This window comes from Syngnathus typhle, unplaced genomic scaffold (genome assembly GCF_033458585.1).
Source record: "Syngnathus typhle isolate RoL2023-S1 ecotype Sweden unplaced genomic scaffold, RoL_Styp_1.0 HiC_scaffold_117, whole genome shotgun sequence".
Lineage (NCBI taxonomy): Eukaryota > Metazoa > Chordata > Actinopteri > Syngnathiformes > Syngnathidae > Syngnathus > Syngnathus typhle.
In genome coordinates this window covers 1-71,271 of record NW_026872023.1, presented here as the reverse complement: position 1 = coordinate 71,271, position 71,271 = coordinate 1, and the positions used below count along the sequence as shown (strand labels likewise).

The 71,271-nt window shown below is 46.0% G+C and overlaps 2 protein-coding genes, 3 non-coding genes and 2 pseudogenes across 8 annotated transcripts; 4 read left to right on the top strand and 3 right to left on the bottom strand.

The window, feature by feature from the left end:
* Window positions 1-31,905: 31,905 nt before the first annotated feature.
* Window positions 31,906-31,977, bottom strand: trnaq-cug (transfer RNA glutamine (anticodon CUG)). Its single transcript has one exon. It is a non-coding gene; the product is annotated as a tRNA-Gln (tRNA).
* A 4,025-nt stretch (window positions 31,978-36,002) lies between these two features.
* LOC133148577 (uncharacterized) lies at window positions 36,003-45,055 on the top strand. Of its 3 annotated transcripts, XR_009712680.1 has the most exons (5): window positions 36,003-36,892; window positions 37,076-44,050; window positions 44,237-44,332; window positions 44,634-44,774; window positions 44,842-45,055. XR_009712680.1 is itself a non-coding variant. In XM_061271615.1 (2 exons), exon 2 carries the CDS (start codon window positions 38,985-38,987, stop codon window positions 40,548-40,550), a length of 1,566 nt encoding a protein of 521 aa, XP_061127599.1. In that variant the 5' UTR covers window positions 36,003-36,892; window positions 37,076-38,984; the 3' UTR covers window positions 40,551-44,230. The 3 variants fall into 3 exon arrangements, 1 of the variants encoding a protein (XP_061127599.1); XR_009712679.1 differs by having other exon boundaries at window positions 44,634-45,055; XM_061271615.1 differs by lacking the exons at window positions 44,237-44,332; window positions 44,634-44,774; window positions 44,842-45,055 and having other exon boundaries at window positions 37,076-44,230.
* On the top strand, window positions 44,079-44,245 carry LOC133148582 (U2 spliceosomal RNA; annotated as a pseudogene).
* A 6,711-nt stretch (window positions 45,056-51,766) lies between the features above and the next one.
* Window positions 51,767-63,214, top strand: LOC133148574 (uncharacterized). 2 transcript variants are annotated; one of them, XR_009712675.1, is made up of 4 exons: window positions 51,767-55,051; window positions 55,235-62,209; window positions 62,396-62,491; window positions 62,793-63,214. XR_009712675.1 is itself a non-coding variant. In XM_061271614.1 (2 exons), the coding sequence occupies exon 2, from the start codon at window positions 57,144-57,146 to the stop codon at window positions 58,707-58,709; it is 1,566 nt and encodes a 521-aa protein (XP_061127598.1). In that variant the 5' UTR covers window positions 51,767-55,051; window positions 55,235-57,143; the 3' UTR covers window positions 58,710-62,389. The 2 variants fall into 2 exon arrangements, 1 of the variants encoding a protein (XP_061127598.1); XM_061271614.1 differs by lacking the exons at window positions 62,396-62,491; window positions 62,793-63,214 and having other exon boundaries at window positions 55,235-62,389.
* On the bottom strand, window positions 52,233-52,344 carry LOC133148584 (U5 spliceosomal RNA). The gene has a single exon (XR_009712683.1). It is a non-coding gene; the product is annotated as a U5 spliceosomal RNA (small nuclear RNA).
* Window positions 62,238-62,404, top strand: LOC133148581 (U2 spliceosomal RNA; annotated as a pseudogene).
* Window positions 63,215-70,089: 6,875 nt separating the features above from the next.
* On the bottom strand, window positions 70,090-70,201 carry LOC133148583 (U5 spliceosomal RNA). Its single transcript, XR_009712682.1, has one exon. It is a non-coding gene; the product is annotated as a U5 spliceosomal RNA (small nuclear RNA).
* Between the last annotated feature and the right edge of the window lie 1,070 nt (window positions 70,202-71,271).

Below are 71,271 nucleotides of genomic sequence, written 5' to 3'. Positions count from 1 at the left end.
ATTTCTGCTTCAGTGTCTTAGCATTTTCCTAAATCTGAAGAAATCAAACGAGCATGCAGTGAGTAAATTGGATAACAGGTGATTGGCAATGGCCATGAGGCGCAGATAGCGCGCTCCCTAAATTGTGGACAAAATCCAACAGACGCACTGGCACAAGACAAGGGGAAGACGCTGGCTAAATACAGATAGAAAGGTGAGGACACAGGTGCAGACAATTAGGACCAAAGACACAGGTGCACACAATTGGGATCAGGAAAGACAAGTAGCCTGACACACAGAGGAAGGACCCACGAACTGAAACGACCAAAACAAAACAGGAAGTGACAATACGACGAACAGGACAAGACAAAAACAACTCACAAAACATAACAGCATGACAATTGTGGGAGCTGTCAGGGTTTTCCAAACTATCTTGATCGTATGATTATGTTGGAATGTATGTAACCAGTAATAAATAACCTAGCTAGATTAGTTTTATGCTTATGTTGGTGCGTAACCAGTAATAAATAACATAGCTTGTCCCATCCTACACAATGTCGTAAAACATCTCCTGCTATGCTTTGACTAGAGGTCAAAGGCTTTTTCTTCTCTATCCAGTCCACTGTCACCCCCACCCTGTTTTTCTTAATAAAAACGCTCTTGCGGGAAGCGAGAGTCAGACGTTGTTCGATCATTGACGAATGGACTCTCCACCTGCAGGTGCCCAAAAAGACTTAATTGTCTCCCATGTGGTTCTTGCAAAATAAATTGGAGTGAGCACCACTCTAACAGGAACTAAGTCAGATGATTGATTGATTGATTGATTGATTGATTGATTGATTGATTGATTGATATAGATCCCCGGGAGTGGGGAAATTCAGGCCCCAGTCGCCGTGGGATAGAGAAAACGTAATTTCGGTCTCTTTGTGTGTTGTCACATGTGGAGAGATTGACAATAAAGCTGACTTTGACTTTTGACTTTGATAGAGCTGGTATGTAAAAGACACCCAGATGACATGAGCGCAACTCAGTGACGTCATATGATGGCGCCGCGGATGGCAGCCACGGTGAGTCGCTCTCTGTTTATTTGTCTTATTTTGTGTGTTTTCTGTGTCCTCTGCTGTCCATCCCGGATCACTTTTACCAGAGAAGCTCTGTTAAACATCGGACAGACTTCTTCTGGTATTTTCTCTCCTGTTCTCTCCGATTCAGACTGTTTGTCGGAGATTCTAGCCGGAGCGGCGGTGCTGTACAAGCTAGCGCGACGACGGCGGCGCGGAAAGCGAGCCGGAGCACTCGTAAGGCTGAGGCAGATAGGGTTCCGTTCTGCCCTACCGTCAATTCATCTGGCGAATGTCCGCTCCCTGGCGAACAAGATGGATGAACTGCTGCTCCTCACTTCAAGGAACACGGACTTCAGCAGATCCGCTGCGCTGTGCTTTGTGGAAACGTGGCTTAGCGAACGAACCCCCCACCACGCCGTGGAGCTAGCCGGATTCAGGCTAATGCGAGCAGATCGCAGCGCGGAGCTCTCCGGAAATTCAAAGGGAGGTGGTCTCTGTTTCTACATTAATGAATGTTGGTGTACTGATGTCACGGTGTTGAAAGAGTTTTGCAGCCCTCTCCTAGAAACACTTTTCATAAACTGCCGGCCGTTCTATTCACCACGGGAGTTGACTGCACCGATTGGGGAGCTTTCGAAGCTGCAACTTCAGACTTGCATGAACTCACTGACACTGTCACATCATACATCAGTTTTTGTGAGGATCTGTGTGTGCAGACTAAGATCTTCTGCACGTACAACAACGACAAACCTTGGTTTACACCGAACCTCAGGAGGCTGCGCAAAGTCAAGGAGGAGGCCTACAGGAGCGGCGACCGCGAGCTGTTCAGGCACACCAGAAACACACTGAACTGAGAGGTCAGGAAAGCCAGGAGGTGCTACGGGGAGAACCTGAAGAGACACCTCTCTGCCAATCCTGACCCCTCAACGGTGTGGAAAGGTCTGCAGAGCATCACGAGCTACAAGAAACGAACCCCCCCCCCCATCCCGTAGAGAGCCCAAGGCTTGCTAACCAGCTAAACAAGTTCTACTGCAGGTTTGATCTGTCCTCCCACACAACGGGACCTCCGGCAGCACAATCTACATACTCACCTCTCCCCACAACTGCTCTGTCCACACCTGTATCATCGTTGTCACCCACTCACTCTCTTGCAGAGGCCGCGCCCGCACTCCAGGTCCGCGAGGAGGAAGTGCGCCAGCTGTTCCGGAGACAAAAGACGAGGAAGGCACCGGGCCCAGACGGCGTGTCACCTTCCTACTTGAAAGTCTGTGCTGAGCAGCTGGCGCCCACCTTTGCACGGATCTTCAACCGTTCTCTGGAGCTGTGTGAGGTGCCCTCGTGCTTCAAGAGCTCCACCATCGTTCCAGTGGCCAAGAAGCCCGCCATCACAGGTTTGAATGACTATAGACCCGTCACACTGACATCTGTGGTCATGAAATCGTTCGAGAGGTTAGTGCTGAACCACCTGAAGGAGGTCACGGGCCCCCTGCTTGACCCACTCCAGTTTGCCTACCGGGCAAACAGGTCAGTGGATGATGCGGTCAACATGGGACTGCACTACATCCTGCACCACCTGGACACCCCAGGAACGTACGCCAGGATCCTGTTCGTGGACTTCAGCTCGGCGTTCAACACCATCGCCCCTGACATCCTCCAACAGAAGCTCATCCAGCTTGCGGTGCTTGCCTCCACCTGTCAGTGGATCACCAGCTTCCTGACCAACAGGAGACAGCGTGTGAGGCGGGGGGGCATCACATCTGACACCCGACCACCAACACTGGAGCCCCTCAGGGGTGCGTCCTCTCCCCACTGCTCTTCTCTCTCTACACCAATGATTTCTCCTCAGGTGACTCTCCTGTGAAGCTCCTGAAGTATGCAGACGACACCACTCTCATCGGACTGATCCAGGACGGTGATGAGACTGCGTACAGACAGGAGGTGGAGTGGCTGGTCCACTGGTGCAGTCAAAACCATCTGGAGGTGAACCCGCTCAAGACCGTGGAGATGACAGTGGATTTCAGGCGAGACCCTTCACCACTTTTACCCCTCACTATCCGCAGTAATACTATTCTCTCCACAGACACCTTCAAGTTCCTGGGAACCACAATCTCTCGGGACCTGAAATGGACTGGCCACATAGACTCTGTCCGGAAGAAAGCCCAGCAGAGGCTGTACTTCCTGAGACAGCTCAAGAAGTTCAACCTGCCGCGAGAGCTTACAAAGACCTTCTACACTGCCATCATCCAGTCTGTCCTCTGCACCTCCATCACTGTCTGGTTTGGATCGGCCTCCAAACAAGACAAGCACAGACTACAACGGACAATCAGAACTGCAGAAAAGATCATTGTAATCAACCTCCCATCTATCCAAGACTTGTACCTGTCCAGGACCAGGAATCGGGCAAGGAACATCTCTACAGACCCTTCTCACCCAGGTTGCAGTCTGTTTGAACTACTCCCCTCTGGACGGCGTTATAGAGCTCGGTACGCCAAAACCAGCAGACACAGAGACAGCTTCTTCCCCCAGGCTGTTGCTCTGATGAACTCACACCACTCATAGAGTCTCAGAGACATTACTGTGCAATAACATCTCTTCAGCTCTTCACACCTTTTTGAATTTGTCTTCACTGTTTTTGCCATTATTCACATGTCCTGAATGTTGTTAGTCACCTAAATGTTGAGGGTGTGTTTTTACCGAAGTTAAATTCCTTGTTTGGCACGCTCAAACATGGCGAATAAAAACTCATGAATAAAAAAAAACTCTTGAATCTCAGCCATCAAACCAAAGCAACAAGACAAAGGAAAAAAGTAACACCGGCCAACCAGCCCCCTTCAATTCCAAAGAACACCCCAAAACACGCAAAATACCCTCCACGGGGTCCATAAACAGGTGTAAGGGCAGTCAAGTTCAACGCCGCCCAATGGACCGTGGTCGTAAATCGGTAAAACATCACAAAACAGGCAAACGTGTGAGCAGCGTCCTGGGCACCCAGTCGGGGCACGTGCAGATAGTCACCATGGGGCTGGTACGGCGAAGGTCATTGGCTTCAACGAGCATGAGGGAGCGGACCTCCCACACGGGTCGCGGCTGCGAGGCCAAGGCGAGGGATCTGGTCAGCACCGGCCGCATGAGCAGGATGGCCATCGTAGAGTCACGCCGGTCTCGACCAATGTGTGCAGCCATCCCATCTCCCAGGGAAAAATAATATCCGATCCGAAACAATCTGCACACACCGAGTTGCGATAGATGGCACCAGCATTGCCGAATGGACAAATAGAAAGAAAGAAAAAGGAGAAAGGAAGGAAATAAAGAGGAAAAGAGAGAACACTGCTGCGGGGCTGCCACTCACAGTGGCGCCAAACCAAAAAAAAAAAGGGGCTTGCATATTAGGTAACCGCTCGTGGTGTCCGACAATTAGTGGATTTTGAAGTTTCTCTTCAGAGAGAATCTTTGGCCACAAAGTGAGTAGGAGACAGGTTTTTCACCAGTGTGTTCTTGCATTTGATTTTAAGTTTACTTTCTGAGAGAATATTTGGCCACAAACTAAACAGGAAAAAGGGTTCTCACCTGTGTGTGTTCTTGTATGTGTTTTGAACTGTCCCTTCTCTGAAAATCTTTGACCACAAACTGAGCAGGAAAAAGGGTTTTCTCACCAGTGAGGGTTCTTGTGTGTGTTTTTAAGTTTCCCTTTTCTGACAATCTTTGGCCACAAACTGAGTAGGAAAAAGGGTTTTCAACTGCGTGTGTTCTTCCATGTGTTTTTAAATTTACCTTCTGAGAGAATCTTTGGCCACAAACTGAGCAGGAAAAAGGGTTCTCACCAGTGTGTGTTCTTGTGTGTCTTTTCAAGCTTCCTTTCTCTGAGAATCTTTGGCCACAAGCTGAGCAGGAAAAATGTTTTTCACCTGTGTGTGTTCTTCCATGTCTTTTTAAGTTTACCTTCTGATAGAATCTTTGGCCACAAACTGAGCAGGAAAACGGTTCCTGTCCTGTGTACTCTTGCATGTGTTTTTAAGTGTCCCGTCTGACCGAATCTTTGGCCACAAACTGAGCAGGAAAAAGGTTTCTCATGGGTGGGGGTATTTGTGTGTGTTTTTAAGTCACCCTTATGTGAGAATATTTGGCCAGGAACTGGGCAGGAAAAGGTTTCTCAACTGTGTGTGTTCTTGTCATTATTTTTAGGTGACAGTTCTGCGAAAGATTGGCTACAAACTGAGCAGGAAAAATATTTTTTCAGCTGAGTGTGTTCTTGCATGTATTTTTAAGTTTACTTTCTGAGAGAATCTTTGGCCACAAAGTGATCTGGAAAAGGATATCTCACTGGTGTGGGTTCTTGTGTGTGTTTGCAAGTCACCCTTCTGAAAGAATTTTTGGCCACAAACTGAGCAGGAAAAACGTTTCTCCCCAGTCTGGGTTCTCATGTGACTTGTTAAGTGCCTCTTCTGAGAGAATCTTTGGAAAAACGTTTCCCTTCTGTGAGTATTCTTAGGTGTAGTTTCAAACTCCTCTTATGAGCAAACATTCCAAGACTGAGAACATTTCCAGTGTTTGGTATAAAATATCAACTTCTGACTCAAGAAAAGTTGAGGGCATACTGTACATATCCTCTTCTTCCTTCTCTTTCCCCTCCTCTTTTATCAAAGTTGCTCTGGCTCGGCCTCCTGTTTCTCATTAACCATGGCTGTTCCTGGCTGTTGTCTCATTCAAACGTGTACATAAAAACTAGCGCTTCAACCACCAGCTTCAACCAGAGGTTCGAGCACGCTAACTGATTCTCAAACTTGGCCAAGCTATCTAGCCTTGCTTGGTCGCAGAATAGTAGCATGGGAGGTAAACGTGGTGACATCCTGATTTCCACTTTGTAATATTGTAGTTAAATAGTTTATAGTTTATAATTAACCACAGCAGAACAGGCCTTGGCCAGGCACTGGTCTTGTAAACTAGGGGTCGTGAGTTCAATTCTCACTGAGGCCTGATTGTATACTAAACATTTACTGCGCAAGCTCGACATATAAGAGTTGAGGGTGTAATTCCACATATCTTGTCCATGGTACTGGTGACCAGCAGTTATGTGATGAGTTGTTATTGTCTTTGAGGATCTTAAGGGAAATTTTATAATTTCAGACGGCACACAAATGTGTCCACACTGGATGAGAATCACTGGCTTACAGTCCTGTTTAGACTACATTTTCAAGCGTTTCTTTTGGTCAATCTTCTAAAAGGTTGAAACAGTTTTGCCAAGCAAGGCCGCGTAGCTCATTAATAAGAGCATTAGAATTGTAACTCAGAGGGTGTGAGTTAAATTCCCACTAGGGTCTGACAGACAGCTACATCTGCTAACCCTGCTTGGTTGTAGTGTGTTTGAATTTTTGATTAGCGGTAGGTGTTAAAGCCTCATTGCTAGCAAGAGAACTAGTCTTGCAAACAAAGATTCACTCGCTGTGTCTCAATTCACAGGCTGCATCCTCAGAAATACTTTTTTTTTGCCAATTATCAGGCTGCATGACTTGACTTCTGGTGCGACGCGAACGCACGTCATGTGACACACGAATTCAGCCTTGAAACCGGCATTCTTTAAATGGCAACAGATGCTAAGCGGAGACTACATATATTTTAAAGTAATTTCCCATATTACTCTTTCAAATATCTATTCAGAAACTCTGAACATATAAGGACATATTTACTGAGAGAAAACAGGGCAGGAGGGGGAGTTTGTTCCCCTCAGCAACTGGTTAATCAATATAGTCTACATTCCAACATAATCATACGATCAAGAACAGTGGAGCCTCGGTTTTCGACCACAATCCGTTCAAGAAGGCTGTTCCAGAAGTGAATCGTTCGAATTCCGAATAATGTTTTCTCTTTACAAATAATAGAAAAAAAAATTATCTATTCCAAGCAAAAAAACCTGCCTTTTTTAACCATTTTTTTTCATTTGCGCATTTTTGTCCGATCACGTAACTGCAGCGCAGCGCCGAACACGCAACTGCACCGTGCTGGTCGCATTATTGCGACAGAGCCGTCGCTAAAATTTAGAAAATATTTTTAAAGTCCTAATGGACTTTCCAAAATTTAAGTGGACCTCAGTGCGCAGGGAGCTTAATTTGGTCCGATCTGGCAACCGCAGCGCGCCGGGCGCTCACTGTCGCATTGCTTTAGGAGCGTCTTTGTGTTTTAGGATGGCTTTACTGCTCCCACTTGCTTACTTTGGAGGCATGATTAGAGTTGATGCAATCCTCAGAATAACGAGAATGTAATAACGAACGGAGTCAGTTGGCATGCGGGTCCTCTCGGCTCATCTCGCGAGGTTCAACAACCGAATTTCGTCCAACATCCGAAGCAAAAAAATCTCGAATTTTTTGTTAGAATACTGATTTGTTTGAGAACTGGGACGTTTGAAAATCGAGGCTCCACTGTAATTTGTCAACCCTAACAATCTTTGGCCACAAACTGAGCAGGAAAAACGTTTCTCACCTGTGTGTGTTCTTGCATGTGTTTTTAAATGTCCCTTCTGACAGACTCTTTGGCCACATCTTTTTTGATGAAAGGACACACCTTGTCCTTTTGCTCGTTAGGCATGGCTGTTGTCACATTTGTTAGAGTGGTGCTCACTCTTTTGCAAGAACCACATGGGAGACTATTAAGTAATTTTCTGGGCACCTCCAGGCGGAGAGTCCATTCGTCACTGTGCGTACAGCAATGACTGCGGGACTGCTGTGTGCTCGTGTTCACTGAGACTTGGTTGACTGTCAACATTCCGGACTCTGCCGTACATCTGGAGCGGCTAGCGTGCTATCGGGCGGACCGGGCCATTGTGAAAGGGGATAAATCTCGTGGAGGGGGAATATGCGTCTACATCCGCGACGAATGGTGCCGGGACTCTGTAGTGGTATGCAAGCACTGCTCGCCACTGGCGGAGTTCGTGATCATTAAGTGCCGTCCTTTTTACCTGCCAAGGGAATTTACCGCGATTCTGCTAGTCGCGGTTTACATCCCGCCTTCCTACATCAAAGGCGACAGGATCGCGGCTCTTAGTGAACTGTACCAGGCTGTCAGTGAACAAGAGACAGCGCACCCTGACGGTTTGACCATCTTCGCTGGGGATTTTAATCATGCTAACCTGAAGTCTGTTTTTCCGAGGCTTCACCAGCATGTTAATTTTCCTACGCGTGGCGACAGCTTCCTGGACCGGGTCTACTCTTCGCATAAAGGAGCTTTCAAAGCCGCCCCCCTCCCCCATCTTGGACTTTCTGACCATATCACTGTTATGCTTTTGCCCGCATACAGACAAATGGTGAGAGCGTCCAGGCCGGTTCGCAAGCAAGTACGGGTGTGGCCTGAGGGTGCCTCTGATGCACTGCGTGACTGCTTTGGCTCTACTGACTGGGACATGTTTAGGAGGGCTGCCACTTGCGACGATCGGACAGACATTGAGGAGTATACTGACTCTGTTTCCTCCTACATCAGGAAGTGCATTGATGATGTGACTCTCTCAAAATCCATCGTCGCTCGGGCTAACCGGAAGCCATGGCTGACAGGGGCTGTCTTCAGGCTGCTGAGGGCCAGGGACAAAGCCTTTAGAGCGGGGGATGAGGCTGGCTTGAGGACTGCGAGGGCCGACCTGTCCCGGGGCATCAAAGAAGCAAAGAGGGCGTTCTCGTGCAAAATTACCGCCCACTTCAAGGACAGCAGGGACGCACGGAGCCTTTGGCAGGGCATTCAGACCATCACGGATTACAAGCCCGCGCCGCAGAGCTGTGAAGGCGACGTCCGTCTGCTCAATGACCTTAACGGCTTCTTTGCTCGCTTCGACGCTCAGAACAGCACTTGGCCGCTGAAGGCCACTCCCCCTTCACACGAGCTGCCCCTGTGCCTCTCCGCCGACAGCGTGAGGAGGGCGCTTGCCGCTATCAACATCCGTAAGGCGGCGGGCCCTGACAACATCCCGGGTCGATCGCTGAAGGACTGCGCTGGTGAGCTGACGGATGTCTTCACAGACATCTTTAACACTTCCCTGCAGCAGGCCATCGTCCCGTCGTGTTTCAAAGCTGCCACCATCGTACCTGTGCCGAAGAAACCCGCTCCGTCCTGCTTCAATGACTACCGCCCCGTGGCACTTACGCCCATCATCATGAAGTGCTTTGAGCGGCTTCTCATGGAGCACATCCGATCCGTTCTCCCCCCCACCATTGACCCCTTCCAGTTTGCGTACCGAGCCAAGCGGTCTTCTGAGGACGCCATCTGCTCTGCCCTCCACTCGGCCCTCACCCACCTGGAGAGGAGGGACTCGTATGTGAGATTGCTGTTTGTGGACTTTAGTTCTGCCTTCAACACCATTGTGCCACAACGCCTCATCAGCAAACTTGACGCGCTGGGCCTCAGTACCTACCTCTGCAACTGGCTACTGGACTTCCTCTGTCAGAGGCCACAGGTAGTACGTGTTGGCGACAAAATCTCCGCCAGCATCACGCTGAGCACGGGGGCCCCCCAAGGCTGCGTGCTCAGTCCGCTGCTCTTCACCCTCCTGACGCATGACTGCACTGCAACCTACAGCGACAACCGTTTAGTGAAGTTTGCTGACAACACGACTCTGGTGGGTCTCATCACCAAGGGAGACGAGACTCAATACAGGCTGGAGGTTGACCTTCTGACCACGTGGTGCAGGGACAACAACCTCCTGCTGAACGTCGACAAGACCAAGGAGATTGTTGTGGACTTCCGGAAGGGTCACACCCAACACCTGCCGCTGACCATCGACGGTGCTGTGGTGGAGAGAGTGAGCAGCGCCAAGTTCCTGGGGGTGCACATCAGTGAGGATCTCTCCTCGTCCACCAACACCGCATCACTGGCAAAGAAAGCCCAGCGCCGCCTGTACTTCTTGCGGAAACTCAGGCGAGCGAGCGCTCCTCCGGCCGTCATGACTGCATTTTACCGCGGCACCATTGAGAGCGTCCTCTCCAGCTGTATTGCTGTTTGGGGTGGCGGCTGCACTGACTACAACTTGAAGGCCCTGCAGCGCATAGTGAACACGGCTGGTAAGATTGCTGGTGCTTCGCTCCCCTCCCTGAAGGACATTTACACCTCCCATCTCACCCGCAAGGCGACCACGATTGTGAGTGATGTGAGTCACCCCGCTCACTCTTTGTTCGAGCTTCTGCCCTCTGGGAGGAGGTACAGAAGCCTGCGCTCCCGCACCACCAGACTCTCAAACAGTTTCATACTCCAGGCTGTTAGGATCCTGAACTCGCTCCCCAGTTCTGCGTAGCGTCCTGTACTTTTACTGTCTGTACTGTCTGTATGCACACTGGCTCTTATTTAATAATAATAATAATAACTGGGATTTATATAGCGCTTTTCTAGGTACCCAAAGTCGCTTTACATGTGTGTGTGGGGGGGGGGGCTGGGGGAGGAGGGAGGAAAAAGAAGAACAAAGAAACACCAAGGGCAGGGTCAGTTAGGAAAGGCTAATGTGAAGAGGTGGGTTTTTAGGGTGGTTTTGAAAGTAGGGAGGGAGGGGGCATCTCTGGTGTGCCTGGGGAGAGCGTTCCAGAGAGAGGGGGCAGCCACGGAGAAGGCCCTGTCGCCCCAGGTTCGGCGCCTGGTCTTGGGGACCTCCAGGAGGCCGGCATCACTCGACCTGAGGGAACGGGATGGGACGTGTGGCTGGAGGAGGTCAGAGAGGTAGGGTGGAGCCAGGTTATGAAGTGCCTTGTAGGTGGTGAGGAGTATTTTAAAGGTGATTCTATATTTGACAGGCAGCCAGTGGAGGTCATGAAGGACAGGTGTGATGTGCTCTCTGGAGCGGGTTCCGGTGAGCAGGCGGGCAGCGGAGTTCTGGACATATTGCAGTTTGTTGAGGGTTTTGGAGGTGATGCCGTAGAGGATGCTGTTGCAGTAGTCTATTTGTTGTGTTATCTGTTTATTTATTATTTATTATTACTCTTATTATTTATTGTTTGTGCCTTCTTGTTTATGATATTTTTACTTTTGCGCTATGCTTGCTGGCTCCGTTTTGCTCCTCTTATTTATTGTGTTATCTGTTTATTTATTATTTATTCATCACTCTTACTATTTATTGTTGAATTTTTGCCTTCTTGTTTTTATATTGTGTCGCGTACTTGTATGTCTATCGTGTTATATATCTCGTCACCGTGGGATAGAGAAAAGGTAATTTCGGTCTCTTTGTGTGTTGTGACATGTGGAGAGATTGACAATAAAGCTTACTTTGACTTTGACTTTGATCGAATGACGTCTGAGAGCATTTTTATGAAGAGAAACAGGGTGGGGTGAGAGTGGACTGGATGGAGAGAAAGCCCTTGACCTCTAGTCAAAATATAGCAGGGGATGTTTTACGACATTGCGTAGGATGGGACAAGCTAGGTTATTTATTACTGGTTACATACATTCCAACATAATCATACGATCAAGATAGTTTGGAAAACCCTCACATATCCCTCGTGTTTTATCACGTGATTATGTCAACCCAATCCACAAACACAAGCAAGAAAATATAAAGAAGAATAGTAAAAATAATAAAAACACTAATAAAAAAGATCAATAAAAAACAGAGACGACAGCGGACAGGTTGGGGAACGTGTAGGGTAGGGGTGTCCAAACTATGGCCCGCGGGCAAACCGGTCCAGTTTTTATTGGCCCGCAGCCCCCCGGAAGAGAAGCGAATGCGCAGCGTTCGATTTGACGTCCCACTAGACCCCAGCCCCCCGCCCCCCCGGGAGAGAAGCGAACGCGCTGCGCTTGACGTCCGATTAGCAGCCCCCCCCACCCCCCGGAAGAGAAGGGAAAGCGCAGCGTTAGACGTCTCACTAGCAAGGAAGAGAAGGGAACGCACAGCGTTTGCCGTCCCACTAGCGCCGCCGACCCCCCGGAAGTGAAGCGACAAAAAATATTGGCCGTCGGGCCCCTTCATGTTACTAAATATGGCCCTCCTTGCAAAAACTTTGGACACCCCTAGTGTAGGGTGAAACATGACAAAAACAACAAACAATGATAGCAACAATCTCAAGTGAAGACGAGGATTTTCCTCAATACTCCAGTTCAAATTTATTGTGTGATCTAAAAACCTGGTGGCCGATGTTAATATGTAGGAAAAGTCTCACACAGTCCCTCTGCCTTAGGCGACCAGAAAGCTACCAATAAAAAATAAAAATAAAAACACAGAAACAGTACATCATTGTATCCATCTCTTGCGAAGCATTTTCGATGGTCAAATCATCAAGTTTCTGTAAAACACGCACAGTATAACAGCACCTACGAAATCCGCGTTTCATCATGGTTATCACATCCGTCACGACCAAGAAGTTGTATATGTACTTGCGCTACGGTAGAAGAGACAACCCTCGTCGCAGCAGACTTCAAACATGGGATAACACAGGTCGTAAACAAGCACAACAACACCAGTACAACCAGCACAGGAGACACAATTTTCAACAGCAGTTGCTACCAGTTGCGAGGGAATAGCCATGAAAAGAAACCCCACTGTTGTGGAACTTTGTCATTCGACATGACCTGCTGTAAGTTCTTCAGTGAAGCCATGGCGTCGTAGATGTGTGTGTCATTTTTTCCCGGAATGTATGTGCAACAGGAAGTCCCAATGATGTGGCACACACCGCCTTGTGCTGCCGTTAACAAGTCCAGAACCATCCTGTTTTGCAAGACCATCAGCCTAATAGCCTGAATCTCTCTATTTTGTCCATCGTTGACTTGTAGTGAGAGATTCGCAAAGGATTGAAAACGATAGTTCAGTGTCTCAATGAAGAGTGAATGTTAGGGTTTGCAGAATATCTTCATCGTATGATTATGTTGGAATATAACCTGTAATAATTTAACTAGGTTGTCCTGTCTAGACAAAATTAGTTTACCAAAGTGCTAAGATCTTTTCAACTTATTGACTAGCTGCAGAGGAAGCAATCAAAGTTGCTTTGTTTACAGAACGTCGTAAAAGGTCCCCTGCTATGCTTTGATCTTCACCTTATCCTGTGTGTTCCCACACCCCCACTTTCAACCCCACTCTGTTTCTCTCAATAAATAAGCACCGGACGAGGCCTGAGTCAGACTTCATTCGACCATCGCTGTAAGCACAGCGACGAGTGAACTCTCCGCCTGCAGGTGTCTAAAATGACTTGCTTGACTCCAGTGTGGTTCTTGCAAAATAAGTTAGAGTGAGCACCACCCTAACAGTGAATGTTTTCCAACTCTGACCCAGGGAAAAAGCGCATGAACAACTTTGTCTCCAACGGACCATACTTTATGGTCGTCTGTAACATTCGCACCCCAGACAGGGCCATGAGGGTCAAAGGTTGCAACCGCCCTGCGTTGACGTCCAGAAGAGTTGTGTGCTGTCGCCAGCTGACGATGTCGTATCCTGTAGGTGTGGTCTGTCACCCGCACTGGTGCACACACTCCTGTCCAGTTGTCTGGCAGCATCGGGTAAACCTTGTGACCACAAAGCCACCAGCCTTTCTGTATGAAGTATGTTCCGTTCGATGGTGCAGCCATGTTGGTAGGAGAGCCCTTACGCCTTGAAATGGCTCTCCCATCCTGGCACACAGCGGTGATGTCCAAAGCTCCCATCCAGTTTCCTCCTGGAGAGCAGTTGTCGTTAATGCATTCGTGGGTCTTGTTTTCTTGGATGAAACACGTGTAGTCCATTCCAATCCAAAAGAGTTCAATCACAGATTCATTCTGCGAGTCCAGGGCGGTAGGGGTAGCGTCACTGTCTGTGACAGCACGGTGTTGTTATCCAACTCCTCCCATGGATGCCATACATTTCGTTTCAGTGACATTCATTGCTCTGGCCTCCAAATGAACTTGTGTGGAGTAAGAGGCGTTTTCGAACACACACATAACATCCCTCCTGTGTGTGTGCTCTCACAGTGACCTTTACATACCGGTACCAAGTGTTGGTTTTGTATGGGTTTCCGGGATCTCATGACCAGTCCTCAAAGTTCTCATTGTGTGACGATCGTTTTCCACGGTCAACATTGTCTCTTCAGATGGTTCCATAGACACTAGCACGCTCCAACCACAACGCAGCAGAGGATCCACCTGGCATGTGGAACCCCGTTGCTACTAGGAAGGCAGAGACACCGGGACATCCCCTCGCTTAGCGGAGTGGGGATGGTTGTTTTCTTCACCAACATTGAGACGTCCCACCCTAAACGATGGGACCCCTTTGAAGTCAGCCTTCCCCACCACTCCGAATTAGGGGTCCAGCACTCTCTGCAACTTGCAGTGGCTGAGGTGAATCCAGCTGGGCCGTTCAGCGACCTTCACTACGGTGGGGGTAGTCAGCAAAACTTGGAATGGTCCCTCCCACCATGGGCTGACCCAGTTCGTTCTTTTAACAACCTTGATGTAGACCCAGTCTCCTGGATTGATGGGGTTGTTGACCTGTCAGGAGGAAAGATCAGGCGGCAGTAAATTTGCATTTGACACATTTTTCAGTTTGAGCGTCCTTATCATATAGTCTGCCAAGGACTGTTCTTCATCTGCTTTTTGCACATCTGCAGGGAACACAAGTAGTCTATATGGTCTCCCATGGATGATTTCAAAAGGTGTTAGCCCTTCTGAAGTGGGAGTAATTATCATATAGCGCTTCACTAAGTCTAGGCACTCTGGCCACGATCTGCCTCATTCATTGCTCTGGCCTCCAAATGAACTTGCGTGGAGGAAGGGGGGAGTTTTGAACAAACATAACACCCCTCCTGTGTGTGGGCTCTCACAGTGAACTTGACGTACCGGTACCACGTGTTGGTTTCGTATGGGTTTTTGGGGTCCCATGACCAGTCCTCAAAGTTCTCATCGTGGGACCATCGTTTTCCACGGTCAACATTGTCACTTAGTCTGTTCAAATGAGTCCATAGACCATAGCACGCTCCAACCACAATGCAGCAGAGGATCCATCTGCCATATGGAGCCCTGTTGCTACTAGGATGGCACAGACACCGGGACATCCCCTCGCCTAGCGGAGTGGGGATCGTTGTTTTCTTCACCAACATTGAGACCACCCACCCTAAACGATAGGACCCCTTTGAAGTCAGCCTTCCCCACCACTCCGAATTAGGGGTCCAGCACTCTCTGCAACTTGCAGTGGCTGAGGTGAATCCAGCTGGGCCGTTCAGCGATCTTCACTGTGGTGGGGGTAGTCAGCAAGACTTGGAATGGTCCCTCCCACCATGGGCTGACCCAGTTCTTTCTTTTAATGGGGTTGTCGACCTGTGAGGAGGAAAGATCAGGCGGCAGTGAATTTGCATTTGACACATCTTTCAGTTTGAGCGTACTTATCATATAATCGGTATGATGGCTTTGCAGATGCTCGTTTAGATGGAACTATTTCCACGCATTTGGAAAATGCATCAATCATCACTAAGCAGTATTTGTGAGGTCCACTTTGTGTGAGCTCAATAAAATCCATGTGCATTTGAAATGGGTAAGATGGTTTTGGAAATGAGCCTCTCTTAGGTCTCATATTTCCTTGTGGATTATGTTTCACACAAACAAGACATGCTTTACAATTTTGTTTTAAGTAAGCATCTAAACCAAAGGTAGTGAATTGTTGATGTATGATGGATTTCATCCCTCCGGTCGACACATGGCAAGGCCCATGTGTCGCAATTGCTGCTGCCATCAATTCGCTAGTAACGTTTGTTTACCAAACTTCAAATTCTCCTAGTAACAGCGATCTCGTCTTTATATTGTAAGTCCTGCAACTCATCCTATTTCTGAGCTACGTTTCGTCTATAGTTCCAATTTAATGGCACAGCACATTGTGTTTTCAGTACAATCCATCCATCCATTTTCTGTACCGCTTAGTCCCCACGGAGGTCGCGGGCGTGCTGGAGCCTATCCCAGCCGTCATCGGGGAGTAGGCGGGGGACACCCTGAACCGGTTGCCAGCCAATCGCAGGGCACACAGAGACAAACAACCATACGCACTCGCACTCACACCTAGGGACAATTTGGAGTGCTCAATCGACCTACCAAGCATGTTTTTGGGTTGTGGGAGAAAACCGGAGTGCCCGGAGAAAACCCACGCGGGCCCGGGGAGAACATGCAAACCCCACACAGGGAGGGCCGGAGGTGGAATCGAACCCGCACCCTCCTAACTGTGAGGCGGACGTGCTACCCAGTGCACCACCGAGCCGCCATGTTTTCAGTACCATTATTCAAAATTAACTCAACGAGGTCTGCGTTCCACATCTAGCCCTGATCTATGTCTTGATCTCTCAAACGTTATTACTTGTGTCATGATTGTTCAAAAATGTGACTTAGAATATGGTGCTGTGAATTTCCAATCTCCCTGATCAAATTGGATCCTGCTTCTTAGCTCTTCTTTTTCATGCTCCTGTTAGCCTGCAATTGTCCACATCAATAATGTTGTTTTCTTTTAACTGTCTTTCTTTTGAACCTCTAAATTTCTCGTGTTGCTAACCTATCTACACCAGGAAACCATTTAAAGGGTCTTAAAGAAAGGACCAACAGATTACTCCCAATATCTCCTCATTATTTATGAGTTAGCCCCCCTTTCCTCACTCGGGTGCATATCTTGTCAGTTGTTAATGGAAACCAGATGTGTCTCATGCCAATGAGATCATGGACCAAGGCCCAAACAATCCCGCACGAACCTGACCCGAAACATGACCCGGTCACACTTAGGCTTACTAGTGAGATATACATTGCATGATACCAGAATAAAAATTTACCACAGTATGACACCAAATGTATTACATGTGTTACTGGTTCTCCAGTTTTTTCCCTCATTAATTATGAATCCAAAAGCTACGTTTTTCTTTTTAGCATTTAACTTACTCAAAATCACTCTTTCATCAAAGTCGCTCTGCTAATTTTCCATAGTAGTCGCCAACAACTTCAACCATTCAACCTGTATTTTCCTTTCATTCAGGGAATCATTCATCAATGCTCATTTGCATCTCACACACAGTCTCCAAAAAGGAGTCTTTCCATCACATTGGACCCAGTTTAACTAAGCTCACCACACAACATTAATATACCATTTTCAACTCAGGCTTCCTGATAGGACAATCCACCAACCCCCAAAAAAACCCCTCAACTCATAAAAACTACTCAAATTAATCCGAATTTTTTCTTTGTTTTTCAAATTTGAAGAACTCAATCTCTCAGGTTTAGCTCGCATATAGAAAATTTTATAATTTTATAACACCATCAATAAATTATTCCTATTAAATGTAGCATTGCAATGTCTTAAATTCACAATTTTGCTTCTTCCAATTCCTGAAAGTATGTTCTGTCATTCTTTTTTCTTCTTTTCAAATTTCTCATGAGGGCTCAACACTTAACATGCACTAGTGTGGATCAATTTCTGCTCGCAAACAGATTTCTCTCTTCTCCTCTCATTTTTATCTTTCCAAATCGTTTCTGTTCTGCGGTGCAAATTGGATAGACCACAGTCTAGCAAATTTCTTTACACTAAAAGTTTAGCCAACTTTCATCATTTTAACACACATGCACAGCTCTCACGCGCGTAAGGTAGGTCCCAGCACCAATGATTCGTCACAGGCTGGCCATTTCCTGTGGTCGATCATGAGCTGGTCCCTCCCACGCACACGAGGACAGTACATTCTAAATCTTTCATTTATCTTCTAGAAGCAAGTTCCATTTATTTACCACATGATTTGCAAATTTTAACTTTAGTGTACACACACAATTTGATCTCTGGTCATTTGTCATTGGGCATACAAACAGCATTGTCATATTGGCATCTATTCTTTCTTTCTCTGTATTAGCATGAGAAGTCAAAGTGGAGGAAGCTTGTCATGCTGAAAATGTTACTTTTCCTCTGCCTCTTCCTCCGTCCTTTGATTGGTTTTGTTTTTCACGACGACACACTCTTGCCAAGAGTCCCCGTTCCCCACAATTCCAACAGTCCAAATTTGATGTGGAGTTTGAATTGAATGGCGGCCTGCGGCCTTGTTGGTCTCTAACTCTTCCTTTCCCCCTTTGGGAACTTTGGAAGAAGACCGTTGTATCTTCATCTAGATCATTACCATCATCATCTAGATGAAATACATCAGAACCTTTGCCTTTTTGGATCACTTTTTTAGCATGTCTGGCCCACTGCAAGTTTTGCGCACGAGCGGAATGCCTCCCTTGCTCCTCTGCTTGCGCTGCAACCGGGACAGTGCGCCTGCGCACTGTGGCCTCATTGTCTTTCAGCCTGACAAACATAGTCGCAGCCTCATCACTTTTCAACTTTTTATCTTTTGTTACATTTCAACTTTCCTTGTACTTCATACTTTTTCTTCCACTTCGGCATGTATTGCATACAATTAAGAAATCTACTCGCCATGGACTTCTCATCTCCTTCAAGAGCTAGAGATTTATCGTTTCTTTTTCCCATCTTAATTTTAGTTTTTCCAGTTTTTTTTCAATCTTTTTTTCTTTGAGGATCCTCAATGCAGGTTTAGATTGACCTTTCAACAATTACTAGCCTGTATTATTGCCGTTGATCAATGCTAGAACTGCTATCTAGTCAATTTATTCTACCAGTCACACTTTCTCAACCACACAAACTCTAGCGCTTTTTATTCTTAGGCCTATCCAGGATGGGTGTAAAACCCTCCCAAACAGCTTGGAAAAACGGGAAAAAAAAGAATCTACGCCCTTCTTCAATTAGGAAAAATAAACTGTTTTTTTCTTAGCCCGTTCCTTCCACTGGGACTAGAATCCCAGCTGTTTCATAGCCCGGAAAAAACAAAGCCGTACCTCATAGCTCGGACAAACCAAAGCCGTATCTCATAACTCGGACAAACCAAAGCCGTATCTCATAGCTCGGACAAACCAAAGCCGTATCTCATAACTCGGACAAACCAAGCCGTATCTCATAGCTCGGACAAACCAAAGCCGTATCTCATAGCTCGGACAAACCAAAGCCGTATGTCTCGTGCACCTTTAACTTTTTACGCGTTTCACAACAACACAATCACACAACTTTAGGGTTTTAACTTACTTGTCACCTGGTTCGTTGCACTGCCGGGTCCCGTCAATCCACCTCTGTCAGACGAAGGCAGACTTAAGATGCTGGCCCAGCAAAAAATTCTCTTCCCAGGACTTTCTTTTCTAGGTCCTCCTAATGGACCCTGGCTTGTCGACAATGCAGCAAGTCCTCCTCCATCAGCCAGATGGCGGGTATGAGGGTCCCGGGTTTCGGCACCAAAATGTTAGAGTGGTGCTCACTCTAACTTATTTTGCAAGAACCACATGGGAGACAATTAAGTCATTTTCTGGGCACCTGCAGGCGGAGAGTCCATCCGTCACTGTGCGTACAGCAATGATCGAATGACGTCTGACTCTCGCCTCCCGCAACAGCATTTTTATTAAGAGAAACAGGGTGGGGGTGTGAGTGGACTGGATGGAGAGAAAGCCCTTGACCTCTAGTCAAAACATAGCAGGGGATGTTTTACAACATTGTGTAGGATGGGACAAACTAGGTTATTTATTACTGGTTACATACATTCCAAAATAATAAATAACGATCATGATAGTTTGGAAAACCCTGACAACATTCAAACTTGTACATAAAGGAGAATCAAAATCAGGACTCGATCCTGCTTTCCAAGACCAGCGCTTACACCAGCTATGAGGTTCGAGCACACTAACTGGTTCTCAAACTTGGCCCAGGTATCTTGCTTGGCCAGTGACAGGTTCGACCTCCCGACGGACCATCCTCTCCAGCACCCCTGAATAGACCTTACCAGGGAGTCTGAGGAATGTGATTCCCCTATGGTTGGAACTCACCCTCCGGTCCCCCTTCTTAAGGAGGGGAACCACCACCCCAGTCTGCCAATCCAGAGGCACCGTCCCCGATGTCCATGCAGTGCTGTAGAGGTGTGTCAGCCATGACAGTCCCACAACATCCAGAGCCTTTAAAAACTCTGTGCGGATCTCATCTACCCCCGGGGCCTTGCACCAAATTACCTCAGTGAGTTCGACCCCAGAGATTGGAGAGTCCACCTCAGAGTCTCCAGGCCCTGCTTCCACAATGGAAGGCGTGTCGTGGAATTGAAGAGGTCTTCGAAGTACTCTCCCCACCGACTCACGACGTCCCGAGTCGAGGTCAGCAGCACGCCATCTCCAATATAAACAGTGTTGACGGTGCACTGCTTCCCCCTCCTGAGACGCTGGATGGTGTACCAGAATTTCCTCGAAGCCGTCCGGAAGTCTTTCTCCATGGCCTCGCCAAACTCCTCCCACGCCCGAGTTTTTGCCTCAGCTACCGCCGAAGCCGCGTACCTCTTGGCCATCCGGTACCTGCCAGCTGCCTCCGGAGTCCCGCAGGCCAAAATGGCCCGATAGGACTCCTTCTTCAGCTTGACGGCATGCCTTAACGCCGGTGTCCACCAGCGGGTTCGGGGATTGCCGCCACGACAGGCACCAACCACCTTACGGCCACAGCTCCGGTCGGCTGCCTCAACAATGGAGGCACGGAACATGGTCCACTCGGACTCAATATCCCCCGCCTCCTCCGGAACGTTGACAAAGCTCTGCCGGAGGTGGGAGTTGAAGCTCTTCCTGACAGGGGATTCTCCCAGACGTTCCCAGCAGACCCTCACAATTCGTTTGGGTCTGCCAGGTCGGACCGGCATCTTCCCCCACCGTCGGAGCCAACCCACCACCAGGTGATGATCAGTTGACAGCTCCGCCCCTGTCCAAAATATGCGGCCGCAAATCCGATGACATGACTACAAAGATCATTGAACTGTGGCCTAGGGTGTCCTGTTGCAGACAATCTGTGTCAAGAACAGATGTCCAATAATAGAACACTGCTTGGGTTCAGATTGGGGGGGCCGTTCCTCCCAATCACGCTCTTCCAGGACTCACTGTCATTACCCACTAGGGGTGTAACGATACATCGATACACATCGATTAATCGATATAATGCTCTACGATTTATTGGCATCGATGCTAAACGTAAACATCGATTTATATCGCCGTTTTTGACCTCGGACATTAGACGCGACTTTATTTTGAAATCCAGTTCATTGTTGCTTGCTTCCTCTTTCCGGGAGCAGTGCCCCCGGCGTTGTTGTGTTGTGAGCAGAGCAGGCACGTGAAAGGGGAGTCGACAACTCGTACGCGGCTCCTGGGCTGGTGCTATGGCTAGTGTCCAAAAAGACGAGGAAATTGGCTCCGCTTTAGGCTTCAAGTCATTCTTTGGAAGCACTTTGGATTCTAAAGAAAAGATGACTCAACGGACAAGACACGTGCAGTTTGTAAATCCTGCCATGCGGTGATCAAATATTCGGGGAGCACAAATCTCGCCGCACATTTAAAGAAAAAACACGACATCAAAGTTCAGTGTTAAAATAATCACTTTGTATACTACAATAGTCTTGTAATTTCCTTAATAAAGAGTTTGCAGTACCTTGTTGATTTTGCGTATGAATTGTTATAAATCAGGATATTGTTCTATATTTTCTATTTTAAAAAAAATCGATCGTAGAGCACTATATCGCGATATATCGTGAATGAATCGCAGCAGGCTTTAAGATATCGGCAAATATCGTATCGTAGTTCTTTATATCGATATTATATCGTATCGTGACAAAACCCGCGATTTACACCCCTTTTACCCACGTGAGCATTGAAGTCACCCAGTAAAACAATAGAGTCCCGAGACGGAGCGCTCTCCAGCACTTCTTCCAAGGACTCCAAAAAGGGTGGGTACTCTGAGCTGCCGTTTGGTGCATAGACACAAACAACAGTCAGGACCCATCTCCCCACCCGAAGGCGGAGGGTTAAGGTTAGGGTTTTCTCTCGTTGACCGGGGTGAACTCCAATGTTCATGCGCCCAGCCGGAGGGCAATAAGTATACCCACACCTGCTCAACGCCTCTCACCGTGAGCAACTCCAGAGTGGAAGAGAGTCCAGGGCCAGCTTGTACCGGAACCCAAATGGGTGTGGAGGCAAGTCCGACTATGTCTTGTCGGAACTTTTCTGCCTCGCACACCAGCTCGGGGTCCTTTTCAGCCAGAGAAGTGACATTCCATGTCCCAAGAGCCAGCTTCTGCAGCCAGGGATTGGTCCCCCAAGGTCCCTGCCCTTGGCCCCCGCCCAGCTTACACTGCACCCGACCCCTTTGGCCCCGCCCACAGGTGGTGAGCCCATGGGAAGGGGGAACCATGTTTCCTTTTCGGGCTGTGCCCGGCCGGGCCCCATGGGCGAAGGCCCGGCCACCAGACGCTCGCCTTCGAGCCCCACCTCCAGGCCTGGCTCCAGAGGGGGGCCCCGGTAACCCGCGTCCGGGTGAGGAAAAACGAAATCCAATTATGTTTTTCTTCATAAGGGGCTTGTGAGAGCCGTGCTTTGTCTGGCCCCTCACCTAGGATCCGTTTGCCATGGGTGACCCGACCGGGGGCATGAAGCCCCAGACAACATGGCTCAAGGATCATTGGGGCGCGCAAACCCCTCCACCACGGTAAGGTGAGGACTAACGGAGGGGCCTCGTTTATCAATGCAGTTTAATTTCTGGTGGTTCGCATTTGAATGGACACATGCCAGTCTATTGTAATTGGGCAAAAAATTTTGTTTTTGAATAAAACCAATAACTACCGCCCTCAATTGCACACGCACTCCTCTTTACTGTTTACAAGCACAATCACAAGTACAAGTCATCTTCATCCATAAGCACATCAGTCTTTCCTTGTTAAAACACAGCATCCCAACAACAAAAATGTGTTCCATCAACTTTTAGCTTCTTAATAGACAACGATGGTATTTATTTACATATTGAAACACACGTCCACCTCCTTCAATGTTACACGTGAATGCACATACAGAGAGAAGTTTTATTCATTTTGATCAGGCTACATGAAGCAAAATATAAAGGTGAATGTAATTCTCATTAATGGAATAAATTACTCTTTTTGACCAGCAGGGGGGGGGTGTTCACATGAAGCCTCGAGAAATGAACCTATTTGCAAACCGTTTGGTGGGAAAGCCTCGAATCCTAACATCTTACATTGAGATCAGACCCCATCAAGTCATAATTGACTGCTTAATCCTGTAAGAATGAAGCGAACGGATTGAAATGGTTTTGGTTTTGAACTATTGATTCAACCAGTAGAGGGGGTGCACCGTTCCTGGAGGTACTGCAATACCTGGTCGATGTCTCCTAGGCTTGCCGTGTGCAGCTGTGAGAGTTGCTGCAGCCATTTGGAGCACAGCCACGGGCTGGGGGGGGGGGGGGGTCTGTCTGTGCTTCCTTACCAGCAAGTTTCTGGAAGTCCACATGGCGTCATTGATGGCAGCAAAGGTCAGCAACTGCTTTGTAAAGTCTTCTTGCTTGATTTTCAACGGTCTCACCCCATAGAGTACAAGGTCTGCATTCAGCGCTTTCCTTGTGGGGAATTGCAGGTCGCCCACAGGTCTACGGCAGCCCTGCACTACCAGAGCAGGTCCCACACTGACTCCTGGGCGACACAGCCAGATCAGGGGCACGTTGAGAGCGCTGACATGCCCAGACCTCCGCAGTGGAGGCTCTACTGAACCCCTGAGACCGACTCACCGTACTCATAGAGTTTGACCGAATCCAGGTTAAGAACCACTGGTTTAGAGGCTGTTAATTCTGCAAAAGCAGGAACTACTAAATATTGATGTCATTTTTCTGATGGGGTTTCCAAATGTATGCACCTGCCTACTTTTGTTTAAATAATGATTGCACACTGTCTGCAACTAATATATAAACTTCATTTCACTTCTCAAATACCACTGTGTTGATCACTGCCGTCATCGGCCATGCATGGATTCGGGCCATCTGATTGGTTCCTTTGCCCCCCACCCCTGCCCCCCCATACACACACAGGAATTGTTAGGAATCGTTTTGGCTGTCCGTTCAGAGCAAGGAATGAGCCACTAGCCCCACGAGAAGTTGTCATTTTCTGTAAGCTTGTGTGTATGTAAATTTGTCATGGTCCAACGTAAGACTGTTTAGGGGGAATAAAAAATAACTGTAACAAATTTATTCTGCTATTAACCAGATTCAAACTGGGGTTGCAGCCGCCTCTATGCTATATTATGGCCAATATGCAGTTGCATGTTTAGGGTCTTTTCTCTAGGATCTTCAGCCAGGCAGACCATGAAAGAATGTTGATATTAAAATGTTGGTGGAACTATCCAATAACTACGCAGATCCGATGATCCCTAAGACTTGAGATGAGACAAAATTGGAAAGACTATTGGTTGACAGTGTCTGTGAGTTACTTCAACCCAAAAGTTCACATAAATTACACATAGCTAATGTTGACCACAAAATGGCATGTGAGTTGGCCAGGAGTCCTGGAATCTTCTGATCTGTAGACAGATGCGTTACCCATTGCTCCACGAGCCCCACGGGAATATGTGGCTTGTAAGCTTGTAACACTTTTGCAAAAATGAAAAAAAACATGGGGGACATTATTTGAATATGCCATGATGCTTTATCCATTGCGCCACTCGCCCTACAAGTTACGGCTATTGACCGTAAACTTGTGTGGAAAATCGCCATTGTCCAAAAGATGGCAGTTTAGCAATAGTGAACAAGGGAGAAATTCTTCAAAGTAATTTGATTATGCCATGACCCAGATTCAAACCAGGTTTGCTGCGGCCACAACGCAGAATACTAATCACTAAACGATCATGGCAAATACGTCCAAATCTATTAACGCTACTGCATACAGGCCATGATCGTGTAGTGGTTAATGGTGTTCGATTCGAATCCGGGTTATGGTTTAATCAAATTCCCTTGTTGAATTTGTCTGCTGGTCACTGTTGCTAGACAGCCTTCCTTTGGACAATGACAGTTTTCCACACAAGTTTACAGTCGATACAGTCTTGTAGGGTGAGTGGCGCAATGGATGACACATGACGGCAAGTGATGAGAATCAAAACAAAAGATTTAAGAGACCCAAGGTAAATTAACTGAACCCGTTTCGTTTTAATTGACAGCCCATGTGATATGCACCTCAGATGAAATCGGGCGAGTTGATCAACAGCAATGTTTTAACGAAGGGATCATCTGGGAGTTGAACCCCGGACCTCTCACACCCAAAGCAAGATTCATACCCCTAGACCACCTGTGTCAAACTCGCGGCCCGAGGGCCAGTTATGGCCCACCGTATCATTTTCTGTGGCCCGCAACGACAAATTGTGCATTAAATTTATGTCATACTAAAATTGCAAATTGTCGTAACTTTCAAGAATCTTCTTAAAATTATTTTTGAAATATTTGAAAAGTTTCCACTCGTCTGATTTGAAAAAACATTTATTATTATTATTATTATTGTCAGTTTGTTTTGTAGCTTATACGGTATATAACATGAGGTGTTTATTTATTTGGGTTGACAGTCATAATGGCCCGTCGAGGGAAACTTTGACTACAATGTGGCCCGCGGCAAAAATGAGTTTGACACCCCTGCCCTAGACCAATGAGCTTCAAAGAAAGCTCGCAGACCATGTTACATTCTGTGTAACACTGGCCTGTCAAACAGTCCACACAACGATAGACAACAGTGTTTCAAAGAAAAGCTCGTCCGGGAGTTTAACCCCGGTAATCAAAGAAGCCTAGGCGAGAATCATTCCCCTGCACCAATGAGCCCCATAGTAGACCAGCTGACCCCGTTACATTCTGATTGGAAGCACTGAAGACTGAATGCCAGTGATTTATAGAATAAATGGAATCTGGTTGGCCTATGGCTCCCAATTCCCCAGCTTCACGCCCTAATGCTAACCCTAAAACCCTAACAATTAACAAACCCTAATAATTAAACTTTAACCTGCTAACCCGCCTACCATAACCTTTAATCTCTAATGCTCCCACTAAAGGTAGTGCTCTCTAAACTTGAAAGCAGGCATATGCGAACCGGACCAGCAGATTGCCCCATTTCAGAAGTGTTTTACAAACCTTTACAGACGGTTAAAATCCACATAATAGTTATGCGCGCATGTGTTCCGTGAGCGTTCTCGCCCGCCCCCTCCCTTTCCTTTCTCCCGCCAAGTAACAATTTGCCCCCTACAGCGCACAGTCCTTGTTAGTACAGTGGACAGTATCTCCGCCTGTCACGCGGAAGACCGGGAGTTTACTTCTTTGTGCGAAATAGCATTTAAGCAGGTTTTCAATCCATGTGCGTTAACCAGTGTCAGCAGCAGATAAAATTATATAGATGCATTGGTTGGTATCATTACATCGTAAGATGGCGCCGCAGATGGCCACCTCGGTGACTCGCTCTCTGTTACTTTGTGTTATTTTACATCTTTTTAACCTCACTTTGTATCATACTTACGGTTTTCCACGTAGCGCGCCGCAGCGTCAGCGTCGATCTACATTCCTACATTTCTATATGCTTTTCTAGTTTTTCCTCGCTTTTTACTCCACTTTTTGGAGTTTACTATTGTTGAAGGTCGCGGACCGTCAATTCCTGCCATTTCAATCGCGTCACTGTTTGGCTCTCAGCGGAGGCTTCGTGGCTGTTTGTCTGCCGTCGATCATCGGACACGTAAGTATGGCTGCGGATCAAGAGGTTTGTACGGCTTTTTGCACCAACTGCACCCTTCTCTCAGAGAGGTTGTCCTTGCTAGAGGGACGTGTCCGCCAGCTAGAGCAGTGTGATAACAGTAGATGTGGCGGACCCAGATGCGGACTGTAGTCAGCCTGCTAGCCCAGTTAGCATTAGCCCCAAACGGCTGGCTAACCGCGATAAGCCAGTTAAGACGCATAGCCGTCCCAAGCCATCTCGGCCTACTGGCTCTCGCACCTTGGTCATAGTTGGCTCCATTACCTGAAAACCATCACACTTAAAAATCCAGCCACGGTATTGTGTATCCCTGGAGGCAGAGCACCCGACATAGAAGCTAATCTAAGGGCGCTAACTCGCAATAGGTCTAGTCAACAGCGTAGGTCCAACAACACTAGCTACTCGGATATAGTGATACACGGTGGCTCCAATGATATATTTCAAGCATATATCGTCTCTATTGATAATCTTACTGCATCTATATCTTCTATATTTGCATCTTAATGCATCTATATAATTCAATGTGACATTGTTAAATGCCATCGACTCGGTAGCGCCACTACATCTGAAAACTCGCTGTAGAAAGCCTACTACACGGATCACAGGTGAAACACGGACGCTTAAGCAATTATGTAGAAAGCATGAACGAAAATGGCGTTGAACCAAACTTGAGGTTTTCCATCAGGCATGGCGCGACAGCTTCCTGAAATACAAAGATGCGCTTATTTTAGCAAAAACTAATTATTTCTCGCAAATTATTAATCTCAATAAAAACAATCCTAAATACTTATTTGATACAGTGGCAAAGCTGACGCGGTGCCATCCGACCTCCGATAGCTCCTTCCACTCAGCCGACGGGTTCATGAAATTTTTCGTTTGAAAGATTGAATCCATTAGGGATGAGATCAAGATGAGAGTTCCAATCGCTCAGTCGAGACCGGCCATTACCGACGCTGACTATCAAATTTTAAAAGTTTGTCCCTTGAAAGGCTTACGCAATTGGTTAGTGCGGCTAAACAAACGACATGTTCACTCGACCTGCTTCCAGCCAAACTATTTAAAGAATTATTTCAAATTTTAGGACCGTCCATCTTAAATATAATTAATCTGTCTGTCTCCTCTGGTATAGTGCCAACAGCCTTTAAAACCGCTATCATTAAACCGCTACTTAAGCGACCAAATCTCGACCCGGACTATCTCAGTAATTATAGGCCAGTTTCAAATCTCCCATTCATAGCAAAACAACGAGTAGTCCAGGGTAATGCGACCTCTGAGCTCTATAACATTACTTGTGGTGTCCCGCAGGGATCGGTACTCGGACCAATTTTATTTAATATGTACCGTATTTTGCGCCCTATTAGGCGCACCGGGTTATAAGGCGCACCTTCAATGAATGGCCCATTTTAAAACTTTGTCCATATATAAGGCGCACCGGACTATAAGGCGCATAAAATAGAAGCTTTACTGCAACAAACTGAGGTTGACTAGGGTTGCAGTATGCACCCACTAGCCAATAACCAACGACACCTCTGTAAACAATCGCGTTTCTCAAACGATCTCCGATAAAATGATCGGAACTGACTAAAGTTTGATCTAACGCATTGGTACTACTTACCTATGTTTCCCTTCCATATCGATCCGTAGATTTACTCGAAACATTAATAGAGCAGCCTATTTTGACATGAAATAGCCTCGCGCGTACAGCAGCTATCGTTATAGCATTAGCCATCCGCAATTTCCCATGAGCCTTAGCTCGCAATCTCCCATGAGCCTCAGCAAAGTGTAAACAATCGCGTTTCTCAAACGATCTCCTATAAAATGATCAGAACTGACTAAAGTTCGATCTAACGCATTGGTACTACTTACCTATGTTTCCCTTCCATATCGATCCGTAGATTTACTCGAAACATTAACAGAGCAGCCTATTTTGACATGAAATAGCCTCGCGCGTATAGCAGCTATCGTTATAGCATTAGCCATCCGCAATTTCCCATGAGCCTCAGCTCGCAATCTCTCATGAGCCTCAGCAAAGTGTAAACAATCGCGTTTCTCAAACGATCTCCTATAAAATGATCGGAACTGACTAAAGTTCGATCTAACGCATTGGTACTGCTTACCTATGTTTCCCTTCCATATTGATCCGTAGATTTACTCGAAACATTACCAGAGCAGCCTATTTTGACATGAAATAGCCTCGCGCGTATAGCAGCTATCGTTATAGCATTAGCCATCCGCAAAATCCCATGAGCCTCAGCTCGCAATCTCCCATGAGCCTCAGCAAAGTGTAAACAATCGCGTTTCTCAAACGATCTCCTATAAAATGATCGGAACTGACTAAAGTTCGATTTAACGCATTGGTACTACTTACCTATGTTTCCCTTCCATATCGATCCGTAGATTTACTCGAAACATTAACCGAGCAGCCTATTTTGAAATGAAATAGCCTCCCGGGTACAACAGCTATTCGGTGACGCCCCCTGACTACAGTTACCGTAATGTTGGGAAGCGATACGACCTTGTAATTTACTAGTCGTACTAAAACGTACTAAAACATTTTGGCCAAGCACTGTGTACAACCAGTATGGATCAACAAAGTCATCAATTGATCCATATATAAGGTGCACCGGACTATAAGGCGCACTGTCGACTTTTGATAAAAATTTAGGTTTTTATGTGCGCCTTATAGGGCGGAAAATACGGTATATGATTCCGCTTGGGGACATAATACATAAATATAACATTAGTTTTCAATGTTACACGGATGACACTCAATTATATATGCTGTTATCGATGACAAATCCGCGGGACTGTTGTAATCTTGAGGGGTGCCTTGCGGAGATCAATCAATGGATGTCTCTCAATTTCCTTCGTCTTATCCCAGATAAAACTGAGATGTTGATAATTGGTCCAGCTTGTTATCACCACTTATTTAAGGAAACCACTATAACTATGGATAACTGCACTATCACTCGGAGCGATACTGTATCTAATCTCGGGGTAATATTTGACCAAACACTCTCCTTTCAAAAGCACATTAAGAAAATAACGAAAATTGTGCTTTTTCACCTCCGTAATATTGGTAAGATTCGTCCGATTCTCTCGACCGGTGATGCGGAAACTATTATACATTCATTTATTATGTCGCGCCTGGACTACTGTAACGCATTATAAAACTCAAAGTCTGCTTTATTGTCAATTTCTTCACATGTCGAGACATACAAAGAGATCGAAACTGCGTTTCCTACTATCCCACAGTGGAGACGAGACATATTACACCCAATTGGTCCACAGACAAACAAAACATTCAAGTAAACAATACACAAAGTAAAAATAAGAAGGCACATAGTATATAAATTTATTATCCACGAAAATATTTCTGACACGTAACCCGTCCATGGCGCTAAAAAGTTTGGGGACCACTGATTTAGTAGAAGGCGGCTACAGATAAAAGCTCGAGTTCATTTTAAAAAACTTACAGGTCACTCACTTAAGTTCAGATGCACGCACAACCAATGCAGCTATATAATAACACTGCTGCGAAACATAGGTTAACACACTTGGGTTGAAAACTGAACACCAGTCTTTCCTGCGACAAGCAGAGATACTATCCACGATACTAACGAGGAACATGCCCTGTGTTGGGGCAAGATGGACTGCTTGGCAGGAGAAAGGAAAGGGAGGAGGCAGAAAGGGGAACGCTCACAGAACAAATGCGCGCATAACTATTATGTGGATTTTAACCATCTGTAAACTTTTCTAAAACAGTACTGAAATGGGTCAATCTGCTGGTCTGGTTCATATATGCCTGCCTTCAGGTTTAGAGGGCACTACCTTTAGGGGGAGCATTAGAGGTTAGGGTTAAAAGTGAGGGGGTTACCGTTAGCGAGTTAGCAGGTTAGGGGTTAATTATTAGGGTTTGGTTATTGTTAGGGTTTTAGAGTTAGCGTTAGGGCTTGAAGTTAGGGAATTAGGAGGCTTAGGCCAACCAGATTCCATTTATTCCATTAATCAGTGACATTCAGTCTTCAGGTCCATGTCACATGGGCTACCAATCGGAATGTAACGGGGTCAGCTGGCCTACTATGGGGCTCATTGGTACAGGGGAATGATTCTTGCATGATTCTTGCTTAGGGTGCATGATTGCCCGGGTTTAGCTCCCGGACGAGCTCTTCTTGCAAACACTGTTGTCTATCATTGTGGACCGTTTGACAGGCCAACGTTACACGTAATGTAACATGGTCTGCCGGTTCTCGCTGTGGCTCGTTGGTCTAGGGGTATGATTCTTGCTTTGGGTGTGGGAGGTCCTGGGTTCAACTCCCAGCCGAGCCCTTCTTTAAAGCATTGCTGTTGATCAACTAGCCCAATTTAATCTTGGTTGCTAGCCCGAACCCATACACGGTCGATACCGGCAGTGGTATTTGAGAAGCGAAATGAAGTTTATTGGATTTGCTGACATTATGCAATTATTATTTCATCAAAAGTAGGCAGGTACTTAAATTTAGTAGATCCTCCTTTTGCAGAAATAACAGGCTCTAGACCAGTCGTTCTTAACCTGGGTTCGGTCGAACCCTGGGGATTCGGTGAGTCGGTTTCAGGGGTTCGGCAGAGCCTCCACTGCAGAGGTCCTAACACACCTGATTTATATATCCGCATATCTGAACTGGTCTCGCAAAGGCAAAAGCAGACGTCACACTGATTTCCTGGTATGTCATTTCTTGTGAATTCATGCATTGTGTTGGTTTTATTCTTTGAACAAGGTGATGTTCATGCACGGCTCATTATGTGTGCCTGTAAAAAACATCTATGTCTTGAATTTGAAAAAAATATATATTTTCTTTTCACTAACGAGGGGTTTGGTGATTGCGCATATGGAACTGGTGGGATTCGGTACCTCCAACAAGGTTAAGAACCACTGCTCTAAACACTTCCTATAGCTTCCAATGAGTGTGCATTCTGGTCGAAGGTATAATGGTCCATTCTTCTTGACAAATCTGTAACTCCTATAAACTTCATTTTACTTCTCAAATATCACTGTGTCTGTCTGCTATATGATATATTTAACTGAAATTGCTGATCCGAACAGCCAAGGATTTAAAAAGAAAATCAAGAAATTGATTAGGGGTGCCTAAACTTTTGCATATGACTGTATATGACTAAAGATTTGAGGTCCAACCGAGACTAGAACTGAGATCACTGGATTCAGAGTCTAGAGCGCTCATGGAACCCTCAGGTGTAGGGAAGCATACGAATTCATGGGGCAGCACACAAGCTGCTGCCATCTGCGAATTTTTCCCAGCTAAATGACAAAATATTTGAGGTCCCACCGAGACTTGAACTCAGATCACTGGATTCAGAGTCCAGAGTGCTCACCATTACACCATAGAACCCTGGCAATGACTGAAGGAGGAGCATAATTTTTCCGAGCACAATGCACTAACTAAGGCGGTCATTTTACGAAATTGACAAAAGTAGTGGAGGCAGGGTTTACACAATCATAGGGCTGTACACAAAGTACTGAATTGGAATTTTCAAATTTTTGTTCCATGTAAATGACAACAAATTGGAAGTTCCACCAAGACTTGAACTTGGATTGCTAGATTCAAAGTGCTCACAATCACAGCATGCAAACATTGATTGATTGATTGATTGATTGATTGATTGATTGATTGATAAGGGGGTCATAAGGGGTGACCATGAACCAACAGTTTAAGCTCCAGTAGTTTGTACCCTGATAAATTGCACTCACTTGAATGTCTTCTTGGATGGATGAACTGGAGGCAGTGCTGGAGTGGGTCTGCAGTCAGCTGGCCAAGCCAAGAAGGAAAGTGTTGGCTTGACAGTTTAAGGAAAAAAAAAAAAATATGGAAACACAGATTAGAGGCTGGTTTCGGCCTACACGTGGTCAGGGGAGCATTGTAGCGGAGTGTCGCACACCTGGCTGTTGCTGACTCAGAGAGCTTCTGGCTCCTGTTTGCCGAGGTGTCCCTGGCACACTTTGCAAAGCAGACAACACTGACAAATAAATTAAAAAAATGTTGTTTCCACCCAGTCTCCAACAGGGGGCGTTTCGCGTCTTAGAAGAACATGATGACCACTACGCTATGGAAATTGCTGTGACGTCCAAAGCATTTTGAGAAGCCCGGCAAAAGTTCAACAAAAGTGAGTGAAGAAGAAAGCAGGCACTTATGAACTTTTTGATTTGCTTTTCAAAACTGTGCCAGCAAAAGCATTTTTCCATACAAAGAAATAAACTCTGTGTCGGGGAATTGAAGCCCGATTTGCCGAGTCCAAGCTGAGTCGTTTCGCTAAAGGGTACCTGATTTGAGACTGGGTGAAAACCAGACTTCACACTTTTCTTTAACTTTTGCCAGGCTCTTCAAAAGGCTATGTGTATCAGCGCCGTTTCCATGGTGTAGTGGTTATCACATTCCCTCACACGCTGAAGGTCCCTGGTTGGAAACAAGTCTTATGATCCTTTTCATGTTAGACTCCGCGTCGGGGAATTGAACCTCAGTTTGCCGAGCCGAGGCCGTGAATAGTATAGCTAAAACGGCCTGTTGCGTTTTGTTCAAGATGTCCATCGTTAAGCAAGGAAAACAAAAAATGTGGAGTAACAGTATTTGTAACATATATTAGGTTCTTTAATGGCAGTCAGTGCACAAGGCACTTCAGCAGATGAAACAACAACATCAAACTTCAAATCAGAAGGCTTTATACTGACCAAAAGCGGGAACTAGGAAGGGAATGGGAGGGAAGGTGAAGGTCTGTTCTGTTATCATCTGAATGTCCTGTTCTTTACTGAATGTTTTGTGACTATGTGTCATGTGCCGTGTCTCTGCTCACTGCCTATGTGTAAGTGAAAGTCACAAAGTTCTGAGTGCCGTGTCTGTGCTCTGATTGAGCGACTATGTTTGGGTAAATTATTTAGACATTGATCGATATGATGAAGTATATATGTTTGTATAAACTAATAAGAGTATCTGCAGATTGCTGTTGCTCCCTCTTCAGGCCTTAAACTGATTGCCATTCAATTCCATCCATTCCGTCCATTATCTGTACCGCGGGGGGTTGCAGGCGTGCTGGAGCTTATCCCAGCAGTCATCGGACAGTAGGCGGGGGACACGTTGTAACTGGTTGCCAGACAATCGCAGGGCACACAGAGACAAACAATCATTCGCACTTGCACTCACACCTATGGGCAGTTTGGATTACTAAATCGGCTGACCAAGCATGTTTTTGTGATGTGGGAGGAAAACCCGGGGAAAACATACGCAGGCACGGGGAGAACCTACAAACTCCACACAGGGAGCACCAGATCACAAGTCAAAAGTCCTTACATGATACAATTGGATTTGCTTTCATGTCGAATCGTATGCTTTGCATGTTTGAGTGGGGACTTGGGGAGGTTTCACCGAACATGTGAATGAATGAGGGAGTAACCGTAAAGATCTGAAATAGTGATGGTTCGGGTGCGCTTGGTGCCCAGTAGCACTCACCTTTGGTCCAGTAAGTAAGGTGGACCACTGTAGCAGATGTGTCCATAGTGTAGTGATTATCACGTTTGCCTAACACGCGAAAAGTCCCCAGTTCGTGACTGGGTAGAAACAGCTTCGTTACATTCCGATTGGTAGCGAATATGACATGGACCTGAGGACTGCATTTCAGTGATTAATGAATTCTGATTAATATCATAGACGAGTCCTTTCAGGGTCATAATTGTGTGTCGACCGCTTCCTCGTGGCAGCCGGCCCTAAAAAAAGATGGGAACGCCTAAGAAAGTTTCGCCAAGATGAATTAGGAAGAACTTTATGAAATAAAGTTGATGTTAAAACGTAGGTGGACGTAATGTCTGGAAGCTTGTGTTCAACAGAAGACTGTTTGGTAACAGTGAACAATGGACAAATTCAGAAGGGTAATTTAATTACCCCATGACCCAGCTTCGTTCCGGGGATGCTACGGCCATAACGCTATACGATCATGCAATAGCATACAAGAAATGTATGGTCTTTTCTTTGGGATCTTCAGCCGACATGCAGACCATGAAAGAATTTTGATGTTAAAATGGTGATGGAACTATCCAACTGCGCAGATCCGAGGATCCCAAAGATTTGGGGTGAGACAACATTGAACAAATATTTTTCTTTGTTGACAGTGTCACTTCTTTTGTGGCTTAGCTCTTCTTCGTTTCACATCTAAAGTATCGTATCATTTTCCCTTGTAGCTTATACTACACCGTACATGCCATATCATGTCGCCCATACAACTCATGCATGAGATGCGATGGCTGAGATATTTAGGCGATGGGTTGCTACTCCACTGTGCTCTCCACTCATCATTTCATATCACATCCTCGTCGGATTTTCAGGCTTCACAAAGTATCTTGGCACAACGTACATAACGTGTATTGTCAACGCCAGATGAACAAGACGAGGTGGCGGAGAGGTTAAGGCGATGGATTGCTAATCCATTGTGCTCTCCATGCATGGGTTCAAATACCATCCTCGTCGAAAGTTGGTGTTAAACTGTTGCACAGTGGAGCGTATTTTCAAACGTCCCGGTTCTCGAACTAATCAGCATTAAAACAAGAAATTCACAAATTTTTTGCCCCGGATGTCGAACGAAATTCAATTGTCGAATCTCGCGAGCCGAGAGGACCCCATAACCACTGACTCCCTTCGTTATTACATTCTCGTTACTCTGAGGATTGCAACAACTCTAATCATGCCTCCAAAGGAAGCAAGTGGGAGCAGCAAAGTCCTAAAACACAAAGACGCTCCTAAAACAATGCAACAGTGAGAGCCCAGCGCGCTGCGGTTGCGTGATCGGACCAAATTAAGGTCCCTGCGCACTGAGGTCCACTTAAATTTTGGAAAGTACATCAGGACTTTAAAAATATTTTCGAAATTTCAGCGACCGCTCTGTCACAATAATGCGACCAGTGCGGTGCAGTTGCGCGGTCGGCGACGCGCTACGGTTGCTTTCGAATCAAGAAAGGTTGGTGACCCCTGGCATACAACATACAACAATAGGGAAAAAACACATTAAAACAATAACTAAAGAGAATAATGAATGGATCCAGGTTCATAAGGCATACCATATGGAAAGTGTCTAAGATAAGTGATTTCAGAGCCTTCTTAAATTGGTAGAACTAACACACGTTAGTTATAGGAATGTTATCAATATATATTGCGGGTGATTTGTTAAATGAATGAGATTTGTGACCAAAACATATGAAGTTTTTTTTTTTTATATTAAGTGATCATTTGAATGTGCTTGATATATGTAACTATTGAATGTAAATGTATGCCGATACATAGTATGCTTAATTTAAATGTGCCTCATATTGGTTCAACAGTTCATTTTTTCTGACATTTTTCTCAGTTGTCATTGTCATCCCAGTGTCAAAGTTCAATGTGGCTTAGAATAATATTGAATGTTTCGTGACTTGTAAGAAATTCAAGAGCCACTGGCATAGTGGTTCTCTCAACTCATTTTAGTTTAATTTATGGTCTATTCTTCGCAGGTTTTAAACATGACCACCGCCTAGATCTTGAAGTACGGCGTCACAGATGACGAGACGGTGGACAAACTGCAGCAGAGAATTGCAGACGAAACCAGCATCCCTGCAGCCCAGCAGGAGTTGCTCCTGGAGGCCGGCTCAGCTTTGGAGCCTCTCGGGCCGGCCACGCATTGCGCCATCGATTACACCGTAACTCATATCGAATCGTTCTCGCATAAAAAATGTCAATGGCACATCATGTCTCAAATCTCATACTATGTGGAGGAGCTAGATGGGCGGCGGACAGACTTCCCTCTCGTTTTCCTGTTTGATCGCTCATCTTGTAGTTACGAACCACCGTTGACTCCTCGCGTCCTCCCTAAAAATGTCAGTTTTATCCATGAGTCTTCCTCCTCCTTTTGTTGGAATTAAAATGTATTTTATTCTTAGTGTGTGCCATAGAATAGTGTAACTATTTAAACATTCTTAGTGTAGCTGCCATAAGAAAATGCACTGATATGGAACGTTTGAGCCAGGCTCTGTTTCCAAGTGGGAACCAATTTTAGTTTTTGTGTTAGCGGTTCCTTTTTGAGAGTTACACAAGGGCGAGTGTCTGATTTTGAGCCACGGCGTGGCAACGTTTTCCGTTTGCAAAAGCAAGTGATGAAGAATGCAAGGAATGCTTCTTTTGTTTCTTTTCTGATAACATTTTTGTTTATTGGTTAAACCAGAGTTTTGAAGATCTGTATTGTCAAGATTTACGTTTTTTTTCGTTTTCTCCCTCGAGCAAATGCGGCAATGAGGTAATCCTTTGTCATATTAGTTGTTAGCCATGATATTAGCCATGATGTTAGCCATGCTATGTTATGTTAGCAAGAACATGACGAATGTGTTTTAAGTGCATGAGCAGATTTAAGTTATTTTCTGTGTAACGTTTATTTTTCTCTGTGAGAACGTTTTATGTTAATAGTCTTTATGTCTTTTAGTTCTCACGGCATGTGTGTGGAGAAGGAGTTGAATAAATGCCCGTTTTGAAGAACTGCTTGTACACCTGATTGACAAGAGGGAGCTACAGTGAGAACTCAGCCAGCCCGGCGCCAGAACAAGACGTTGTTCGGCAGAGCTACAAGCAAGTCACTTCACTCACCTCTTCCATCGGACAGATAAGAGACTGTACATTCACCTGCCTACACAAGTAGCTACCTGAGTCCAGAGAGCTTTGGGTGCCAGTCAACAATAAGTAAAACATTTGAACAAGTTAAATGTTTAAAGGTGGACTAGCCTCAATTGCTGTAAAGGGACCTACAAGTGCTAAATTGTGCAATGTTATGGTGATGTGTGCATGTTGTAAGGTTTAAGTGCTTGCTTATTTGCACCTAGTAATGTCTGATTGAGGTGTGAACGACCATTCATAGCATTTGAAAACAAGTTCATTTGCAAACATTTAAAGGTGTAGAACAACATTTAAGTGATTAAGTCATTGCAATGAAAATTAAGTTTATTGTACATTTAGTCAATATATTAGACAGGTTGGTTGATAAAGTAAATTACAGGAGTCAGTAGTAATTCAAGATAGCCTACTGTAGTCAAGTGATAAAACTATAACATCATTACATTAGTAAATCAGATTTATACTTGAGTTTAAAGAAAATCAGTTCATATAGCTTAAATTTCATGCAAAATCGTAATAAAAAATAATAGATAAATTAATAATCTTAATAAATACTGAGTTCATGAGACTTCCTAAAAATGGATGTGTCCAAGATAGAAGGGATAACTCCAATCTTAGAAGGCATTGAGGATGCTGATAGTGAGCAAGCAGGTAAAACTCTTAAGGGGGAGACTGAAATAAGTGAAGGCAAACAACCTGCCCCAGAAGATGAAATAAGAAGAAGTGAAAGATCAAGAAAGCTCACTGAGAAGGGACAAGAACTCGAAGAGACTAAACTCAAAGGTCTCCAACATCGTTTCTCACGTACCTATGACAAGTGGAAGATTCTTGCTAAGAAATCAAGGAAGGAGATAGAGGGAGCCTCTTCTCAAGAGAACCTACAAACTCTCATCAACAAGGTAAAAGAAGCATCAAATGATGTACAGCAGGCGTACGAAGACCTGCGCAAATGCATAATCCCTGATAAAGAGACACGCCGTCGAACAGACACCTGCGACAATGTCTCAAGGCAGATATTAGAGCATGCTTGGAATCATCTCCAAGACAAAGATAACGAGCAAGAAATAAAGTGGTTTGAAACTGGCTCTGTGTTCTCATTAGAAGTATCAGAAGCATGCAGTGCAAGCTCAAGATCATCACTCTCAAGTAAATCCTCATGTAAATCTTCAAAAATAAGTGAAGCTGCAGCAGAATTAGCAGCAAATGAAGCCACTTTGGAAGTCCAAGAGCAAGTGGAGCGTGAGGAACGTGAACTCAGAAACCTAGAAGCTGAGTACAGACAAAGGCTTGTGCAACAAGAAAAGGAACGTGCACAAGAAGAAGAGCAATGTAGACAAAGGCTTGCACAAGAAGAAGAAGAATGTGCTGCAAATAAACAGGTCTTGGAAGAAAAGCGCAGAAAGATAGAACGCTTAGAGACCATAAAAAAGATAAATGCCGCCAAGGCCAAACTAGAAGTGTATAAACAAGAACAAGGCTCAACCTCAGACTTGCTGGATCTATTCAAGGATTATAAGCCCAAACGAGAAAGGCTTACATTCGACTCAAAACCTGCTGTCCCGCCACAACTAATCACAAGGATGCAATCATCTATAACTACTCCCAAAGAGGATAGCACAACTGATTTCGCCAAGGTACTAGCAGAGTCCTTCAGTGTAAGCCGTCTCCCAGCACCAGAGCCTGCTGTTTTCAGTGGGGATCCACTAAAGTACAAGGGCTGAAAAATGTCCTTTCAAACGCTGATAGGCAGAAAGAATATACCAGCGAACGAAAAAATCTACTACCTACAAAAATATGTTGGCGGACCAGCAAGGAAAGCCATTGAGGGATACTTCCTTCTAGGAACAGATGCAGCCTATCAGACAGCGCTCAGTGTCCTGGAAAAAAGATTTGGAAGCTCCTTTATGGTTGCTAAGGCGTTCAGAGATAAGCTGGCCTCATGGCCAAAGATAGGACCCAAGGAAAGCATTCAGCTACGAGAGTTCTCAGACTTCCTTCGAGGCTGCCAAGCAGCCATGTCGCAAATAAAGAGCCTGGAGGTCCTTAACGACTGTGGTGAAAACCAACGAATGCTCTCCAAGCTTCCCGACTGGCTTACAGCAAGATGGAACCGAAGGGTGACCAGGATGGAAAAGGAAAATGAGACTTTCCCCAGCTTCGATCAGTTCGTGGAATTCGTCACAGAGGAAGCCGATATCGCTTGTAATCCGATTACCTCCCTTCACGCTCTGAAGTCTGGAGATGGTGGAATGGAGAAGCCACAAAAAACACAAAGTGTTGGTGCCAAGGTGCTAGCAAGTAGCTCTGAAGAGAAAACAGATGCTAAAGGATGTGTATTCTGTGAGAAGTCAAATCATGGCTTACAGACATGTCGAAAGTTCTTGAAAGAGACAACTGCAGAACGAGTCAAGTTTGTGAAAACAAACAAGCTCTGCTTTGGATGTTTGAAATCAGGACATCAGTCCAAGAACTGTGAGAAGAGAAGCATTTGTGAGACATGCAAAAGGAAGCATCCAACATGTCTACATGAAAATCGTCCAAGGGAAGACAATAGGAAAGAACAAGAGGATGGCGAAAGAAAGGAGAGTGGGAGACGCTTTAAGAAAAAGGAGCGCACAAAGGAGAAGGAAGACTTATCAGAGTCTGAAGAGAAAGAAGAGACACCAGTAGAGGCAACAGCTAACAGAGTGGTGCAAGACAAGAGGAGCACCTATTCCTCCACAGTTGTTCCTGTATGGCTGTCCACAGCAAGTAATCCAGAGCAGGAAGTGCTCGTATACGCTCTATTGGACAACCAAAGCGACACCACCTTCATCCTGCAAGAAACGGCAAAAGTGTTAGTTACAAAGAAACAGGCTGTGCAATTAAAGCTCTCCACGATGTCATCCAAAGATACCGTCATCCAGAGTCAGAAGTTAACTGGACTGCAGGTCAGAGGTTATAATGAGACAAGGAAAATATCTCTCCCAGTAACCTACACAAGAGAGTTTATTCCTGCAAACCTAAGTCATGTCCCCATACCTGAGACAGCAAGATCATGGCCTCACCTAGAGCACCTTGCCGGAGAGATCACTCCTTTATGTGACTGTGAGATTGGCCTGCTCATAGGCTACAACTGTTCTCAGGCCCTGTTGCCCAGAGAAGTGGTGTCAGGAAAAGATAATGAGTCTTTCGCTCAACGAACAGACTTGGGCCGGAGTATAGTTGGCTGTGCAGATCCCTGGTTCGAATCTGGGTCATGGCATAATCAAATTACTTTGAAGAATTTCTCCCTTGCTCACTATTGCTAAACTGACATCTTTTGGACAATGACGATTTTCCACACAAGTCTACGGTCAATAGCCGTAACTTGTAGGGCGAGTGGCGCAAAGAATAAAGCATCATGGCATATTCAAATAATGTCACCTATTTTTTATTTTCATTTTTGCAAAAGTGTTACAAGCTTACAAGCCACATATTCCCGTGGGGCTCGTGGAGCAATGGGTAACGCATCTGTCTACAGATCAGAAGATTCCAGGACTCCTGGCCAGCTTACATGCCATTTTGTGGTCAACATTAGCTATGTGTAGTTTATGTGAACTTTTGGGTTGAAGTAACTCACAGACACTGTCAACAAATAGTCTTTCCAATTTTGTCTCAGCTCAAGTATTAGGGATCATCAGATCTGCGTAGTTATTGGATAGTTCCACCAACATTTTAATATCAACATCTGCCTGGGTGTCGTGGCTGAAGATCCTAGAAAAAAGACCCTAAACATGCAACTGCATATTGGCCATAATATAGCATCGAGGCGGCTGCAATCCCAGTTTGAATCTACATACACACAAGCTTACAGAAAATGACAACTTCCCGTGGGGCTAGTGGCTCGTTCCTTGCTCTGAACGGAGAGCCAAAACGATTCCTAACACTTACTAATGAAGTCCTAACCAATTCCTGTGTGTGTATGGGGGGCGGGGGGGGCAAAGGAACCAATCAGATGGCCCGAATCCATGCATGGCCGATGACGGCAGTGATCAACACAGTGCTATTTGAGAAGTGAAATGCAGTTTATAGGATTTGCAGACAGTGTGCAATCTTTATTTAAACAAAAGTAGGCAGGTGCATACATTTGGAAACCCCATCAGAAAAATGACATCAATATTTAGTAGTTCCTCCTTTTGCAGAAATAACAGCCTCTAAACCAGTGGTTCTTAACCTGGATTCGGTCAAACTCTATGAGTTCGGTGAGTCGGTCTCAGGGGTTCAGCAGAGCCTCCACTGTGGAGGTCCGAACACACCTGTTTTATAAATTCGTGATAACGCCTATCTGAACTGGTCTCGCAAAGGCAACAGCAGAAGTCCTCCTGATTTGCTGGTATGTCATTTGTCATGAATTCATGCATTGTGTTGGTTTTATTCTTTCAACAAGGTGGTGTTCATGCACTTCTGCATGAGTTCCGCTCTATTCTTCTGGCCCAACTCTTTCGGCGCAGCCGTTAGGTAGATATGATGACCATGGAAAGTTCTTTGTGAATTATCAATCTTTGCCTTTCATGTTCATCGGGACTACACTTTTAATAGGTACCTACACTGTGTATTTGGATAGAGACTGCTGAAAGTATACACATATATGCTTCGTGAACTACATGCATTACTGCGGGTGAAGAAGCGTGAACAAATAAGTCAGCAGACAAGTTTGCCGATTTATTAGTGCCCAGAAGAGAAGCACTTCACAGTTTAACTATTTAATGTCTGCCAGAATAATCGATGTACAGCTGTGGACCCCTTTCGGCGAGATGCAAAAGAAGGTCCCTCTCCCAGCGCCAAGGTTCTTTATACTACTCTGGGCCGCCTTCCTGCAAGGAGGCGACTCTGCCTAGCCTAGCGGTGGCCAACCCGCGGCTCGCGAGCCGCATGCGACTCTTTGGCTGGTTTCATGCGGCTCTTTTACGTTCATATCAACATTTGTGTTTATTTTTCGTGCGTATTTGCTTCGCTTGAGTTCAATATGGTATTTTGGTCAAACGCGCATGCGCGTGAGGTGAAATCCCGCAAAGGAGGAGGGACAAACAGAGCGATTGGTTTTGCTGGCTTTTTAATGAATGGCGACTGTGACTACGGGGGCCCATTAGGTCCAGAAAAGCTGACACGACGCTTGCCAAAATGGCAAAGAAAAAATGCACAGCTAAACGAATATATGACGATGAACACAGGATGTTTTTAACAGAGTTAAAGTTGTTTTTTGTTGAACGCTATGGCAAGCCATTCTGCCTGATATGTCGGACGTCATTGGCGCATTTAAAAGCTTCAAATGGTCAGCGCCACTTCAGCTCACTTCATGCCAATATCGATAAGGACTTTGCAAAAGGGACTGATATTTCGCAAGCACAAGTTTGGAGACTTTGAAAAGTCAGGCAGAAAAATAGGTACAGTTTTTCAAAAAAATTACGAAGCACTCAGAGACTGTCACACTTGCATTGTTTCAACTGACTTGGAATATTGCACGGGCTAAAAAGCCATACAATGAAGTGGAGTTCGTTAAAATATGCCTCAGTGACGTTATTGAAATCTTGTCTCCTGAAAATGACAAACTAAAACGAATGGTCTGTCCCGCCACACATAGTAAGTGGAAAAACGTATGTTTTTGTTTGTGGAATTTGTTGAACTGAGTTTGTCTGTGTGAGACAATGCAGACAATGTTCATTGTTGAAAATGTGGTCTTTGGTCTGTGGTTTTAGTACTGTAGGAGTCAATTTGTCATTATCATGTTGGTGCGTGACATAATAATGTCACACAATAAATTTGGCTGAGCAGAGGGGTGTGTGTGTGTGTGTGCGTGTGTGTGTGGGTGTGCGTGTTTGTGTGTGTGTGTGTGGGGAGGGGGTGTTCATGTGTGCTCAGTTGTATGATGTGGCTCTTTGCGATGACACAGTAAAAAATGTGGCTCTTAGTCTCTGACTGGTTGGCCACCCCTGGCCTAGCTGGTGTGATAACGTGTGACCTTGTAGTCTTAACTGAGAGCGACTTCTACATATGTGCAAAGGGTGTCATAGAGAAGAGAAAGCTAATAAAGCAAGACTCGAGTCCTATTCTAACAAACCGTTGGTGAGAATGGGTAGACAGGGAAGCCTGTAATGCAGTGCTTCTCAATTATTTTCTGTTACGCCCCCCCCTAGCAAGAAGGAAACTTTTCGCGCCCCCCCCTCCCCACCGTGACTATCCTAACTTGTCTTGTAAATCGTAAAATGTTGCACTGTCGCAAACGTCACAGAAGTAACAATGAGAGCGCCACTGCCCCCTGCTGGGAAGATGCGCGAGTACACTTTATTCTAGTACTGCAAAAAAAAAAGCCTGTTCCCCAGGGTCACACGCGCCCCCCCAGGTATAGCACGGCGCCCCCCAAGGGGGGCGCGCCCCACTATTTGAGAAGCACTGCTGTAATGTCATGACTCGTCCCCGGTCACGTCCATGTTGTCATAGTTTTGTCCGTGTGTCTGTGTGCTCACCCCTCCCCTCCTGTGTGCCCATGATCAGTGTGATCATTCTCACCTGCCTCTTGTTACCTGTCTTGTATATTAAGTCCTGTCTGTGTATCACTCCCTGTCGGAGCATTGATGTGTTTGTTACTGTCATGAGGTTTTTTTGGTTCCTGTCTTGGTAATGTCACCCTGTCTTTTTGTCTCACGTCTCTGTTGTTGGTTTTGTTAGTAAGTCTTGTCAGTTTGCAGAGTCTTTTGAGTTTGCTTCAATAAACCGTGGTCCAAGCTGCACTTGGTCCCCCTGCTCCATTTCCACACTCCGTTCGTGACATGTAAGCGAGTCCATCACTCGTATACTCCATCGCTTTTCGGCCTTTTGGCTAAAATCAGGTGTAGTATCTGTTCTTGGGTTTGGCGGATTAAGAGAGCTGACCATAGAAGAGAGAATTTTAACCATAAGAATGGTGATTTTACCCTTGGTTTTACTAATCAGTTCTGTTTTCATCCCAACAATGAAGGCACTTCTAGAGTTGGACCGAGCCATTTTTTACTTCATCTGGAAATCCAAGTTGGAGAGACTGAAGAGGGACACCATGAAGAAAAACAAAAAAAAGGTAGGAAAAGGAGTGCCGGACTTAAAGCTCTTCTTAAAGCCTCGGAAGCAGATATGTTGCCCTGCACCTGCGAAGCGCGCTCCTTACACCAAATGCACCGAAAAGCCAAGCAATGACACGATTCTGGATGGACTCATACCTCCGGAAACTAAAGCTAATAACCACCGACCAAAGAATTCCTGTGTCTTTTAACCTGCCACCTTCTTATTCCTTAATCAAGAAGTTTTTGAAGAACTTTAAATTAGAGCAAGAATATAGTGAAATTTTAACAAATCACAGATGTATGATCTCTGTCGTACAGGAGCGGGAAGCGGTGTGTCCAGTGCGCGGGCTTGCATTCGGCGAGCCCACAACAGTTTGGCGCAACGTCAACCACCCCGCCCTCTCGAAACAAACTTCGGGACCTGTCATGGATGGTGGCCCATGATGTCCTCCCAGTCAGGTCCGTTATGCACTCTCGGGGCATGTCAGCGCTCTCAGCGTGCCCCTGACCTGGCTGTGGTGCCCAGGAGTCAGTGTGGGACCTGCTCTGGTAGTGCAGGGCTGCCGTAGACCTGTGGGCGACCTGCAATTCCCCGCAAGGTAAGCGCAGATTGCAGACCTTGTACTCTATGCGTTGACCCCGTTGAAAATCAAGCAAGAAGACTTTACAAAGCAGTCGTTGCCATCAAAGACGCCATGTGGACTTCCAGAAACTTGCTGGTAAGGAAGCACAGACAGATACCCCCCCCCCCCCCACGCCCCCCCCACCCAGGCCTGGCTGGCTGCAGCAACTCTCAAAGCTGCACACGGCAAGCCTAGGAGACATCGACCTGGTATTGCAGTACCTCCAGGAACAGTGCACCCCCTCTACTGGTCAAATCAATAGTTCATATGTTAGAAAACCATTTCAATCCGTTCGCTTCATTCTTACAGGATTAAGCAGTCAATTATGACTTGATGGGGTCAGATCTCAATGTAAGATGTTAGGATTTGAGGCTTCCCCACCAAACGGTTTGCAAATAGATTCATTTCTCGAGGCTTCATGTGCACACAACACCCCCCCCCCCTGCTGGTCAAAAGGAGCAATTTATTCCATTAATGAGAATTACATTCACCTTTATATTTTGCTTCATGTAGCCTGATCAAAATGAATAAAAGTTCTCTGTATGTGCATTCACGTGTAACATTGAAGGAGGTGGACGTGTGTTTCAATATGTAAATAAATACCATCGTTGTCTATTAAGAAGTTAAAAGTTGATGAAACACATTTCTTTTTTTGTAGGGATGCTGTGTTTTAACAAGGAAAGACTGATATGCTTATGGATGAAGATGACTTGTACTTGTGATTGTGCTTGTAAACAGTAAAGAGCGTGTGCAATTGAGGGGGGTGGTTATTGGTTTTATTCAAAAACAATATTTGTCTGGGGCTTCATGCCCCTGGTTGGGTCACCCATAGCAAACAAGCCACATCCGGCCCACGGGACCGTTTAATCCGGCCCGCCAACCCTGAATAAATTGTATCATTAAACATTTGTTTTGGTCATTTTGCCTGCAATGACTGCGTTTCCCCAGTAGATGGGGAACCGCTCGCCTGCGCATTTACTACCGGAAGCCGTGTCAGAAAGCCCAGTGCACACTCACAAGTGCGTGTACGTACTCAGTAGTACGGACATGACGCACCCGCGCTCTATTTGTATCAGTCCCGAATTTAGAGCGTGGGCTGTAATGACAACATTCTTGTAATTTGCGCACTGAACTTTCAGATACAGTTTTACGCTAAAGCCACCTACAAACCTTCCCCTGGAATCCTTCTATTAAAATGAGTCGCCCAAGGAAAAGCAAGGTGGAGACAGTGCCGAGTGTTTAGAAAAGTGTTGCTAATTTGGCTCGACGTCCGCGACGTGACGTTCAGCCACATGAACATTAATATCAACCCGTCACAGATTGAGGTTAACGGACCAACACGTCAGATCTCTCCTAAGAATTGCCACAACAAATTTTACTCCAGACTATGACGCACTAGCAAAAAAGGGAGACCAACAACACTGTTCCCACCAAAAATGAAGGGGAGGCTCTCAAGTTTGTTGTTAAAAAATGCATTTTGAATATGATTTGTACCCTTAGCAGGGATTGAAACTAACGACCATTCTCATTTTCAAACAATGCAGGATGCTCAAGGACATTGATGCACCACCTGTTTGCGACTAATCTTAACCTGTAAAGTTCTTAAGGCTTACTTTAAGGAAGTGTTTCCCGTTTCCTCAACTCTGTTACCAGGTGTTTGTGAGTTAAAACTCTGCTCTGACTTTCAGATGCCCCTCACCGTGTTGCCATTTTGATTACTTTATTTGGATGTATGTTTTCACCGATTCTTGAAGATGATATATTTGGTCAGAATGTTTGATGTGATCTCATAAGATAAACATCTTTCATTAATCTGACCTGCAGGCACTGAAGTGATGGAGACTGTTATTCATAATAACAGTGTCATATTTTATGAGAATCACTGATAGCAGTTTTTTAGTGAGTTATTATTTTTTTTAATGCTGTTAATAAATGCATTTGTTTTCAAAAAACTTGTTTGGAATATCCATGCTTTACTACCTACTAAAGGCCAAAATCCTTTATGAAATGACCTTTACAGGTTGCTTATATTACTTCACACAAACACTACGTCCATCTGCTCCTGGTTCGGCCCTCCGGTCCAAATTTAGAACCCAGTTCGGCCCGCGAGTCAAAAAGTTTGCCCACCCCTGGGCTAGACAAAGCCCGGCTCTCACAAGCCCCTTATGAAGAAAAACACAATTGGATTTTGTTTTTCCTCACCCGGACGCGGGTTACCGGGCCCCCCCTCTGGAGCCAGGCCTGGAGGTGGGGCTCGAAGGCGAGTGTCTGGTGGCCGGGCCTTCGCCCATGGGGCCCGGCCGGCCACAGCCCGAAAAGGAAACATGGGTCCCCCTTCCCATGGGCTCACCACCTGTGGGAGGGACCAAAGGGGTCGGGTGCAGTGTAAGCTGGGCGGCGGCCAAGGGAAGAGACCTTGGCGGACCGATCCCTGGCTCCAGAAGCTGGCTCTTGGGACATGGAATGTCACCTCTCTGGCTGTAAAGGAGCCCGAGCTGGTGTGCGAGGCAGAAAGGTTCCGACAAGACATGGTCGGACTTGCCTCCACACCCATTTGGGTTCCGGTACAAGCTGGCCCTGGACTCTCTTCCACTCTGGAGTTGCTCACGGTGAGAGCAGGTTTGGGTATACTTATTGCCCTCCGGCTGGGCGCCTGAACATTGGAGTTCACCTCGGTCAATGAGAGACAACCCTAACCTTAACCCTCCGCCTTCGGGTGGGGGGATGGGTCTTGACTGTTGTTTGTGTCTATGCACCAAACGGCAGCTCAGAGTACCCACCCTTTTTGATGTCCTTGGAAGAAGTGCTGGAGAGCGCTCCGTCTGGGGACTCTATCGTTTTACTGGGTGACTTCAATGCTCACGTGGGTAATGACAGTGAGACCTGGAAGAGCGTGATTGGGAGGAACGCCCCCCCCCCCCGATCTGAACCCGAGCAGTGTTCTATTATTGGACTTCTGTTCTTGACACAGATTGTCAATAATGAACATCATGTTCAAACATAAGGGTGTCCATGTGTGCACTCTGCAACAGGACACCCTAGGCCACAGTTCAATGATGGACTTTGTAGTCATGTCATCGGCTTTGCGGCCGCATATTTTGGATAGAGGCGGAGCTGTCAACTGATCACCACCTGGTGGTGGTTTGGCTTCGACGGTGGGGGAAGATGCCAGTCCGACCTGGCAGGCCCAAACGTATAGTGAGGGTCTGCTGGGAACGTCTGGCAGAATCCCCTGTAAGGAAGAACTTCAACTCCCACCAGAGCTTTTCCCACGTTGCGGAGGAGGCGGGGGACATTGAGTCCGAGTGGATCATGTTCCGTGCCTCTATTGTTGAGGCAACCGACCGGAGCTGTGGCCGTAAGGTGGTTGGTGCCTGTTGTGGCGGCAATCCCCGAACCCTTTAAGGCAGTGCTTCTCAATTATTTTCTGTCACGCCCCCCCCTAGCAAGAAGAAAACTATTCGCGCCCCCCCTCCCCACCGTGACTATCCTAACTTGTCTTGTAAGTCGTAAAATGTTGCACTGTCGCAAACGTGACAGAAGTAACAATGAGAGCGCCACTGCCCCCTGCTGTAGTAAACGCGCAATTACACTTTATTCTAGTACTGCCAAAAAAAAAGCCTGTTCCCCAGGGTCACACGCGCCCCCCCAGGAATAGCACCGCGCCCCCCAAGGGGGGCGCGCCCCACTATTTGAGAAGCACTGCTTTAAGGCATGCCTTCAAGCTGAAGAAGGAGTCCTATCAGGCCTTTTTGGCCTGCGGGACTCCAGAGGCAGCTGGCAGGTACCGGATGGCCAAGCGGTACGCGGCTTCGGCGGTAGCTGAGGCAAAAACTCGGGCGTGGGAGGAGTTTGGCGAGGCCATAGAGAACGACTTCCGGACGGCTTTGAGGAAATTCTGGTCCACCATCCGGCGTCTCAGGAGGTTTACAGTGGAGATGGCGTGCTGCTGACCTCGACTCGGGACGTCGTGAGTCGGTGGGGAGAGTACTTCGAAGACCTCCTCCATTCCACCGACACACCTTCCATTGTGGAAGCAGGTGTCAAACGGGCACTTTTTATCCGGCTCCCCGGTAACAGGCTCAATGAGCCGAGGGTGAAGGGACTCGTCCGTAGCTGACCACCCGAGTTAAATTAATTCTACCAGAATCAATCTAATTTCTTTACGACGCCAACCCCTTTCAAGTCATCCGACGCGCGAGCTGAGTAACTCAATTCGAGGCAAGTCGTCAGATGCCTTTGTTAAGACCTCAAGGATTTGTTAATTTACTAGAGCGCCCTCGCCCTAGCTGAGCTCAAGATAACTACTTCGAACCAGATCTGACAATTCCTGATGTTAAGGATTAAAGCTGTCTTCACTTTAAAAAGAATTGAACGGATTTAAAGAATGACTATGATAGGGAAATAAAGACATTTTAAAGTTGTAATTACCGCATATAAAACCATGCTCGACATAGTTAATACGAAATAATCGATACCAAATTAAGGCTTAAGAGATTTAATGAATAAGCCAGAAAAAGAATTATAAGTCGAAAAAACAAAATAACAAGACTCACCCACACAGAACAAGAGACGAGACTAAAGGTCTAAAATCCTATTTGGTTGAACAAGTCGAGTGATCGGCTCTCCTTTGTTCCAAAATCCGAATTCTGTTTAAAAAAGAGGAAAGGTCTGGCCGTGAGGACCGTAGCCAGATAAGTAAAAAAGAAGTCGCCACTTCTTCTTTATGCCCGGGGCGGCTTTTTCCTCTGCCTTCCTCGAAGCTCAAAATTTGACAAAGTCAAATTCGAAGACTCTGGAAATTCATTTTAGTAGATTTTGGTTCAATCTAGAAAAGAATGAAAAATCCATCTTCGTTCTTTTACTCCGGCCAGCGTCACGGCCATCGCCCTGACTAGGAAGAAGCGCGCCCGCTCTGTGTCCGGGCAACCTATTTATAGGCTTCTGGCATTACCTCATCGGAATAACTTCACCGGTACGTGAGGTGGCCTTTCTGGAAGTTTTTGGAATTTTCTGGAAGCTTCGAGAATGTTCCTTAGCTGATCCCTGTCCAGGCCAGCTGGAAACCACTGGTTGTCTTGGCAACCTTGCTTCAAGCGGCAATCACCGGAAACAGATGTTTCCTGTTTTGCTCGTTCTTTACTTGCCCTTAATGTCTCCTCTCAACTTAATACATTCAGGTATGGATGGAACACCAATGTTAAATACAGGTTGGACAAAACATTGCAACATGAATCACATATATCTTGTCTAATAAAGATCAGTCTCAACACATAATAGTACTTAACACAATAATGGGTTCCTCCAACTTAAACACATATATTGATATTGGTCAAGCTGTTGCATCTTAAAATTATGGCATAGCAAACTCATATTCCAAAATTGTGCCTTGCTACGCGTTTGAGCAGGTCGTGTCCTCCCAATTGCTAACAGTTTAATTTATTAGATTTGTTCATTTCTATCAGGTCACCCCTATGTCAAGCTTTAACACCATCTCCTGGTGAAATTTTGAACGACTACATGTTTTGGGATAGCCAATGTGCCTGGGCCAAATTCAATACCTAATTTTACACCATCTCGTACCACCATGTCACTTGACACAGGGCCTGGAGACTCTGAGGTGGACTCTCCAATCTCTGGGGTCGAACTCACTGAGGTAATTTAAAAACTCCCCGGGGGCAAGGCCCCGGGGGTAGATGAGATCCGCCCAGAGTTTTTAAAGGCTCTGGATGTTGTGGGACTGTCATGGCTGACACGCCTCTACAGCACTGCGTGGACATCGAGGACGGTGCCTCTGGATTGACAGACTGGGGTGGTGGTTCCCCTCTTTAAGAAGGGGGACCGGAGGGTGAGTTCCAACCATAGGGGAATCACATTCCTCAGCCTCCCTGGTAAGGTCTATTCAGGGGTGCTGGAGAGGATGGTCCGTCGGTAGGTCGAACCTCGGATTCAGGAGGAGCAGTGTGGCTTTCATCCTGGCCGTGGAAGAGTGGACCAGCTCTAAACCCTCGGCAGGATCCTCGAGGGGGCATGGGAGTTCGCCCAACCAGTCCACATGTGTTTTGTGGACTTGGAGAGGGCGTTCGACCGTGTCCCTCGGGAAGTTCTGTAGAGGGTGCTTCGGGAGTACGGAGTGCTGAGCCAACTGATAAGGGCGGTTTGGTCCCTGTATCACCGATGCCAGAGTTTGGTCTGCATTTCCGGCAGTAAGTCGGATTTGTTCCCAGTGAGGGTTGGACTCCGCCAAGTCTGCCCTTTGTCACCGATTCTGTTCATAACTTTTATGGACAGAATTTTTAGACGCAGCCGAGGCGTTGAGCGTGTCCGGTTTGAGGACCTCCGTATTGTGTCTCTCCTTTTTGCAGACAACGTGGTTCTATTGGCTTCTTCAAGCCGTGATCTCCAGCTCTCACTGGGGCAGTTCGCAGCCGAGTGTGAAGCGGTCGGGATGAGGGTCAGCACCTCCATATCCGAGGCCATGGTCCTTGGTCGGAAAAGCGTGGGATGCCCTCTTCGGATCGGGTATGAGATCCTGCCCCAAGTGGAGGAGTTCAAGTATCTTGGGGTCTTGTTCCCGAGTGAGGGCAGGATGGAGCGCGAGATCGACAGGCGGATCGGTACAGCGTCTGCAGTAATGCGGACTCTGTACCGGTCCGTCGTGGTGAAGAGAGAGCTGAGCCAAAAGGCAAAATTTACCTGTCGATCTACGCTCCTACCCTCACCTATGGTCACGAGCTTTGGGTCGTGACCGAAAGAACGAGATCCCGGATACAAGCGGGCGAAATGAGTTCCCTCCGCAGGGTGTCCAGGCTCTCCCTGAGAGATAAGGTGAGAAGCTCGGTCATCCGGGAGGGACTCGGAGTAAAGCCGCTGCTCCTCCACGTTGAGAGGAGCCAGATGAGGTGGCTCGGGCAGCTCACCAGGATGCCTCCTGGACGCCTCCCTGGGGAAGTGTTCCGGGCATATCCCACCAGTAGGAGACCTCGCGGCCGACCCAGGACGTGCTGGAGAGAGTATGTCTGGTTGAGCTGGATGAAGTGGCTGGGGAGAGGGAAGTATGGGAGTCCCTCCTAAAGCTGCTGCCCCCACGACCCGACCCGGATAAGCCGAATAGAATGGATAAATGGATGGATGATAAACGAGGGATTGTCTGTCTGCACTCGGCGTAATTTCTCTGTTGATGTGTACATGATCACATATGTGTCGGTATGAATTATGTGAACGTATGACTGTTGCACGGAGTATAATATAGGCGTCTATCCGTGGTGATATTGATATTTTAACAAAGAAAGAACGCTCCGCTTTCGCAGAGCATTAACAAACTGAGATATACTCTTATTGTTCCTCTCCACGGAAATCTTCAGTAAAAGGCGAAAGATTTATTCCATCTGTAGAGAAACGAGTGATCTGATAATCTGGGTCAAAACGGGCCACCCCACTGCTGGTCTCACCAAATTCACAGGCGGTCTCACATTCAAATCGCAGCATCATTCCTTCTAATACAAACAATAGACGTTGATAGAGTTACTATACTTAGAAGGACTCAACCTAAATAGAAGGTTTAAACGAGTATTTTGTGTTCATTAATGTCTCACTTACTTTAAACCTTGTTGCCGCACAGGATTGTAAGTACTGGATCGAACACTGACGGCGCTCGTTCTTTCAAACAGCGATTGGGCGTCTATTTTGAGTATTGAAGGTAAAAACAGTTGTATGTCTTGGTACGTGTACTTTTGGTATGAGAGAACAGGAAATGATCCCATCTCTGTGTTTCGTTTGAAAATGTGTAATTTCATTATTTTATTCAACACAAATCGGGAAACAAAATACGATCGTAATTTCTCAGATGGTTTCTCAAATTTCAGAAATGCTCTATATCTCTAATGTGGCGCAAATAATTGAGGCTTTTGACGTTGCTGGCATGGTTTGGGGTGTAATTCACCTCCACTGCGATGGTGGCATTCGATATTTGACATTTGAATATAAATCTGTCATTTTACTTTAGGAAGTAAAAGTTGTTTTCTAGAAATCCATACTTTTGATGTATGAGGAACAACAATCAGGCGCATTGTCAGGTCTAAATACCATCAGACATTTAACCACACGCTGGAAGGAAGAGGAGAAAAGAACCAGAACAGGTTTACTCGCGAGGAGAACGATAGAGAGAGGAAACTCAGTTACAATCTCCATCAATTCTGAGTTCTCCCTCCACGTGCTCCTCTATTTAATGTTTTGGTTGCCCTGGTTACAGAGGCGTTGCTACACTAAAGGGAGGTGAGAGTGTGACTGTAGCAACGCTGTTCAGCTAGCTAATAATGTTGTGTGGTGCGAGGCCGCATGGCCTTGGCCGATCCGTGACCCCACGAATGCAGAGTCTGTTCTTACATGGTTGGCAGCTTCGTTCCTGGCTGCAATCTCTAAACCTGGATGCCGTGTCTCTGTAAAACAATGCTCTAGACTTTCTTGCTACATTTCACACAATAATAATAATAATAAGTGAATAATCAGATACCTCTCGTGCAAACACTCTAACAAAGGTTAAGTAGATGTGAGATAACTTGCATGAAGTCTACTTAAACAAACATTGAGTAAATATGGGATAACTAAAAACTGTCTCGGACAAAAGCAATTAACAGAGAAAGGGCTTCTCTTGAACTAACAAAGAACAAAGAACAAAGATGTTCTGTTTCTAACTAGTGAGGGCCTCTCAAAGATAAGACAAGGAAAGGGAGTATAAGGACTCCCCAAGGCTAGCCGGCACATATGTTGACTTGAGCGAAGATATGTGACCTTCGGTTCCAGGCCGACCAGCGCTTCAGCAAAACTAATTATTCTAACATTTCCCTCCTGTTTATCACATATTTGCTCAAATCCTCACATCACCGTAAACAACCACTACTCTCGATTTTCAGTTGTCGGATCACATTTATGAAAACAAATATGTTTACACTCAAAAGATAAATGTTGCGTCGTCATCACTCAGAATTGCATGGATCGGGGAAAAAGTCTTGTAACGTCAGTGCACGAATCCCGTCATCAACATTGTTATCATCATCATCATCATCTTGTCGCTCAGACATTAGACACATCCGAGCCATCTTGTCCTCCATGGGCGATATTGCTGTAGTGATGAGACGGTTAAACAGAGCTCATATTGGTTCAACAGTTCATTTTTTCTGACATTTTTCTCAGTTGTCATTGTCATCCCAGTGTCAAAGTTCAATGTGGCTTAGAATAATATTGAATGTTTCGTGACTTGTAAGAAATTCAAGAGCCACTGGCATAGTGGTTCTCTCAACTCATTTTAGTTTAATTTATGGTCTATTCTTCGCAGGTTTTAAACATGACCACCGCCTAGATCTTGAAGTACGGCGTCACAGATGACGAGACGGTGGACAAACTGCAGCAGAGAATTGCAGACGAAACCAGCATCCCTGCAGCCCAGCAGGAGTTGCTCCTGGAGGCCGGCTCAGCTTTGGAGCCTCTCGGGCCGGCCACGCATTGCGCCATCGATTACACCGTAACTCATATCGAATCGTTCTCGCATAAAAAATGTCAATGGCACATCATGTCTCAAATCTCATACTATGTGGAGGAGCTAGATGGGCGGCGGACAGACTTCCCTCTCGTTTTCCTGTTTGATCGCTCATCTTGTAGTTACGAACCACCGTTGACTCCTCGCGTCCTCCCTAAAAATGTCAGTTTTATCCATGAGTCTTCCTCCTCCTTTTGTTGGAATTAAAATGTATTTTATTCTTAGTGTGTGCCATAGAATAGTGTAACTATTTAAACATTCTTAGTGTAGCTGCCATAAGAAAATGCACTGATATGGAACGTTTGAGCCAGGCTCTGTTTCCAAGTGGGAACCAATTTTAGTTTTTGTGTTAGCGGTTCCTTTTTGAGAGTTACACAAGGGCGAGTGTCTGATTTTGAGCCACGGCGTGGCAACGTTTTCCGTTTGCAAAAGCAAGTGATGAAGAATGCAAGGAATGCTTCTTTTGTTTCTTTTCTGATAACATTTTTGTTTATTGGTTAAACCAGAGTTTTGAAGATCTGTATTGTCAAGATTTACGTTTTTTTTCGTTTTCTCCCTCGAGCAAATGCGGCAATGAGGTAATCCTTTGTCATATTAGTTGTTAGCCATGATATTAGCCATGATGTTAGCCATGCTATGTTATGTTAGCAAGAACATGACGAATGTGTTTTAAGTGCATGAGCAGATTTAAGTTATTTTCTGTGTAACGTTTATTTTTCTCTGTGAGAACGTTTTATGTTAATAGTCTTTATGTCTTTTAGTTCTCACGGCATGTGTGTGGAGAAGGAGTTGAATAAATGCCCGTTTTGAAGAACTGCTTGTACACCTGATTGACAAGAGGGAGCTACAGTGAGAACTCAGCCAGCCCGGCGCCAGAACAAGACGTTGTTCGGCAGAGCTACAAGCAAGTCACTTCACTCACCTCTTCCATCGGACAGATAAGAGACTGTACATTCACCTGCCTACACAAGTAGCTACCTGAGTCCAGAGAGCTTTGGGTGCCAGTCAACAATAAGTAAAACATTTGAACAAGTTAAATGTTTAAAGGTGGACTAGCCTCAATTGCTGTAAAGGGACCTACAAGTGCTAAATTGTGCAATGTTATGGTGATGTGTGCATGTTGTAAGGTTTAAGTGCTTGCTTATTTGCACCTAGTAATGTCTGATTGAGGTGTGAACGACCATTCATAGCATTTGAAAACAAGTTCATTTGCAAACATTTAAAGGTGTAGAACAACATTTAAGTGATTAAGTCATTGCAATGAAAATTAAGTTTATTGTACATTTAGTCAATATATTAGACAGGTTGGTTGATAAAGTAAATTACAGGAGTCAGTAGTAATTCAAGATAGCCTACTGTAGTCAAGTGATAAAACTATAACATCATTACATTAGTAAATCAGATTTATACTTGAGTTTAAAGAAAATCAGTTCATATAGCTTAAATTTCATGCAAAATCGTAATAAAAAATAATAGATAAATTAATAATCTTAATAAATACTGAGTTCATGAGACTTCCTAAAAATGGATGTGTCCAAGATAGAAGGGATAACTCCAATCTTAGAAGGCATTGAGGATGCTGATAGTGAGCAAGCAGGTAAAACTCTTAAGGGGGAGACTGAAATAAGTGAAGGCAAACAACCTGCCCCAGAAGATGAAATAAGAAGAAGTGAAAGATCAAGAAAGCTCACTGAGAAGGGACAAGAACTCGAAGAGACTAAACTCAAAGGTCTCCAACATCGTTTCTCACGTACCTATGACAAGTGGAAGATTCTTGCTAAGAAATCAAGGAAGGAGATAGAGGGAGCCTCTTCTCAAGAGAACCTACAAACTCTCATCAACAAGGTAAAAGAAGCATCAAATGATGTACAGCAGGCGTACGAAGACCTGCGCAAATGCATAATCCCTGATAAAGAGACACGCCGTCGAACAGACACCTGCGACAATGTCTCAAGGCAGATATTAGAGCATGCTTGGAATCATCTCCAAGACAAAGATAACGAGCAAGAAATAAAGTGGTTTGAAACTGGCTCTGTGTTCTCATTAGAAGTATCAGAAGCATGCAGTGCAAGCTCAAGATCATCACTCTCAAGTAAATCCTCATGTAAATCTTCAAAAATAAGTGAAGCTGCAGCAGAATTAGCAGCAAATGAAGCCACTTTGGAAGTCCAAGAGCAAGTGGAGCGTGAGGAACGTGAACTCAGAAACCTAGAAGCTGAGTACAGACAAAGGCTTGTGCAACAAGAAAAGGAACGTGCACAAGAAGAAGAGCAATGTAGACAAAGGCTTGCACAAGAAGAAGAAGAATGTGCTGCAAATAAACAGGTCTTGGAAGAAAAGCGCAGAAAGATAGAACGCTTAGAGACCATAAAAAAGATAAATGCCGCCAAGGCCAAACTAGAAGTGTATAAACAAGAACAAGGCTCAACCTCAGACTTGCTGGATCTATTCAAGGATTATAAGCCCAAACGAGAAAGGCTTACATTCGACTCAAAACCTGCTGTCCCGCCACAACTAATCACAAGGATGCAATCATCTATAACTACTCCCAAAGAGGATAGCACAACTGATTTCGCCAAGGTACTAGCAGAGTCCTTCAGTGTAAGCCGTCTCCCAGCACCAGAGCCTGCTGTTTTCAGTGGGGATCCACTAAAGTACAAGGGCTGAAAAATGTCCTTTCAAACGCTGATAGGCAGAAAGAATATACCAGCGAACGAAAAAATCTACTACCTACAAAAATATGTTGGCGGACCAGCAAGGAAAGCCATTGAGGGATACTTCCTTCTAGGAACAGATGCAGCCTATCAGACAGCGCTCAGTGTCCTGGAAAAAAGATTTGGAAGCTCCTTTATGGTTGCTAAGGCGTTCAGAGATAAGCTGGCCTCATGGCCAAAGATAGGACCCAAGGAAAGCATTCAGCTACGAGAGTTCTCAGACTTCCTTCGAGGCTGCCAAGCAGCCATGTCGCAAATAAAGAGCCTGGAGGTCCTTAACGACTGTGGTGAAAACCAACGAATGCTCTCCAAGCTTCCCGACTGGCTTACAGCAAGATGGAACCGAAGGGTGACCAGGATGGAAAAGGAAAATGAGACTTTCCCCAGCTTCGATCAGTTCGTGGAATTCGTCACAGAGGAAGCCGATATCGCTTGTAATCCGATTACCTCCCTTCACGCTCTGAAGTCTGGAGATGGTGGAATGGAGAAGCCACAAAAAACACAAAGTGTTGGTGCCAAGGTGCTAGCAAGTAGCTCTGAAGAGAAAACAGATGCTAAAGGATGTGTATTCTGTGAGAAGTCAAATCATGGCTTACAGACATGTCGAAAGTTCTTGAAAGAGACAACTGCAGAACGAGTCAAGTTTGTGAAAACAAACAAGCTCTGCTTTGGATGTTTGAAATCAGGACATCAGTCCAAGAACTGTGAGAAGAGAAGCATTTGTGAGACATGCAAAAGGAAGCATCCAACATGTCTACATGAAAATCGTCCAAGGGAAGACAATAGGAAAGAACAAGAGGATGGCGAAAGAAAGGAGAGTGGGAGACGCTTTAAGAAAAAGGAGCGCACAAAGGAGAAGGAAGACTTATCAGAGTCTGAAGAGAAAGAAGAGACACCAGTAGAGGCAACAGCTAACAGAGTGGTGCAAGACAAGAGGAGCACCTATTCCTCCACAGTTGTTCCTGTATGGCTGTCCACAGCAAGTAATCCAGAGCAGGAAGTGCTCGTATACGCTCTATTGGACAACCAAAGCGACACCACCTTCATCCTGCAAGAAACGGCAAAAGTGTTAGTTACAAAGAAACAGGCTGTGCAATTAAAGCTCTCCACGATGTCATCCAAAGATACCGTCATCCAGAGTCAGAAGTTAACTGGACTGCAGGTCAGAGGTTATAATGAGACAAGGAAAATATCTCTCCCAGTAACCTACACAAGAGAGTTTATTCCTGCAAACCTAAGTCATGTCCCCATACCTGAGACAGCAAGATCATGGCCTCACCTAGAGCACCTTGCCGGAGAGATCACTCCTTTATGTGACTGTGAGATTGGCCTGCTCATAGGCTACAACTGTTCTCAGGCCCTGTTGCCCAGAGAAGTGGTGTCAGGAAAAGATAATGAGTCTTTCGCTCAACGAACAGACTTGGGCCGGAGTATAGTTGGCTGTGCAGATCCCTGGTTCGAATCTGGGTCATGGCATAATCAAATTACTTTGAAGAATTTCTCCCTTGCTCACTATTGCTAAACTGACATCTTTTGGACAATGACGATTTTCCACACAAGTCTACGGTCAATAGCCGTAACTTGTAGGGCGAGTGGCGCAAAGAATAAAGCATCATGGCATATTCAAATAATGTCACCTATTTTTTATTTTCATTTTTGCAAAAGTGTTACAAGCTTACAAGCCACATATTCCCGTGGGGCTCGTGGAGCAATGGGTAACGCATCTGTCTACAGATCAGAAGATTCCAGGACTCCTGGCCAGCTTACATGCCATTTTGTGGTCAACATTAGCTATGTGTAGTTTATGTGAACTTTTGGGTTGAAGTAACTCACAGACACTGTCAACAAATAGTCTTTCCAATTTTGTCTCAGCTCAAGTATTAGGGATCATCAGATCTGCGTAGTTATTGGATAGTTCCACCAACATTTTAATATCAACATCTGCCTGGGTGTCGTGGCTGAAGATCCTAGAAAAAAGACCCTAAACATGCAACTGCATATTGGCCATAATATAGCATCGAGGCGGCTGCAATCCCAGTTTGAATCTACATACACACAAGCTTACAGAAAATGACAACTTCCCGTGGGGCTAGTGGCTCGTTCCTTGCTCTGAACGGAGAGCCAAAACGATTCCTAACACTTACTAATGAAGTCCTAACCAATTCCTGTGTGTGTATGGGGGGCGGGGGGGGCAAAGGAACCAATCAGATGGCCCGAATCCATGCATGGCCGATGACGGCAGTGATCAACACAGTGCTATTTGAGAAGTGAAATGCAGTTTATAGGATTTGCAGACAGTGTGCAATCTTTATTTAAACAAAAGTAGGCAAGTGCATACATTTGGAAACCCCATCAGAAAAATGACATCAATATTTAGTAGTTCCTCCTTTTGCAGAAATAACAGCCTCTAAACCAGTGGTTCTTAACCTGGATTCGGTCAAACTCTATGAGTTCGGTGAGTCGGTCTCAGGGGTTCAGCAGAGCCTCCACTGTGGAGGTCCGAACACACCTGTTTTATAAATTCGTGATAACGCCTATCTGAACTGGTCTCGCAAAGGCAACAGCAGAAGTCCTCCTGATTTGCTGGTATGTCATTTGTCATGAATTCATGCATTGTGTTGGTTTTATTCTTTCAACAAGGTGGTGTTCATGCACTTCTGCATGAGTTCCGCTCTATTCTTCTGGCCCAACTCTTTCGGCGCAGCCGTTAGGTAGATATGATGACCATGGAAAGTTCTTTGTGAATTATCAATCTTTGCCTTTCATGTTCATCGGGACTACACTTTTAATAGGTACCTACACTGTGTATTTGGATAGAGACTGCTGAAAGTATACACATATATGCTTCGTGAACTACATGCATTACTGCGGGTGAAGAAGCGTGAACAAATAAGTCAGCAGACAAGTTTGCCGATTTATTAGTGCCCAGAAGAGAAGCACTTCACAGTTTAACTATTTAATGTCTGCCAGAATAATCGATGTACAGCTGTGGACCCCTTTCGGCGAGATGCAAAAGAAGGTCCCTCTCCCAGCGCCAAGGTTCTTTATACTACTCTGGGCCGCCTTCCTGCAAGGAGGCGACTCTGCCTAGCCTAGCGGTGGCCAACCCGCGGCTCGCGAGCCGCATGCGACTCTTTGGCTGGTTTCATGCGGCTCTTTTACGTTCATATCAACATTTGTGTTTATTTTTCGTGCGTATTTGCTTCGCTTGAGTTCAATATGGTATTTTGGTCAAACGCGCATGCGCGTGAGGTGAAATCCCGCAAAGGAGGAGGGACAAACAGAGCGATTGGTTTTGCTGGCTTTTTAATGAATGGCGACTGTGACTACGGGGGCCCATTAGGTCCAGAAAAGCTGACACGACGCTTGCCAAAATGGCAAAGAAAAAATGCACAGCTAAACGAATATATGACGATGAACACAGGATGTTTTTAACAGAGTTAAAGTTGTTTTTTGTTGAACGCTATGGCAAGCCATTCTGCCTGATATGTCGGACGTCATTGGCGCATTTAAAAGCTTCAAATGGTCAGCGCCACTTCAGCTCACTTCATGCCAATATCGATAAGGACTTTGCAAAAGGGACTGATATTTCGCAAGCACAAGTTTGGAGACTTTGAAAAGTCAGGCAGAAAAATAGGTACAGTTTTTCAAAAAAATTACGAAGCACTCAGAGACTGTCACACTTGCATTGTTTCAACTGACTTGGAATATTGCACGGGCTAAAAAGCCATACAATGAAGTGGAGTTCGTTAAAATATGCCTCAGTGACGTTATTGAAATCTTGTCTCCTGAAAATGACAAACTAAAACGAATGGTCTGTCCCGCCACACATGGTAAGTGGAAAAACGTATGTTTTTGTTTGTGGAATTTGTTGAACTGAGTTTGTCTGTGTGAGACAATGCAGACAATGTTCATTGTTGAAAATGTGGTCTTTGGTCTGTGGTTTTAGTACTGTAGGAGTCAATTTGTCATTATCATGTTGGTGCGTGACATAATAATGTCACACAATAAATTTGGCTGAGCAGAGGGGTGTGTGTGTGTGTGTGCGTGTGTGTGTGGGTGTGCGTGTTTGTGTGTGTGTGTGTGGGGAGGGGGTGTTCATGTGTGCTCAGTTGTATGATGTGGCTCTTTGCGATGACACAGTAAAAAATGTGGCTCTTAGTCTCTGACTGGTTGGCCACCCCTGGCCTAGCTGGTGTGATAACGTGTGACCTTGTAGTCTTAACTGAGAGCGACTTCTACATATGTGCAAAGGGTGTCATAGAGAAGAGAAAGCTAATAAAGCAAGACTCGAGTCCTATTCTAACAAACCGTTGGTGAGAATGGGTAGACAGGGAAGCCTGTAATGCAGTGCTTCTCAATTATTTTCTGTTACGCCCCCCCCTAGCAAGAAGGAAACTTTTCGCGCCCCCCCCTCCCCACCGTGACTATCCTAACTTGTCTTGTAAATCGTAAAATGTTGCACTGTCGCAAACGTCACAGAAGTAACAATGAGAGCGCCACTGCCCCCTGCTGGGAAGATGCGCGAGTACACTTTATTCTAGTACTGCAAAAAAAAAAGCCTGTTCCCCAGGGTCACACGCGCCCCCCCAGGTATAGCACGGCGCCCCCCAAGGGGGGCGCGCCCCACTATTTGAGAAGCACTGCTGTAATGTCATGACTCGTCCCCGGTCACGTCCATGTTGTCATAGTTTTGTCCGTGTGTCTGTGTGCTCACCCCTCCCCTCCTGTGTGCCCATGATCAGTGTGATCATTCTCACCTGCCTCTTGTTACCTGTCTTGTATATTAAGTCCTGTCTGTGTATCACTCCCTGTCGGAGCATTGATGTGTTTGTTACTGTCATGAGGTTTTTTTGGTTCCTGTCTTGGTAATGTCACCCTGTCTTTTTGTCTCACGTCTCTGTTGTTGGTTTTGTTAGTAAGTCTTGTCAGTTTGCAGAGTCTTTTGAGTTTGCTTCAATAAACCGTGGTCCAAGCTGCACTTGGTCCCCCTGCTCCATTTCCACACTCCGTTCGTGACATGTAAGCGAGTCCATCACTCGTATACTCCATCGCTTTTCGGCCTTTTGGCTAAAATCAGGTGTAGTATCTGTTCTTGGGTTTGGCGGATTAAGAGAGCTGACCATAGAAGAGAGAATTTTAACCATAAGAATGGTGATTTTACCCTTGGTTTTACTAATCAGTTCTGTTTTCATCCCAACAATGAAGGCACTTCTAGAGTTGGACCGAGCCATTTTTTACTTCATCTGGAAATCCAAGTTGGAGAGACTGAAGAGGGACACCATGAAGAAAAACAAAAAAAAGGTAGGAAAAGGAGTGCCGGACTTAAAGCTCTTCTTAAAGCCTCGGAAGCAGATATGTTGCCCTGCACCTGCGAAGCGCGCTCCTTACACCAAATGCACCGAAAAGCCAAGCAATGACACGATTCTGGATGGACTCATACCTCCGGAAACTAAAGCTAATAACCACCGACCAAAGAATTCCTGTGTCTTTTAACCTGCCACCTTCTTATTCCTTAATCAAGAAGTTTTTGAAGAACTTTAAATTAGAGCAAGAATATAGTGAAATTTTAACAAATCACAGATGTATGATCTCTGTCGTACAGGAGCGGGAAGCGGTGTGTCCAGTGCGCGGGCTTGCATTCGGCGAGCCCACAACAGTTTGGCGCAACGTCAACCACCCCGCCCTCTCGAAACAAACTTCGGGACCTGTCATGGATGGTGGCCCATGATGTCCTCCCAGTCAGGTCCGTTATGCACTCTCGGGGCATGTCAGCGCTCTCAGCGTGCCCCTGACCTGGCTGTGGTGCCCAGGAGTCAGTGTGGGACCTGCTCTGGTAGTGCAGGGCTGCCGTAGACCTGTGGGCGACCTGCAATTCCCCGCAAGGTAAGCGCAGATTGCAGACCTTGTACTCTATGCGTTGACCCCGTTGAAAATCAAGCAAGAAGACTTTACAAAGCAGTCGTTGCCATCAAAGACGCCATGTGGACTTCCAGAAACTTGCTGGTAAGGAAGCACAGACAGATACCCCCCCCCCCCCCCACGCCCCCCCCCACCCAGGCCTGGCTGGCTGCAGCAACTCTCAAAGCTGCACACGGCAAGCCTAGGAGACATCGACCTGGTATTGCAGTACCTCCAGGAACAGTGCACCCCCTCTACTGGTCAAATCAATAGTTCATATGTTAGAAAACCATTTCAATCCGTTCGCTTCATTCTTACAGGATTAAGCAGTCAATTATGACTTGATGGGGTCAGATCTCAATGTAAGATGTTAGGATTTGAGGCTTCCCCACCAAACGGTTTGCAAATAGATTCATTTCTCGAGGCTTCATGTGCACACAACACCCCCCCCCCCCTGCTGGTCAAAAGGAGCAATTTATTCCATTAATGAGAATTACATTCACCTTTATATTTTGCTTCATGTAGCCTGATCAAAATGAATAAAAGTTCTCTGTATGTGCATTCACGTGTAACATTGAAGGAGGTGGACGTGTGTTTCAATATGTAAATAAATACCATCGTTGTCTATTAAGAAGTTAAAAGTTGATGAAACACATTTCTTTTTTTGTAGGGATGCTGTGTTTTAACAAGGAAAGACTGATATGCTTATGGATGAAGATGACTTGTACTTGTGATTGTGCTTGTAAACAGTAAAGAGCGTGTGCAATTGAGGGGGGTGGTTATTGGTTTTATTCAAAAACAATATTTGTCTGGGGCTTCATGCCCCTGGTTGGGTCACCCATAGCAAACAAGCCACATCCGGCCCACGGGACCGTTTAATCCGGCCCGCCAACCCTGAATAAATTGTATCATTAAACATTTGTTTTGGTCATTTTGCCTGCAATGACTGCGTTTCCCCAGTAGATGGGGAACCGCTCGCCTGCGCATTTACTACCGGAAGCCGTGTCAGAAAGCCCAGTGCACACTCACAAGTGCGTGTACGTACTCAGTAGTACGGACATGACGCACCCGCGCTCTATTTGTATCAGTCCCGAATTTAGAGCGTGGGCTGTAATGACAACATTCTTGTAATTTGCGCACTGAACTTTCAGATACAGTTTTACGCTAAAGCCACCTACAAACCTTCCCCTGGAATCCTTCTATTAAAATGAGTCGCCCAAGGAAAAGCAAGGTGGAGACAGTGCCGAGTGTTTAGAAAAGTGTTGCTAATTTGGCTCGACGTCCGCGACGTGACGTTCAGCCACATGAACATCAATATCAACCCGTCACAGATTGAGGTTAACGGACCAACACGTCAGATCTCTCCTAAGAATTGCCACAACAAATTTTACTCCAGACTATGACGCACTAGCAAAAAAGGGAGACCAACAACACTGTTCCCACCAAAAATGAAGGGGAGGCTCTCAAGTTTGTTGTTAAAAAATGCATTTTGAATATGATTTGTACCCTTAGCAGGGATTGAAACTAACGACCATTCTCATTTTCAAACAATGCAGGATGCTCAAGGACATTGATGCACCACCTGTTTGCGACTAATCTTAACCTGTAAAGTTCTTAAGGCTTACTTTAAGGAAGTGTTTCCCGTTTCCTCAACTCTGTTACCAGGTGTTTGTGAGTTAAAACTCTGCTCTGACTTTCAGATGCCCCTCACCGTGTTGCCATTTTGATTACTTTATTTGGATGTATGTTTTCACCGATTCTTGAAGATGATATATTTGGTCAGAATGTTTGATGTGATCTCATAAGATAAACATCTTTCATTAATCTGACCTGCAGGCACTGAAGTGATGGAGACTGTTATTCATAATAACAGTGTCATATTTTATGAGAATCACTGATAGCAGTTTTTTAGTGAGTTATTATTTTTTTTAATGCTGTTAATAAATGCATTTGTTTTCAAAAAACTTGTTTGGAATATCCATGCTTTACTACCTACTAAAGGCCAAAATCCTTTATGAAATGACCTTTACAGGTTGCTTATATTACTTCACACAAACACTACGTCCATCTGCTCCTGGTTCGGCCCTCCGGTCCAAATTTAGAACCCAGTTCGGCCCGCGAGTCAAAAAGTTTGCCCACCCCTGGGCTAGACAAAGCCCGGCTCTCACAAGCCCCTTATGAAGAAAAACACAATTGGATTTTGTTTTTCCTCACCCGGACGCGGGTTACCGGGCCCCCCCTCTGGAGCCAGGCCTGGAGGTGGGGCTCGAAGGCGAGTGTCTGGTGGCCGGGCCTTCGCCCATGGGGCCCGGCCGGCCACAGCCCGAAAAGGAAACATGGGTCCCCCTTCCCATGGGCTCACCACCTGTGGGAGGGACCAAAGGGGTCGGGTGCAGTGTAAGCTGGGCGGCGGCCAAGGGAAGAGACCTTGGCGGACCGATCCCTGGCTCCAGAAGCTGGCTCTTGGGACATGGAATGTCACCTCTCTGGCTGTAAAGGAGCCCGAGCTGGTGTGCGAGGCAGAAAGGTTCCGACAAGACATGGTCGGACTTGCCTCCACACCCATTTGGGTTCCGGTACAAGCTGGCCCTGGACTCTCTTCCACTCTGGAGTTGCTCACGGTGAGAGCAGGTTTGGGTATACTTATTGCCCTCCGGCTGGGCGCCTGAACATTGGAGTTCACCTCGGTCAATGAGAGACAACCCTAACCTTAACCCTCCGCCTTCGGGTGGGGGGATGGGTCTTGACTGTTGTTTGTGTCTATGCACCAAACGGCAGCTCAGAGTACCCACCCTTTTTGATGTCCTTGGAAGAAGTGCTGGAGAGCGCTCCGTCTGGGGACTCTATCGTTTTACTGGGTGACTTCAATGCTCACGTGGGTAATGACAGTGAGACCTGGAAGAGCGTGATTGGGAGGAACGCCCCCCCCCCCCCGATCTGAACCCGAGCAGTGTTCTATTATTGGACTTCTGTTCTTGACACAGATTGTCAATAATGAACATCATGTTCAAACATAAGGGTGTCCATGTGTGCACTCTGCAACAGGACACCCTAGGCCACAGTTCAATGATGGACTTTGTAGTCATGTCATCGGCTTTGCGGCCGCATATTTTGGATAGAGGCGGAGCTGTCAACTGATCACCACCTGGTGGTGGTTTGGCTTCGACGGTGGGGGAAGATGCCAGTCCGACCTGGCAGGCCCAAACGTATAGTGAGGGTCTGCTGGGAACGTCTGGCAGAATCCCCTGTAAGGAAGAACTTCAACTCCCACCAGAGCTTTTCCCACGTTGCGGAGGAGGCGGGGGACATTGAGTCCGAGTGGATCATGTTCCGTGCCTCTATTGTTGAGGCAACCGACCGGAGCTGTGGCCGTAAGGTGGTTGGTGCCTGTTGTGGCGGCAATCCCCGAACCCTTTAAGGCATGCCTTCAAGCTGAAGAAGGAGTCCTATCAGGCCTTTTTGGCCTGCGGGACTCCAGAGGCAGCTGGCAGGTACCGGATGGCCAAGCGGTACGCGGCTTCGGCGGTAGCTGAGGCAAAAACTCGGGCGTGGGAGGAGTTTGGCGAGGCCATAGAGAACGACTTCCGGACGGCTTTGAGGAAATTCTGGTCCACCATCCGGCGTCTCAGGAGGTTTACAGTGGAGATGGCGTGCTGCTGACCTCGACTCGGGACGTCGTGAGTCGGTGGGGAGAGTACTTCGAAGACCTCCTCCATTCCACCGACACACCTTCCATTGTGGAAGCAGGTGTCAAACGGGCACTTTTTATCCGGCTCCCCGGTAACAGGCTCAATGAGCCGAGGGTGAAGGGACTCGTCCGTAGCTGACCACCCGAGTTAAATTAATTCTACCAGAATCAATCTAATTTCTTTACGACGCCAACCCCTTTCAAGTCATCCGACGCGCGAGCTGAGTAACTCAATTCGAGGCAAGTCGTCAGATGCCTTTGTTAAGACCTCAAGGATTTGTTAATTTACTAGAGCGCCCTCGCCCTAGCTGAGCTCAAGATAACTACTTCGAACCAGATCTGACAATTCCTGATGTTAAGGATTAAAGCTGTCTTCACTTTAAAAAGAATTGAACGGATTTAAAGAATGACTATGATAGGGAAATAAAGACATTTTAAAGTTGTAATTACCGCATATAAAACCATGCTCGACATAGTTAATACGAAATAATCGATACCAAATTAAGGCTTAAGAGATTTAATGAATAAGCCAGAAAAAGAATTATAAGTCGAAAAAACAAAATAACAAGACTCACCCACACAGAACAAGAGACGAGACTAAAGGTCTAAAATCCTATTTGGTTGAACAAGTCGAGTGATCGGCTCTCCTTTGTTCCAAAATCCGAATTCTGTTTAAAAAAGAGGAAAGGTCTGGCCGTGAGGACCGTAGCCAGATAAGTAAAAAAGAAGTCGCCACTTCTTCTTTATGCCCGGGGCGGCTTTTTCCTCTGCCTTCCTCGAAGCTCAAAATTTGACAAAGTCAAATTCGAAGACTCTGGAAATTCATTTTAGTAGATTTTGGTTCAATCTAGAAAAGAATGAAAAATCCATCTTCGTTCTTTTACTCCGGCCAGCGTCACGGCCATCGCCCTGACTAGGAAGAAGCGCGCCCGCTCTGTGTCCGGGCAACCTATTTATAGGCTTCTGGCATTACCTCATCGGAATAACTTCACCGGTACGTGAGGTGGCCTTTCTGGAAGTTTTTGGAATTTTCTGGAAGCTTCGAGAATGTTCCTTAGCTGATCCCTGTCCAGGCCAGCTGGAAACCACTGGTTGTCTTGGCAACCTTGCTTCAAGCAGCAATCACCGGAAACAGATGTTTCCTGTTTTGCTCGTTCTTTACTTGCCCTTAATGTCTCCTCTCAACTTAATACATTCAGGTATGGATGGAACACCAATGTTAAATACAGGTTGGACAAAACATTGCAACATGAATCACATATATCTTGTCTAATAAAGATCAGTCTCAACACATAATAGTACTTAACACAATAATGGGTTCCTCCAACTTAAACACATATATTGATATTGGTCAAGCTGTTGCATCTTAAAATTATGGCATAGCAAACTCATATTCCAAAATTGTGCCTTGCTACGCGTTTGAGCAGGTCGTGTCCTCCCAATTGCTAACAGTTTAATTTATTAGATTTGTTCATTTCTATCAGGTCACCCCTATGTCAAGCTTTAACACCATCTCCTGGTGAAATTTTGAACGACTACATGTTTTGGGATAGCCAATGTGCCTGGGCCAAATTCAATACCTAATTTTACACCATCTCGTACCACCATGTCACTTGACACAGGGCCTGGAGACTCTGAGGTGGACTCTCCAATCTCTGGGGTCGAACTCACTGAGGTAATTTAAAAACTCCCCGGGGGCAAGGCCCCGGGGGTAGATGAGATCCGCCCAGAGTTTTTAAAGGCTCTGGATGTTGTGGGACTGTCATGGCTGACACGCCTCTACAGCACTGCGTGGACATCGAGGACGGTGCCTCTGGATTGACAGACTGGGGTGGTGGTTCCCCTCTTTAAGAAGGGGGACCGGAGGGTGAGTTCCAACCATAGGGGAATCACATTCCTCAGCCTCCCTGGTAAGGTCTATTCAGGGGTGCTGGAGAGGATGGTCCGTCGGTAGGTCGAACCTCGGATTCAGGAGGAGCAGTGTGGCTTTCATCCTGGCCGTGGAAGAGTGGACCAGCTCTAAACCCTCGGCAGGATCCTCGAGGGGGCATGGGAGTTCGCCCAACCAGTCCACATGTGTTTTGTGGACTTGGAGAGGGCGTTCGACCGTGTCCCTCGGGAAGTTCTGTAGAGGGTGCTTCGGGAGTACGGAGTGCTGAGCCAACTGATAAGGGCGGTTTGGTCCCTGTATCACCGATGCCAGAGTTTGGTCTGCATTTCCGGCAGTAAGTCGGATTTGTTCCCAGTGAGGGTTGGACTCCGCCAAGTCTGCCCTTTGTCACCGATTCTGTTCATAACTTTTATGGACAGAATTTTTAGACGCAGCCGAGGCGTTGAGCGTGTCCGGTTTGAGGACCTCCGTATTGTGTCTCTCCTTTTTGCAGACAACGTGGTTCTATTGGCTTCTTCAAGCCGTGATCTCCAGCTCTCACTGGGGCAGTTCGCAGCCGAGTGTGAAGCGGTCGGGATGAGGGTCAGCACCTCCATATCCGAGGCCATGGTCCTTGGTCGGAAAAGCGTGGGATGCCCTCTTCGGATCGGGTATGAGATCCTGCCCCAAGTGGAGGAGTTCAAGTATCTTGGGGTCTTGTTCCCGAGTGAGGGCAGGATGGAGCGCGAGATCGACAGGTGGATCGGTACAGCGTCTGCAGTAATGCGGACTCTGTACCGGTCCGTCGTGGTGAAGAGAGAGCTGAGCCAAAAGGCAAAATTTACCTGTCGATCTACGCTCCTACCCTCACCTATGGTCACGAGCTTTGGGTCGTGACCGAAAGAACGAGATCCCGGATACAAGCGGGCGAAATGAGTTCCCTCCGCAGGGTGTCCAGGCTCTCCCTGAGAGATAAGGTGAGAAGCTCGGTCATCCGGGAGGGACTCGGAGTAAAGCCGCTGCTCCTCCACGTTGAGAGGAGCCAGATGAGGTGGCTCGGGCAGCTCACCAGGATGCCTCCTGGACGCCTCCCTGGGGAAGTGTTCCGGGCATATCCCACCAGTAGGAGACCTCGCGGCCGACCCAGGACGTGCTGGAGAGAGTATGTCTGGTTGAGCTGGATGAAGTGGCTGGGGAGAGGGAAGTATGGGAGTCCCTCCTAAAGCTGCTGCCCCCACGACCCGACCCGGATAAGCCGAATAGAATGGATAAATGGATGGATGATAAACGAGGGATTGTCTGTCTGCACTCGGCGTAATTTCTCTGTTGATGTGTACATGATCACATATGTGTCGGTATGAATTATGTGAACGTATGACTGTTGCACGGAGTATAATATAGGCGTCTATCCGTGGTGATATTGATATTTTAACAAAGAAAGAACGCTCCGCTTTCGCAGAGCATTAACAAACTGAGATATACTCTTATTGTTCCTCTCCACGGAAATCTTCAGTAAAAGGCGAAAGATTTATTCCATCTGTAGAGAAACGAGTGATCTGATAATCTGGGTCAAAACGGGCCACCCCACTGCTGGTCTCACCAAATTCACAGGCGGTCTCACATTCAAATCGCAGCATCATTCCTTCTAATACAAACAATAGACGTTGATAGAGTTACTATACTTAGAAGGACTCAACCTAAATAGAAGGTTTAAACGAGTATTTTGTGTTCATTAATGTCTCACTTACTTTAAACCTTGTTGCCGCACAGGATTGTAAGTACTGGATCGAACACTGACGGCGCTCGTTCTTTCAAACAGCGATTGGGCGTCTATTTTGAGTATTGAAGGTAAAAACAGTTGTATGTCTTGGTACGTGTACTTTTGGTATGAGAGAACAGGAAATGATCCCATCTCTGTGTTTCGTTTGAAAATGTGTAATTTCATTATTTTATTCAACACAAATCGGGAAACAAAATACGATCGTAATTTCTCAGATGGTTTCTCAAATTTCAGAAATGCTCTATATCTCTAATGTGGCGCAAATAATTGAGGCTTTTGACGTTGCTGGCATGGTTTGGGGTGTAATTCACCTCCACTGCGATGGTGGCATTCGATATTTGACATTTGAATATAAATCTGTCATTTTACTTTAGGAAGTAAAAGTTGTTTTCTAGAAATCCATACTTTTGATGTATGAGGAACAACAATCAGGCGCATTGTCAGGTCTAAATACCATCAGACATTTAACCACACGCTGGAAGGAAGAGGAGAAAAGAACCAGAACAGGTTTACTCGCGAGGAGAACGATAGAGAGAGGAAACTCAGTTACAATCTCCATCAATTCTGAGTTCTCCCTCCACGTGCTCCTCTATTTAATGTTTTGGTTGCCCTGGTTACAGAGGCGTTGCTACACTAAAGGGAGGTGAGAGTGTGACTGTAGCAACGCTGTTCAGCTAGCTAATAATGTTGTGTGGTGCGAGGCCGCATGGCCTTGGCCGATCCGTGACCCCACGAATGCAGAGTCTGTTCTTACATGGTTGGCAGCTTCGTTCCTGGCTGCAATCTCTAAACCTGGATGCCGTGTCTCTGTAAAACAATGCTCTAGACTTTCTTGCTACATTTCA

Excerpts from the sequence above, each read along its gene's own strand:
- LOC133148574 (XM_061271614.1), top strand. The coding sequence starts at position 57,144 with ATGTCCTTTCAAACGCTGATAGGCAGAAAGAATATACCAGCGAACGAA.
- LOC133148577 (XM_061271615.1), top strand. The coding sequence starts at position 38,985 with ATGTCCTTTCAAACGCTGATAGGCAGAAAGAATATACCAGCGAACGAA.